Genomic DNA, 60948 nt, shown 5'->3' on the forward strand with positions numbered 1-60948 from the left:
AGAACCTTGAGGGGTGTAGTTTTTAGAATGGTGTCACACTTCATTATTTTCTATCATATAGACCCCTCAAAATGACTTCAAATGTGATGTGGTCCCTAAAAAAAAATGGTGTTGTAAAAATGAGAAATTGCTGGTCAACTTTTAACCCTTATAACTCCCTAACAAAAAAAAAATTTATTTCCAAAATTGTGCTGATGTAAAGTAGACATGTGGGAAATGTTATTTATTAACTATTTTTTATGACATATCTCTCTGATTTAAGGGCATAAAAATACAAAGTTTGAAAATTGCAAAATTTTAAAAATTTTCGCCATATTTCCGTTTTTTTCATAAATAATCGCAAGTAATATCGAAGAAATGTTACCACTAACATGAAGTACAATATGTCACGAAAAAACAGTCTCAGAATCAGCGGGATCCGTTGAAGCGTTCCAGAGTTATAACCTCATAAAGTGACAGTGGTCAGAATTGCAAAAATTGGCCTGGTCATTAAGTACCAAATTGGCTCTGTCACTAAGGGGTTAAACTTGTTTGTAAACATGTTTTTATTGAAGTTTTTGAAATAAGGGGAAGGGAGGATGAGGGAGAGGGAGGGAAGGAAAGGGTGGGATATGAAACATGGAGAAATATTTAACATTTAGAGAACCCACAGTGCACATTTGCATTGCAATCATTATTTGTAACAATGATAATGTAATATAGAGTACTTTAAACCCTGAAAAAGAACAAAAACACAAAGAAAAACAATAAATTTGCGGAAAGAGATAAGTATGGCATTATTGAATCAGAGAAACCAGCCGGGACTTCCATTTGGTCAGACAATATAAAACTTGTCGCTCCAAACTCTCCATTTCCTGAGAAACCTGGGAATATTGTTATTATTTAGAGCGAATCTCCATTCCAGGGAGCGGTGTAGATGTATCTGATCAATTATTTCTTTTAGTGTGGGAGGATTGGTATCTTTCCAGTGATATGCTATTGCATTCTTGACCACTAAGAAAATATGAATAATGACCAATCCCACCGAAATATCGAATTGGTCCAATTCAAGGGATAGCAATGCTCTCTGTGGAGTAATTGTAAAGTTATTAACAAATGAAGCAATATGTTCTGCTACTTGTAGCCATAGTTTTTTAATTTTTGGACAGACCCAAAATAGATGATAAATACTCCCCGGGAGCCCACATCCCTTCCAGCAAAGAGAAGAATGTTCATGGCTCATGTGAGACAATCTTATTGGTGTTAGATACCACCTTGTCATGACTTTAAAAAAAGATTCGTGTAAGGTCATGGAGATGTTAGACTTATATGTGTTGACTATAGCGCTGTCCCACTGTTCAGCCGAGAATTTTTTGTTGATATCAGCTTCCCATCTATTCATATATATATTTTTAGATATGGTGTCTCTGGTAAATCTTCTATATAGGCTGTTCAGACTCCACAAATTTTTGTTATTAGGGCTGCACAGTAGCGAGACGTAGACCTCCAGATCCAAATTTTTAACCAGCATAAATTTTTGGATGGCCTCTTTCAACATGAAGTAGACCAACAATTCGTTTGAGGGGAGGCTGTATTTTATTTTAATTTCACTAAAAGTGAGAAAACTGTTGCCATCAAAGATGTTTCCAATTCTTTTTAATTTTGAATCATGCCAAATTGTGGGTAGGGGAATTTTATAAATATGAGCTAGTAGATGGAGGGGAAACTTTTTAATTTGCTCTATTTTGTCTGTGGTTTTGTTTGGTTTAAGAAGGGTTTTCCATGCAGAGAATATTGCGTTAAAAATGGAATGAGAAGGTTCCTTTACCGTCCTAAGAAACAGGTAGTCTAGAAGCGCCTCCTGCACCGACTCTGATGGACAAATGTCTTTTTCCAAACAAGACCATGCGGGTTGGTTTTTAGAACCACTAATCCAGTACCAGCTATGTTTTACTAGTGAGGCTTGGTAATATGCCTGTATGTTAGGCAGACCTGCTCCGCCGTTGCGCTTGCTTTTATATAGTATGTCTAAGGACATTCTTGCTGGTTTATTGTTCCAGACAAAAGAAAGCAGAACTTTTTGAATCTTGAGTATGACTTTGAGAGGAAGAGCCACAGGGAGGGTTCTAAAGACATATAAAATTTTGGGTAGTATGAAGGATTTGATAGTCATAATCCTACCAAATATGGAGAGGTCAGATTGTTTATAGTGTTTTATGTCAGTGGATACTGTCTTAAGAATATTATCAGCGTTAATTTTGGCAATCCTGTGGATAGAGTTTGTTATCATTATTCCTAAGTAGGTCACTCCTTCCTTCTCCCGAGTAAATTCAACATGCTTCCCTAATTCCTCAATTTCCCCCTCGCTCATGTTTATTGTGATGAATTTAGATTTATTGGAATTAATTTTAAAGTAAGAAGTTTTGGAAAATGAATCTAGTTCTTTTGAAAGAGCTTTTATGGAAGTAATGGGGTCCTGAAGGGTAAGAAAGATATCATCTGCAAACAATCCCAATTTGAAATTACGGGAGGGTGTTTCGAACCCTTTTATCTTTGTTTATCCTAATCTGCTCAGCCAGGGGTTCTATTGCAAGGGCGAATAACAATGGGGACAAGGGGCAACCTTGCCTGGTACCGTTTGAAGTATCAAATGGGTCTGACAAGAAGTTGTTCGCAGAGATCCTAGCGCTTGGGACTGAGTAGAGTGCCAATACCGAAGAGATAAACTTATCATCGAAGCCAAATTTGTTGAGCGTTGCTTTCAGAAAGGCCCAGTTCAACCTGTCGAAGGCCTTCTCTGCATCGAGTGCTAGAAAGGCCACTTTCAGGTTAGAGAATTTAGCTAAATTGATCAGGTTCAACACTCTCCTCGTCCCATCGGATGCCTGTCTTCCCTTGGTGAAGCCAATTTGGTCGTCTGACAATAAACTTGGGAGAACATTCGCCAAGCGGTCAGCTAGAATTTTTGAATACAGTTTAACATCATTGTTAATTAATGAAATGGGTCTATAATTCTGTATTTTTTCCGAAGTTCCCCCCCCTTTTGGAATCATGATAATTATAGCCTCAAGCATCTCTTTCGGGAAAAATCTTTTGGAAGATGCTAGGCTAAAGACAGAGGACAGGTGTGGTGCTAGTTGTTTTGAGAAACATTTATAGTATTCGTTGGAAAACCCATCAGGTCCCGGTGCTTTTTGTCCTTTCAGCTTATTGATGGTGTCAACAATATCCTTCTCAGAAAAGGGATCGTTTAAGTACTCTAGATCTTTTTTATCGATCAATGGAAGATTAATTTTGGCCAGATATTCATTAATTGAGCCTAACTGAACGAGAGGGGTTGAGAGATCGTTTTTTAAATTGTAGAGATTACTAAAAAAACTCCCTAAAGGAGTTCACAATGTCTTTTGGGTGGTATTTTACCTGTCCGGAAAGTGACAAGATTTTGTTTATTCTGTGGTTAACTCTTTCTCTTTTTAGTTTTGTCATCATGTATTTGGTTGGTTTATTGATTGATGAATATGTTTTAAACTTGGAATTGTTGATATATTTTTCATAATCTTGAGTAATCTCTAATTGCAACTCTCTTCTAAGTTTCAATATCTCTGCTTGGACTGACTGAGAAGGGGTCCCTAGATTATGTTGAATATTTTCCTGTTTGGAAATCTGATCCTGCAAGGCAACAATCTTCTCCCTGTTTTTTTTCCTGTGCCTAGATAGAATTTGGATGAGACTACCTCTAACAACCGCCTTATGTGCATTCCACACCGTAAAGGCGTCCACTTCTGTTGAAATATTTTCATTAAAATAATTGTTAATGATTTTCTCTATCTCTAGTTTATATTCTGGAATCTGATACAGAATAGTATTATTTTTCCATGGGCGAGTGTGAGCAGAGGAAGGACCAATGGCGATCTCTGCTAGTACTGGGTTGTGGTCAGAAACTGTCTTTTTTAAGAATTCAATTTTTTTATATTTGCCAATGGTAAATATATTCATGAGGATTAGGTCTATTCTGGAGGACGATTTGTGGACATCCGAATAGTGAGAGTACTCACGTGATGAAGTGTTTAGACATCAGAAGACATCAAACATTTCATTTTGTATTAACCAGTTTTTTATCATTGGTGCTTTGCTACGAGCAGCTGAAGAGGAATCTATTGCGCTATCCGGAACCATGTTGAAGTCACCCAACATAATTAAGTTTCCGGATATTACTTGATTAATTTTTCTTTGTAATTTATTTAGAAATGGTATATGTTTAGAATTTGGAGCGTATACGTTCACCACCGTCCAGACCGTGTTGTCGATAGAGCACACCAGGATATGGAACCTACCCATGGGGTCTGATATTTCTTTAATCAGCTGAAATGAAACAGCGCTACTCACCAGCGTTATTACTCCGGCCTTCTTTGTGGAGCATAGTGATTTGAACATATGTGGGAAGTTTTTGTGCTGGAATCTGGGCTGGTTCTCCAGTGCCAACTTTACCTCCTGTAAACAAACAATGTCAGCATGAATACGGATTATTTCTTTCCAAATAAAAAACCTTTTGTTTGGGCTATTCAAGCCTCTAACATTATATGACAAAACCTTCATAACCTAAACAGGAACTGGGAAAGAAAAACTATTAACTGACAAGTATCAAATGACAGGAGATCTCCTGGAGAACTCCAATGTATTGGAGTTTCACCTATTTGTGGGGGAAAGAAAAAAAGTTATGGCTGAGATCCCACCAAGACCATATTAGTCAAAGACCTTGATCAAATCTATCATTCTTTAAACTTTGGATCCTCCATCAGGAAGTTGATGAACCTAGAACCTTCTTGGGGGGGAAAAATTGAGTAATGTTTGTTATTATGCCATATTAGTAGCTTTGTTGGGAAGCCCCATCTGTATGGAACCTTCAGTTCTCTCAATTTGGCAGTGATCTCTTTGAAGGATCTACGAGTGTCCATAGTAGCCTTTGAAAAGTCCGAGAAGACCTTGATATCTCTAAATGGTTCCGGAAGGGATCCCTTCTCTCTGATGGATCTCATTACTCTCTCCTTTGTCTCGAAGAAGTGGACCCTCAAGATGGTATCCCTCGGTTTGTCCTGCGGAATTCCCCGCGGCCGAGGGAGGCGATGGATCCGGTCAATTTTCATGTTTAGTTCTGATAGACTTGGAATAATTTTCTTAAAGAGATTTTTTGTATATCCCGAGAGGTCATCCTGGGGAACTGCCTCTGGTATTCCTCTTATTTTTAAATTATTTCGTCTATTACGATCCTCCATATCTGTCAATTTGTTCTTAAGGAGCAGAACCTCTTCCTTGAGATTGGCATTTTGTTTGGAGAGATAGACTGTATCCTTTTCCAGCAGGTTGATTTTCTCTTCAACTTTTTCAAATTTTTGATTAAAGCCGCTGCACGCCTCTTGGAGCGCTTTTGTTTGTATATCCAGTCCCAGCCTTAGAGCGTCGTTAAAGGACTTAAAAAGTCCCGCCAGAAAGCCTTCTGTAACCTGTTTGTTTGACTTCAGGTATTCGTCCAGATTAATTGGTGTAAACGCCGCTGTTTCAGAAGATGTGTGAACCTTCTTTGCCCTTTGTTTTTTGGGGCTAGTGTTGGGTGTATAGTCCTCTGAACACGAGTCGGAGTCCACTGTGACTTGATTGTCCATTTCTTTTTGGGTCGCCATCATTTTTCTCTTTGATTTACTTGAGTCCATATCCTCTGTTGGTGGAATGTCAGGGAGGACTGTTTTAGTATTTTTTGTCTGTTGGTTTTTTGTTTGATGAGTGGGACTTGATGGTACGGTTTTGAAAGATTTAGGTCCCCCTCCAGCCTTCAAAGTTTTGTTACTTGATATTTTTGGGTCGTCTTTTTTGGGTGATGGCCTAGATTTGATGGGACTAATGAGGCTAGGAAAGTCTTCATAAGATTTTGAGAATGCTCCCAGGGAGTTGCTTCTGGAGTTGTGGGGTTTGCCTTGAAATCTCTCGCTTCTGTTAAACATGTTGATTTGAAGATAAAGAGGTACCTCTTAATTATGTAGATCAAAAGTTGTTTAGAGGGCTAGGATCATAAGCGCCTCAATAATGGATGTTATGAAGGTCAGCGGCACATGTGACGCAGATATGCGGTCAGCCCAGCGCTTATTATTCACTGTAGTTTTCGTTTTATGAAATTTGCAATGGCTTCAGACGTTTTTATTCATTGAAGCTTTGTTTTATGAAATTTACGGCGCTTATTTGCTGTAGCCTTTGTTTTATGAAATTTGCAATGTCCTCAGGAAAAGTAGAGCGCCTCCGTAAGGAATGGTATGAAGGTCAACGGTACGTGCGGCGCAGATATGCGGTCAGCTCAGCGCTTATTATTCACTTTAGTGTTTGTTTTATGAGATTTGCAATGGCTTCAGACGTTTTTATTCACTGAAACTTTGTTTTATGTAGTTTTTGGCATTTATTCGTTGTATCCTTTGTTTTATGAACTTTACAATATCCTCAGGAGAAATAAGAGTTCCATAGGGCAATCATCAGAGTGGCAAATATACAGTTAATGTTTAGATGTGAGCTGCCATGAGTTCTTCACTAAATGGTATATAAGAAGTGTCATGCACTTAAATTTCAGTATAGACGCTGTGAAGACGTCTTCTTTAACTTTACCAGGCACTAGGGGGGATTTTTCCACCGTCCTGGCCAGTAAGCGAGGTAGCAGAGCTGAGCCTGTGTCCCTCTATGCTCCTTGTTTGTAGTGGGTCTATTTTGTGTCACAGTATAGCCCAGCGGTAGCTCAGGTGATCCCCAGGATGAGATAGCAATTTTTTGTTGTCCTGTGTTATTTTCAGGGGGGCCCAGGATGTCAGGTGTTTTATATGCCACAAGGGGGAAGCCTATTATGTCCCTCTTTAACTGGTGTGCCGTCCCTCTGACGTTGCTGCAGAGCCGAGGACAGAGCCCTATGAGGTGAGTGCTGCGCTGCGGTGCGGCCGGGACTATAGATCCCACCGCCCTGCACAGAGCACCGCTCACCCAGAAGTATGCAGGAGGCTGCAGCTGGAGCTTCTTCTCCTCCCGTGAAGCCTGTGCGGCTGTGTTGCGGCCGGAACTACTTTTCCGACGCTCAGTAACAGGCGGCCGGGAAGTGTCCCACCGCCGGTTGTGCTGGACTTTCCCAGCTATGTGCCCTCTCTGATGGAGTGGTGGGGGGTCCGCAGATGTGCGGTCAGGAGTGGGAGAACGTCCCCCAATATTTTACTGGTGGCACAAGTCCGTATTAGTGACAGTAAGTCCGGGCTGCGGCAGGGACTATTTTTGTCCTCTTTGTATATGCGGCCGGTGTATTAAATGAGCGCTGCTTCTGGGCTTAATCCGCCTGTCAGCATTAACAGGCAGGGCTGTGTGCTTCCGCCGGCTGTATCTGGCTTTCCTGCTTTTGTGCCGCGTATGGCGGGGGAATGGGCAGTCTGTAGGAGTTAGACTAAGTGCCCGGAGGAGCTCCGCATACTTATTTTGTTGGCACCCCGTCCACAACTGTATTTAACTTGTCTGTGCTGCGGGAGGGACTTCTTTGCCGCCTGTGACGTCTGAGGATCTACTTTATCGCAGCTTAACAATAGCAGACATGGCGATGTGCTTCCGCCAACTGTGTGGGGTGAACCCGTCTATGTGCCCCCTATGGTGGGCTAGTAGGGAGTCCCCCGATGTCCGGACAGTCAAAATATATTGCCCCACGAGGTTTTAATAGAGGCACTTAGTCAATAAATGCGGCGGTATAGCTGGGTTGTGGCTTGGACTATTTTTTAATCTCACTACAGTGAGATGCAGTACAGGGCTCCTTAATGGTGAATCCCTTTGGAGGGATTATTCCTTAAAAGGAATAATACATACTGTAACTAACAATCTAAAATTTTATGTACTATAATTTTTTCCTGTAACTATCTAAAATTTGTTTTTTTTTCACTGCATGGTGCATGACATGTGACAACGGAGTTAAAAATAAGGATACCATATACCCTTGTTTTAGTTTAAACTTGTAACCTTATAAAGAAGAAACTTTTGAAGCTCCTCAACCTTTGCAAGTCAAATGGATTCAGTTGCAGGTCCTGTACCAAACATAGCTGTACAAACAAATGCTCAAGTTCTTATGAGTCCTATCTATAGGTTAGAACATAGTGTTAGTATTTGGGGAATATTCAAAGAAATATAAAAATATTAAATTTAATAGTTTACAATGCGCATTGATAATTAGGATACAATATTTTGGGTTAATATACCTGTATTCTTATTTTTTGTATGTGAAAGTTTCAACTTATATGTGTGTCACAGTCTGGATGACAGATGAGTGTATGAGCAGCTGCTAAGAGTGAATATAACGTGGGATGTGTATGTACAGTATGACAGAGGCCTCATGGTGTTCTATGAAATATTATTTCTATATTTCTTTAGTAATTATTATTTCTTGATTTAGTTAATAGTGAATAAGTACAATCACACATTAATATGGTTTAATCAAGAAAATCTACATTTAGAACAACATTTTTCCAAATGATCATTTTATGATATTCCGTGTTTTTTTTTTTAATGGTTACATAGATGGGCACACATCTTCAAACAAATACATAGTACAAGCTGATATGACAGTTATAAAATGAATTTTTAATTTTGGTTTTTATAATTTTTTTCCTAAAATATTTTTTTATATTAAGGGGGAAATGTGTTTTTGATCCTGATTACATCATCACATTTCATCAATACCTCTTCTTCACACATTTTAATAAAGAAGAAATATTAAAAAGGTATTATTGGGTATAATAACATTAAGTATTATAAAAGTCATTTTTTTCTCTAATGAAGGATATTATATGCAAAGTTGCATAATTTCAATATTTTGGTAATCCAAGGTTATGACAACATCTAGACAATGGAAATATTAAGAGTGTGTTATTGAGACATAACCTCTGCATGTATCATCAACATATAAAGGCCTTATTTTTATTTTTATTCTCATTTTTATTTTTCATTTTTATTTCATTTTATGTTTTGCTGCAATGTGGTTTTTCTGTAGACAATTTAATAAACCACTACATTTTTTTATGAAAATATCATGACATTTTTTCTTTAAGAGTAACGCACCTGGTAAAGGCTTGATTAAATAAATGTGCAAAATAAGCATATTTTTACAGTTTCACAGATCCATTAAATATGAACAATGCTCAGATAGCAATACCTGTCCTGACTGCCGGGTCTCTTAACCTGAGCTGACTGCCTCATGTAAGCCTGTGTCAGAAGGTCAGGTGTTCGGGCTGGCTATTGCGATCTGAACACAGCCAGTGTTTCACAAATGTATGAAACCAGCCAGAGCTAAGTCATTCCTTCAAGTGGTGGTCCACTGTGCCCCTCAATACAAGCATCCTGGTAAACCATGGGATTGGAACTTTGTTCTGTCTGTGCTACAAGATTCCTCTTTCAAGTCAAACCGCTCCACAGTGTGTCTTACAGACTTCATTCCAGAAAAGTCGCTCTTGTGATGGCCATCATCTCCATTCATATAGTCTCTGAGCTAGTCCCCCTTCCATACTCACAATCAGGACAATGTTGTTGATGCAATGTTCTTTTTCCCAAAGGTCATTTTCTACCTTTTATCACAAACCGTACATCTGTCTTTTTTTCTTCCCTCCGCCAAACACTAAATCCATGGGAGCATTCCCTGCTTAGTGTGTTTTTCTTCAACCAGTGTTAAAATGCTGATTGAGGCACAATTTAAAGGAACAGGAGCTCAGTTTCAGCAACATTCTTTTTCCAAATCATGTACCATCAGGCCACGTGCCTTGGCCATAATGAAGAATGTGGCTAAAACACATGTGTTGCTTGACATGTTAAATGTTTTTTGGCTAGGAATCAAGAGTATTCAGCTTAGTAACTTAGCCCCATTGTATGTAAAGCCGCCCTCAACAATACAAGTGCATCAAAATCTGCATTATGTGGTATGTTCTGTGCATTCTAACACACAGTGCATTTCCCCTAGTGTTGAAGTAGCTCGCAAAGAAAGAGAAATGCTTATGCCGGAGACTAATAAGAGATTCTGTGCTTGGCAAAAAACTATACAAAACAATATTGCAAAATAGCAATTAATCCATTTATTGTCACATTACTTTGCTGAAAACTAAGGGTTCAGGAGGAAACTGAAATCTTGACTGGGCTCGTGTTCTGTTGGGGATGCACCTCTGTAATAGAAGAAACAGGCCTTAGACTTCTACAACAGTAATAATTGACATTTGAATAAAGTAAGCCTATTAAAGTGTTAATTTACTCCTGATTAGTGTATATAAGCTTGCTTAATTTCAACTTCATTTTTTTCCAAATTGCAATCTAAGATATTGAAAATAAATGGAATACTCTTTAGTGTAATCCTTAATATGTGAACATTACCTTAAAAAGAGCCGGGCTTTGGTTCGCCCAAGAAGCGTTGCCTTCGCTCCCTCCACTAGTAACATGCAGCCCTCCCGAAGAGCCTGCAGATATGATGAGAGCATTTACACAAAACTTCATTTTAGTTATTTTCTACTGACAGATAAACGTAAAGTAGAATTATATTTTTTCCACTAAAATTTTAATGGCTCCACAATTTATTACACAACTTCTTAACAAGGTAATACACCAAAAGTGCCCAGAAACTGCGGTATAGGCACATGGCAGCTATTTGGCATTTGAAACACAAATTTGGCAATAAATTATGGAAGCCATTTGTCATTTCCAGGGGCCACTGAGATGCAAGACTCACTTTGAATAGATTTCTGCGGACTTATCTAAAAACTACCCTCCTCCAGGAATTAATCTCAGGGTGTAGTGAGCAATTTTACACCACAAGAGTTTCCTGGAATTTTACAACACTAGGCTAGGACAATTTATAAAATGTTACAATAATAAATCGATGAAGCTCAACATTTTTTGTTTATGGCTAATAAGAACCCAGTAATTTATTAAGCCATTTCTCTCAAGCACGGCAATACGACGTATATGGAAGTACACTATTGTTTGGGCACACAACAGGACTCAGAATTAGTCACCATTTTGATTTTAGAGCAAAGATGTTGCTCGAATAGTTTGTGAGAGCCATTTACAGAGCCCCTAACGGGCCCCCATTTTGGAAATTAGACCCCTCAGGGAATTCATATACAATTAGTGTGACTATTTTGACCCAACCAGTGTTTTCCAGATGTATTTTGCACAGTAAAAATTGTAGTTATGCCATTATAGTGTTCAGAACATTATATCCAACTTGTGTTTGGAACATGCATACACCCTATTTTTACATTGAAAGATGAAAGAACTGAGTGTGATATTTTTTGTGGGATGGGTAGAAGCTTTTATTGCTACCATTTTGGGGTAATCAAAATGGAACCATAATTTTTTTTTTTTTCATAAATGATTACTACATTTGAAAAAAAAATTAACATTTGTAATTTATTTTATCAGAAAATCTGCTTCTTTCTCCCACTGGACTGATCTTTCTTCTAGACCACGTTCACACGTTCAGTATTTAGACAGTATTTTACATCCGTATTTGTAAGCCAAAAATCAGGACAGGAACAATCAGAAGAAAAGTATATTAGAAACACGACACCACGTCTATATTTTTCACCCACTCCTGATTTTGGCTTACAGATACTGAACATGTGAATGTGGCCTTATGAAATTCTCATTTCATGGATAGAATCTGTATTCAATGAAGACAGACTTTCCAATTACTGAGATAGCAGTTTGTGCTTGTATGGAGAACTATAAATGTTGTTTCAAGAGATCCTGCAGCAGAGTGTTTGATTCTTCCTCTAGTTTCTCCTTCTATAGAATTTTGAAGCACCACTGTCATCTTCTATCTCATAAATACAGATTTTACCCATAAATTAAGACAAAGATCAGTCCAGGAGGACATATTACAAAGTTGCTGTATTAAAGATGATTTTGAGTTGCTCAATGGGTTTGGCAAAATTAAAGATGGCCACTTTGCTTTTTCTTCTTTTTTTAACGCTTGCTACTCCTCTGAGAATTGCTTTTTTTGTTTTATCTAAATCCACCATGTGGTCCCAGAGATGAGCATTTTTATTTAGTGCTAATTTTGCTGGTGTTCACAAGGGGGTGTGGCTCGCAGAATTCTCTGGAGGTGAGTCATTAGGCTGAGCGGCATTATTACAATATGAGCAAACGTGTTAGGGCTGTTGAACAGCCACGAGACATGCAGCAGCGGCGACGCGAACATAGTATTCGAGCACGCCAAAGGTACTCTATTAGCACACTAGCATGCTCGCTCATCACTAATCAAAACATTTGTTAAAGTCCAATCAAAATATAAAATTAACCAGATTAATAAATAGTGAACGCCGCAATAATGCAAAAAAATTAAATAAAAGGAGATCAAAACATTGTATCTACCCTAAAATTGTATCAATAAAATTGTCAGCTCAGGGTGCAAAAGATAATTGCTCAAAAATTTAAAACATTATAGGTCTTACAAGTTCCAGGCTGTTAGATGAAGGCCCTTCACCTTAGGATGAAATATAGGTCCCTGAGATAGAAGGTCCGGGGTCTCCGGGAGAATCCAGGGCTCTGTGAGTGACCTCCTTCTAAGCCAAAAGAACCATGGTCTTCTGGGCCAGAAAGGTCCTATGAGGACCCCACTCTCTTCCTCTTCTCTGACCTTCCTCAACACTGCCGGGATCAGACAGACTGGAGGAAAGGCATACGCTAGATCGAAGTCCCAGTTATTCTACTATGTGAGGGTTCTTTCTCGGGTTCAGAGAACAAAACTTCTCCACCCTCCTTGTTCATCCTGGTGGCAAAGAAATCGATCTCTGGATGACCCCACATGGCTTCAAGCTGGTTGAAAACTGACCCCTTCAGTCACCATTCTCCCTGATGCACCTGCCAGCAGCTCAGAAAGTCTGCCTTGACATTGTTCTTCCCTCTGATATGTAGGGCAGACAATGACTGGATGTTCTCCTCTGCCTGCGCAAAGATCCTGCCTGAAATCCGCATCAAGGTCCTGGTGTGAGTACCTACCCGATTGTTAACATATGCCAACATGACCTGGTTGTATGAGAGTACTCTTACATGGTGGCCCTGCAGGTATGGTAAAAACTTCTGTAGTGCTCTCTTGACTGCCAGAAGTTCCCACATGTTCAAGGATTCCTTCTTTTTGCCTGGTGACCAATTTCCTTGGACTACCTGGTTGTCTAGATGGGCCCCCCACCCTCTGGAACTGGCATCTGTGGTGACCACCCTGGAGATGTTGGAACCAAGGGATGCCTTCCTGGGCTGAGTCCAACCCCTTCCACCAATGAAGGGAGTGTATCACCTGCTGAGATATGGTCAGATAGCCTTCTAGATTCCCCATAAGGCTCTTTTGCTCTCTAAAATGTGCCACTGTAATTTCCTTGAAGGAGCCTGGGCCCACTTCACTGCTGGAATACAGGAGGTGAGAGAGCCCAGCAGGGACATTGCTTTTCTGAGGGTCATCACTGGTTCCTGTATTGCCAAAGACACCAGACCAATTATTTTTTTCTCACTTCTGCACCGGTAAGCGACACTCTTGATGGTCGGAATTTAGGATGAGCCCTAAGAATGTCTGTGACCTTTCCGGGTTCAATCTTGACTTTTTCATATTTAAAAGCCAACCTAACCCTTCTAAGATATTGCAAATTGCTCTTACATGATGACGACCATGATTGTGAACTGTAATGCTCGTGCCCATCCTAGTTGGCGTGGGTGCCCGGGGGTGTGGACCCACTGGACCACTGACCAGACTACCCTGGAAGGGGCGTAACAAAGTAGCTTCCTTGGTTTTCGCTGGAGCCTCTGATGGTGAGGTCAGACTTGAGTGGCAGGTAGCTACCAGGTACCACTCCAGGGTGGTGTCTGGCTGTGGATGCTGATCCCACCGGGGGACAGGACACAGGCAGGCATGGCTGTGACACTGGCTGGAGGACGGGTACGGCAGAGGCCTTGACAGAGACACAGGCAGGGGGGCACTCTGGCAGACAGGCGGGCACGGCTGGCACTCTGGCAGGTCAGACGGACAGGGCAGATACTCTGGTAGGAACTGATATACAGGCGGGTGTATGAAAACAGGTAAGAACCTGTTCAGACTGGAAGGTATATGGGAACAGGTAGGGACCTGTTCGGACTGTTGATTATAAAGAAACAGGTAGAGACCTGTGCGGCAAGTTGCAGAACGGAGAGAGAGCAAGTCCGCAAGAGCGGAAGCAAAGCAGAACCACAGGAGTCGGAGTTAAGCGCAGGAGGTGGAGCCAAGAACAGAAATGCAGGAGGCGGAACCTAGAACAGGAGGCAGAGCCAAGAACAGAAACGCAGCTAATAGCAGAGAAGGAGAAGACAGGAACTAAGAGCAGAGAAGAAGGTGGAGCTAAGAACGGAGCCCCTGGAGGCGGAGCCAAGAGCGGAGATGCTGGAGGTGGAGCCAAGAGTGGAGATGCTGGAGACGGAGCCAAGAGCGGAGACCCTGGAGGCGGAGCCAAGAGCAGAGACGCTGGAGGCAATGCCAAGAGCCAGAAGGCGGAGAGCCACACGTTGTGGCGAGCAAAGCAGAGAAGCACAGAGCCACAGGTTGTGGCGAGCAAAGCAGATAAGCACAACCACAGGTAGTGGTGAACAGAGCAGAGAGGTGCAGAACCACTGATTGTGGCAGAGCAGAGAAATAAGGCAGAGATACACACATCAGAGTGGAAATGGCAAACAAACAAAGAAGGAACAGGAACGGACATAGACCAGAGTACAGACATAGATACTAGAACTGGACACGGATATAGGCCTCAGAGTCAGACACAGAAGTAACGGAACACAGATTCAGACCAGGGTACGATGCCCCACTCGGTGGGGGACACGGATACACAAACAGAACACAGATAAAGGCCTGCGTATTGCAGCCCTCTGAGACAGGAAACAGAATATGACCTGGCACCTCCGTAGCAAATACTAACTGAGGGAAATAGTTTGCTCAGGCGTCCTCCAATGGGTGAGGATGCCTTAAGAATCAAAAGCCACTAGGCCATTGGTCGGGGACACCATAGGGAGGTGCACACAGTCTCAATAAGAATCCGGCTTTGCCAGCGCCGCCCCCCCTATGCACACAGCCAGGAAGTGTACTCAGAGCAAGCGGCCATGAAGCACATGGCATGGAGCCGGCAGCAGACAGATCTCACAGCATGGCACAGGGTGAGTGAGTTGATGTAACAGGCAGGTGGGGGATGGAAGGCCATGCAGTGATGCCAGCAAGGTTGTTACAGATTGTATGAATTCCCCACTATGAGGAAGTCATTTAGATAGGGGACATTCAGCCTGTTCTTTTCCCTGATGTGGGCCATGACTTCTGATATCAACTTTGTGAATACCGGAGGTGCTACTGCTATGCCAAAGGGTAGTGCACTGTACTGGATGTGCCATGTGACCCCATCTATTGTTACTGCAACCCTGAGAAATTTTTGAAAGTCCTTGTGTATTGGCACGTGATAATATGCATCTTTTAGGTGAATCACTGCCATATAACATCGCGGAAATAGTAGCCTCACTGCAGATTTTATTGACTCCATTTTGAATGTGGGGATTTTCAAGAACCTGTTCAGATTTCTCACGTTGATTATAACCCTGTAAGAACTGTCAGGTTTCTTTATCAGGAATAGGGGTGAATAAAACCCTCTCCCCCACTTCTTCAGAGAAACCTCTAGTAGAACATTCCTGCTCAATAGGGTCACGATTTCCGACTCTAGCGCTCGCTGTTCTAGCGAAGATGCTCATGGGGATGTCATCACAAATTCCTCTGGAAGATGCGTGAGGAATTCCAGCTTTAGGCCAGATTTTACAATTTTGATTTTGAGTACCCAGGGCTGTAGAAAATCCTTTCCCATGCTGGAAGGAAGGGAGAACCCCCCTACCTGGGAAGGGGAGTCACTTGGGGGGTCCACTGCTCTCCTGAGAGGGACCACTGAACAGAAATCTTTTAGGCTTTTTGGATCTATCATCCCATCTCTCTTGTTCTATGAACTCCTGCCTCTGGAAATTTTTCTTCCTCCAAAAGAGCTGCCGAAAGGAAGAAAAGGGAGCTTGTGGAAACCCCTTCTTCTTGTCACTCGCCTTTTCTAGGGTATCATCCAGGGCTGCGCCAAATAGAAAGCCTCTTTAACATGATAGAGTGGAAAACTTTCCCTTTGCCTGTACATCCCCTGGCCAGCACTTCAATCAAACAGTTCTGGGACCCAAGTTGTATAAAGCCGCAGCCCTGGCTGCCAACCTGACAGTCTGCCGAGGCATCTGACAGGAAAGCTGCTGCTCCTTTCATCAATGGGAGTGCAGCTAAGATGGAGTCTCGAGGACTGTCATCCTTCAGTTGGTCCTCTAACTTGCCCATCCAAACCATAAGAGATCTGGCCGTGCAAGTCACCGCTATGGCTGGTCTTAATGTCCCTGCAGATGACTGCCATGCACCTTTCATGACAGTATCGATATTCCTTCTGATCGACTAACTACATTGTGGCTCTTACTGCTTTTACAAGGTTATCTATCTCCTTTAGTGGAAAGCAAAGGCCCGTCCCTGAGTCACTCTCTGATGAGGAGGAATCTGATGTAGAATCCTGCAAAAACCCTCACCTGAGTCTGAAGATAATACCTGAGATCTTTTACGGCCTAGGGATGTATCTACTTAGTGGGATAGGGCTATAAGGGAATGCTGCACCTCTATTTTAATGCAGGACCTTAGGCTAGCAGAGACGATAGGAGACTCCTCCAAAATTGTTTCTTCAATACAGGCCTGACATAACCTTTTCGGACAAGCTTTAGCTAACCCTTGACCGCATAGAGGACAGGATCTATTTGATTTTGTGGTCCACTTTCTAGGGACATCCTTCAGACATAGAGAAAGAAGGGAGATGGAGAACACCGTATTAACAGGCTGAAATTTCTCATAGATCATTTATCACTCAAAGGTTTTCAAAGGGGGGTACCGGAACTGGAGGCAAAATATCATCTGAAATCTCTGCTCTGGAGACAACGGACTGCTGGAGCTGTGCCAACTGGACCTGGAATCCTTGGTCCTACGTACCCCACTGGTGCGACCACTTCTCTCTGGACGTGGCTGCTGACTACCCCAGAAATGCTTCTGCTGGGATGGGAGACGCTGCGGCTGAGGCTCCTGCAGGTGCTACTGCATGGTATACTGCTGCTGCTATATAGTGGGCTGCTGTGATTCCATAACGAACACAAGCACCCCTGCCTCACCGGCGATCCTCAAGTATACCGCCCGGGATTTGCCAGCCGACGTGCTCCTGCAGCTTCCGGTCCCGCTCACCGAAATCTTAGTTCCAGGTGAAAGGTCCCAGCGTTCGTCATCGGCGCAACTTCTGGCCTGCACCTCCTTGCCTGCGAATCCGGGACACGCAGCTGCCGGATGCTATACTATGATGGGACCGCAGCCCACGCTTCCAGCCTCCCAGTGCCGTTGGAGCAGAGACTGTGCCCTGCTGGAACTCCGAACAGCCCAGGTTTCGGAATGCATCCATTTCTTTTTTAGCTCCTGCTGCCATCAAGAAGACTTCCCCGTCGAGGACAGGAAACCACTGATGCAGAGAGAGGCGCCGCCCTTTTTATCTTGAAGGTTTCCTGTCCTCGAAGGACAGATCCTCTCTAATTAGTGCTGTCATGGGTGACAGGAAAAAAAAGTCACCCACTCAGGTCCATCATCTGTTAACAGAAATATAGGGGGCTTCCACGTTACCGGTAGAATAAGTATTCTGAAAAAGCTAAATGGATCCTCGCCCCCCCCCCCTCCCCCCCCAAAGAAATTCAGCAAAATCTGTGCTCCCAAATGCAAATGCCCCCTTCCTTCTGAGCCCCACTGTGCCTAAACCACATTTATTGTCCACATGTTTGGAATTTCTGTAGTGATGAGAGCCCGCCTAATTTATAGGTGAGTGTCTACAGAAGCACAAGCTGGGCATAACATACTGGACACTATAATGTACAGGCACTACAATAGCAGATTTGCAATTTTCACTGCCCAATGGTATAAAATTCTGTGACCCACCTGTGGTGTCAATATGATCACTGCACCCCTAGATGGATGCATTGAGAGGTGTAGTTTGTAAAATGGGGGTCACTTATGGGGGGTTCTGCTCTTCTGGCATCTCACATGCTCTTTTAGTTGGTCATGGCACCCGCAAGCCATAAGGGTATGTGGGCATGTTGAGTAATTATTTGCAGAAATTTCTGCATCTCTTGGCAGCAAAAACCCTGTGGAAAATTCTGCTGCGTTTTTGAATGTTTTTTTCCTATGCATTTAATGTGTCAAAAACGCAGGCAAAATCGCACAAAGAATTGACATGCTGCGGATATAAACACACAGCAAATCCTGAAAGAAAAAATCCTGATCATGTGCACAAGACATCAGGATTCTCATTGACTTTGGCATAAAGATTCCATAGCATTTTTGAGCCAATTCCGAGCGAAAAAAAACACATCAAAAACGCATCGTGTGCACAACAGTCTAACAGTAAAATCTGCACTACAATATGGCACACCTTCCCTTCTGAGCTTTGTTCTGCACCTGAAAAGTATTCCCTGATTACATGTAGGGTATTGGCACGATCGGGAGACATTTTTCCAACAAATTGAGGTCCATTTTATTGGGGCTAAAATAAAATTTTAGTGGTAAAATGTAACAATTCTTTCTTCACCACCTAATGGTTTAAAATTCTGTGAGGCACATGTGGTGTCAATATGGTCACTGCAACTCTAGATGAATTCATGAATATGGACCAAACAATTTGTTGTGTAATTTCTCCTGAGTACGTCGATGCCCCATATGTGGGGGAAACCACCATTTTTGGTACAGTCGTAATTGTACTGACCTGGAGAATCATGTTGCCAGGTCATTTTACTGTACAGTGAACATGGTAACTAAAAAACCCTAAAAACAATTGTGGAATCACACTTCACTGTTTTTCATTCAGAACTGCATTTCACTGCACTTGCAATTTTTTTACTCACTTTCCAGTACATCACATGTTAAAATAAATGGTGTCATTGAAAATTACAACTTGTCTGGAAAAAAAAACAAATCCTCATATGGCTATTTCAACATAAAAATAAAAGTTATGGCTCTTAGAAGAAGAGGGAATTAAAAACAAAAATGGGGAAATAGCCAGATCAGGAAGGGGTTAAAAAGAAATGGACATAAATTGGAAGCACTACAATAGCCATGAAAAGATGTGTATAAAATTGTAAGGTCTCCTAGGACTGTATCCAGTCCTTTAATGCAAAGAGCGCCTGATAATGCTGTATACAGCTATGGGGAAACAGATGGTGACTGTGCTTCCCTGCTGTGCTGTAACAACCACACATTCCCTGTAAGTTTTGCTGATTTATGGCTTTCTCTCTCTATTGCTCAGTTGTGAGCTATGACATTCTCTCACTATCAAGACTCAAATGCCTGCTGCAATCCCTGCCTCTGCTGTTATACAGTCTAGGATAGTCCTTCAATATTGGCTGTGTTGTGCCAGGCTATGAAAGGCATTACTAGGAGGCTACCCGATCACGACGGAGGTCAAGTAAGCCTTCTCGGGCTGCTTGCGATCTATTGCAATTTGAAAAAATGGCCGTGGCTATTTTAGTCAAATTGAATTGCAAATTATTTTACTTTGGCAGGTACAGCAATTTCCTAAAAATGCAACATTAATTTGATTTTCATACAATGTGCTCATCTCTAGTAAATATCCGCATTATACTGTGCAATTGGCTCTACTACATGTGCACACTGAACATTTTTACATACGAGCACAGGAGGAGTATCTGGTTCTTCATGATACTGCCTTATCCGCTGTTCTCGTGTCTCCTAGGGATATACGGTAATTAAAAATAGACTTTGGTTAATAAATCTGCAGGATCTGTTCACTTACATAATATTTAAGTCTGATACGCAATTCCATATGAGTTACGGTTTTCCTGCAACGCATAGCAAAAGTGAATCTACATACCCCCATATGTTTGCTGTTAACATCTGGGTCCAGGTAATGTGGGTTTATATTGAACGGTACCAATCCAAGAGCCTGAAGAGAGGGTGGGTACACAATTGGCATGTCGTTGGTGGTGTTGATGCTGAGTGTAGCCACATTGGTTCCGGCACTGGATCCTATGTATGGGATTCCATCCTGAAAATATTATGACTCAATGTTAGCAATTACTAAAAAAAAAGATAATACCTGGATAGCATAAAAAAGCTGCACACACCTTGACGAAATGTATTTAATTCCTTCACCGCCTAAGGCAGTTTCACCTTTCTGACAGGGCCACATTTTTTAAATCTGATATGTCACTTTGTGTGACTCTAGAAAGCATACATCATAGTAATTCAGAGACTTGTACTTTATGTTTGTGGTAAATTTAGGTTGATAGGAGTTGCATTTATTCATAAAAAAAAATAATACATTTGACAAAAATATAGCAAAAATTCCCAATTTTTAAACTTAGATTTGTTATGCTCTTAAGGGCACAGTCAGATGGCCATATAACACAGACGATGATCACATTGTAATGTTTGGACTGGCCAGGGGCTCTCCTGACACAAGTGTGACAGCGTGTATTTCTACATGCCGCTGGCCAGTCCGTGCACTGCAATGCAATCGGCATCCGTGTTATCCGACCTTCTGACTGCGCCCTAGGCTGTGTTCACACGTTCCGGTTTTTTCGCGGTTTTTCCCGATAAAAACGCTATAAAACCGCAAAAAAAACGCATACAATAAGCATCCCATCATTTAGAATGAATTCCGCATGTTTTGTGCACATGATGCGTTTTTTTCCGCATAAAAAACGCATCAGGCACAAAATCCGGACATGCTCTATCTTTTTGCGGTTTTTTTGCGGATTTCCCACTCCAAAATGCATTGGGAAGTGTCCGGGAAAAAACGCGTCAAAAACGCGGCAAAACCGCGGCAAAAAACGCATGCGGCTTTCTTGCGGATTTCATGCAGAAAATGTCCGGTTTTTCACAGGAATTTTCTGCATGAATTCCTGAACGTGTGCACATAGCCTAAAGGAGATTAGTCAGTGTGATCAGTGTATATGGGCATGTAGATCATAGGAAGGTCAATAAAATGATAACTTGAAACGTGCAATCCGATATCTTATTCTGGAGAAATCCACATTTTTCTTAACTATAAAGGAGCTGTAAAAGGGAATCTGTCAGCAGATATTTGCTATTTAACCTGAGAGTAGCATAATATAGGGCAAATGAGCCTGATTTCAGCGATTCCCCTTGAGAAAGCACCATGTGCGAAACATGCATTGGGGTGGATCTAGCAGTCTCCACATCATACTATGGGTAAGCAGCACTAATATATCTTTGATACCTTTGATGTCTGATCATGCTTCCTCTTTACATGCATTAGCATTATATTGTTAACATTTACATGGGAATATTGCCATACAGGTCTGGCAAAAATTAAGAGACCACCACATCAAAACCTTGTCATGGGCAGCCCAATCTCCAGACCTGAACCCCATTGAAAACCTCTGGAATGTAATCAAGAGGATGATGTAAAGCCACAAGCCATCAAACAAAGAAGATCTGCTTAAATTTTTTGCGCGAGAGGAAGTGTGAAAGACTGGTGGAAAGCATGCCAAGACGCATGAAAGCTGTGATTAAAAATCATGGTTATTCCACAAAAATATTGATTTCTGAACTCTTCCTGAGTTAAAACATTAGTATTGTTGTTTCTAAATGATTATGAACTTGCTTTCTTTGCATTATTTGAGGTCTGAAAGCACTGGGGGGGTTATTTTGACCATTTTTCTTTGTCATAAAAAAAAAAAAATACAAAATTTATTGCTTGGAAGGCCCCTTCACATTAAGCGACACTGCAGCGATACCGACAACGATCCGGATCGCTGCAGCGTCGCTGTTTGGTCGCTGGAGAGCTGTCACACAGACCGCTCTCCAGCGACCAACGATGCCGGTAACCAGGGTAAACATCGGGTAACTAATCGCAGGGCCGCGCTTAGTAACCCGATGTTTACCCTGGTTACCTTCCTAAAAGTAAAAAAAAACAAACACTACATACTTACCTACCGCTGTCTGTCCTCCAGCGCTGTGCTCTGCACTCTTCCTGTACTGACTGACAGCGCTGGAGGACAGACAGCGTTAGGTAAGTATGTAGTGTTTGTTTTTTTTACTTTTAGGATGGTAACCAGGGTAAACATCGGGTTACTAAGCGCGGCCCTGCGCTTAGTTACCCGATGTTTACCCTGGTTACCAGTGAAGACATCGCTGGATCGGTGTCACACACGCCGATCCAGCGATGTCCACGAGAGATCCAGCGACGAAATAAAGTTCTGGACTTTCTTCAGCGACCAACGATCTCCCAGCAGGGGCCTGATCGTTGGTCGCTGTCACACATAAAGATTTTATTAACGATATCGTTGCTACGTCACAAAAAGCAACGATATTGTTAACAATATCGTTATGTGTGAAGGTACCTTTACTCATACAGAAGCTCCAAAGAACAATATACATTTTACTCAAAAAATATACCTATGAAGAGAAAAATCAGACAAACTGAACATTTTGCAGTGGTCTTTTAATTTTTGCCAAAGCTATCTATTGTTTTTGTCTATATGACCTTGATTTCTGTGTGGATTTGTGCCCCTATCATATATAATTATTTATACATTGTTTGCACACCAACAAGGAAATCCTGTTTATACCTTATGGACATTTACGGTAAGTTCACAAAGGGGGTTTTTACTGCTTTTTTTCTGTAGCAAAACCTGATCTTGGAAAGAAGCTGCACCAAAAACACAGGTTTAGGTGCGTTTTTGGTGCATTTTTCATCGCGGTTTTTTGTGCTTTTTTTTTTTTTTTTTTTTGTGCATGCTAATAAAGTTGAGTGCCCCAGACAAAAAAAAATAACTGCTTCCTGTAGAGCAGGGGGAACAATTGTTGTTTGAAGAAAAAATAAATAAATAGAATAAAATAAATATATACATATATATAAAAAATAAAAAAAAATTACCTCCATGATTTAGTTAGGAAACATTAATGCTCATCCTCCTACACCAAGACATGGCTAACACCTCACTACTACCAGACACTCCCTCACAATAGATCACTGTCACACCCCAAAGCTCTTGGCTGTGAGGTCACTTCCTGCTGGCAATGACTTTTCTGCACAAAAAAAGCAGCAAGAATTGATACCTGCGTTTTTGCAGCGTTTTTTCCAACACCCATTCAAGCCAATGGGTGAAAAACGCTGCAAAAACGCAGCCAAAAAGCTGAAGGAAGAGACATGCTCTATGTCCAAAAAAACGCAGCAAAGCACAAAATCCTGAGTACACAAAAAACCAATATGTGTGCATGAGATTTCTGAATTCTCATAGGCTATGCTGGTAATGGAAAAAAGCAGCTGAAAATTAGCATAAAAATGCTGAAAAAAACACAGCAAAAACACCCTGTGTGAACTTACTCTTAAAGGGAACCTGTCACCCCCAAAACCAAGGGTGAGCTAAGCCCACCGGCATCAGGGGCTTATCTACAGCATTCTGTAATGCTGTAGATAAGCCCCCGATGTATCCTAAAAGATGAGAAAAAGAGGTTAGATTATACTCACCTGGGCGGGCGCTCCGATCCGGTGGGCGTCGCGGTCCGGGGCCTCCCATCTTCTTACGATGACGTCCTCTTCTGGTCTTCACACTGCGGCTGCGGCGCATGCGTACTTTGTCTGCCCTGTTGAGGGCAGAGCAAAGTACTGCAGTGCGCAGGCACCGGGAAAGGTCAGAGAGGCCCGGCGCCTGCGCACTGCAGTACTTTGCTCTGCCCTCAACAGGGCAGATAAAGTACGCCTGCGCTGCAGCGTGAAGACCAGAAGAGGACGTAATCTGATGAAGATAGGAGGCGCCGGACGGCGACGCCCATCGGACCGGACCGGGACCACCCCTGGGTGAGTATAATCTAATCTCTTTTTCTTATCTTTTAGGAAACATCGGGGACTTATCTACAGCCTTCCAGAATGCTGTAGATAAGCCCCTGATGCTGGTGGGCTTAGCTCACCCTCGATTTTGGGGGTGACAGGTTCCCTTTAACTTAAATACCTACGTATTTACTGTATATCCATGCCTTTTTCACTAATTCTAATAACTTTAGATTGGATTTATATGAGAGCTGTTTGCTTGCACTTTGCCACTTATTACAGTTCTGTGGAATTATTTGTCTATTTTTGCTTACATTTCCTCTGAAACCTCATATTGTGTGCAGTAGTGTATGTTTTTAACTGTGCATAATAAAATTGATTTATATTTTAAATGTGTGAGTGGTTTTGTGAACACCTTTGGTATTCAATATAGGCATACTATCGGAATTATCCACTCCACTGAATAATTCCAATGATTGATGGACAGACCAATACTATTATGTCTCTAGCCAGAGTTAATGCCAATATACAAGAGTGTCCGTAAAGTCATGGTGCACTTTTGACCAGTCACAGGACCTATTTATTGTTTACATTTTGTCGCCCTTTCTCTGGCACAATCATATCAGACCTGTTCATGAGGAGAGATAAAAGAACCAATCAATCAAACACAAACTCATTTAAGCTGTTGCTGAACCCCCAGTCAGATTAACCCCTGATAAACTGAACTCCGATTAATACACTGCCAGGTCTGTGACATCATGCAACCACAAACTTATGCCAGCTGTGTGGTTTTCCATGCCAGTCGAGATGTGGACGGTACAGAGGAAAGTTCAGTGTGTTCTGTGGCTTGCTAAATTCAAATCCGTGACCAAAGTGCTACGTGAATATCGGCGCGTTTATAACGAAGCGCCACCACATAGGAATAACATTACTCGGTGGGACAAGCAGTTGAAGGAAACCGGCAGTTTGGTGGAGGAACCCCGTTCTGGTAGGCCATCAGTTAGTGACGAGTCTGTAGAGGCTATACAGGATAGCTACCTAAGGAGACCTAAAACAATATGTGCGTGCGTGTGCTCGACAATGACATCCAAGCAAGACTACAGTTCATAAAGTGTTCAAGAAACGTCTCTGTTTTACGGGGTACAAATTGCGGCTGTTGTACACTATCAAACCGACGGATAGACCCAAACAATGCGCGTTTGCTACAGATATGCTTCATGAGATCTACAATGATGCATGATTTTTGCAGAAGATTGTGTTTAGTGATGAGGCGACCTTCCATATCTATGGACATGTTCATCGCCATAATGTCCAAATATGGGCTGCTGAACATCCTCATGCCTACGTTGAGTATGAACGCAATACCCCTAAAGTGAACGTGTGGTGTGGCCTGATGCATGATAAGGTGATAGGCCTATTTTTTTTCGCAGAGTGGTCTGTGACGGCAAACACGTATCTTGACATGTTGGAACTGTATGCAGTGCCACAAATTCCAGAAGGTGTCATCTTTCAACAGGACGGCGCTCCTCGACACTTCACCACCATTGTTCATGAGTTTCTGGATAGAACATTCCCCGGCGGTGGATAGGCAGGGGTTCTGTCAAGCCATGGCCACCACGATCCCCGGATCTGACGCCCTTAGACTTTTACTTTTGGGGTTATGTGAAGCAACATGTGTACATTGAACGTATCAACAACATTAATCATTTAAAACAGAGAATCACAGACATTATTCACTCTGTTACACCAGATGTCCTTACCCGTGTGTGGCAAGAACTTCACTATCCTTTGGATGTGTGTAGGGCAACAAATGGAGCACACATCAAACTGCACTGGATAGTTATGAAACTGGGAGAGTTTTTATTTTATTTGGAGCAGATTTCAGATTTCTATCGTTTTTTTGTTGCTTTCCAGCGACTGGTCAAAAGTGCACCATGACTTTACGGACACACTGTATATTTGAATATTTGTGTAGATGTATCACTCAGTTTACTGGATGCAACAGCTGTGAAACAATCAAGAGTTCTTAGCTGTAGCTTGAAGCAGAGCTTTGAAAAGCTAACCCGGCCCACACCAGTCTCTGTATGTACACAGTCCATAAAAATGAGGTACTTATCACAGAGGTGATGAAGTTGGCCCAGGAGGCATGCGGGCCCCTAGTCCAATACTGATACTTCCTAGGTGATAAAACCTTCATTGTAAGTAAACAGCACACAGCAAGAAAAATTCACACATCATTGAAATCTATGTTGCAGACCCTATCTCCTGTTATCTTCAGATTAAATAGCAAAAACATGCTGACAGATTGCCTTTAAGAGCCATGGGCTGGACACTGATCTGCAAGAGAATCTGCCCTATTTTAAATGAAATGGATTGTTAGCAATGTGAGACATGTAGATCAGAAGAGCAGACTGTCAGTCACTACATGTCTCACACTTGTAATGCACCCTTTCATTTAAAATAATGCTTTTTAATTGGTGAAACACTTGTTTATGACTTAATTCTATATTATTTTTGCATTTTATTATGTGGGATTTTTAGTGTGATTTAGCTTATAACAGGGCCTAACAGGCCACCATACCATCAGACCCAGAGGTTTTCTTTGACCTCTGGCTGCCATGACAACCATTGGCACATAATAATGGAATCACAACCATCCAAATGATGCGATTGCTATTGATCATGGCAAATATATGACTAGACAACCAAAGACTGCGCTGACATTGGCCTTGGCTGTTGAGGCAAGAGCTTGACTATCATTTAAGTCCTGTGCACGCATGACCACCAGTACCTGTAAAACCTTTGCTATTATGACATACACTAGATGGTGGACCGATTCTAGCGCATCGGGTATTCTAGAATATGCATGTCCACGTAGTATATTGCACAGCCCACGTAGTATATTGCCCAACCACGTAGTATATTGCCTAGCCACGTAGTATACTGCCCAGCCACGTAGTATATTGCCCAGCCACGTAGTATATTGCCCAGTCACGTAGTATATTGCCCAGCCACGTAGTATATTGCCCAGCCACGTAGTATATTGCCCAGCCACGTAGTATATTGCACAGCCACGTAGTGTATTGCACAGCCACGTAGTATATTGCACAGCGATGTAGTATACAGCACAGAGCCACGTAGTATACAGCACAGACACGTAGTATATTGCCCAGCCACGTAGTATTTTGCCCAGCTATGTAGTATATTGCCCAGCCACGTATGTAACAGGTTAAAAAATAAGAAAGAAACATATACTCACCCTCCGAAGGCCCCTTGTAGTCCTGCCGCCAGTGTGCGGTGCACGCGGCAGCTTCCGGTCCCAGGGTTTTGATGAGCCGCAGGACCTTGGAATGACGTCATGGAAGGTCCTTCTCGCATAGCATCTTTGGAACCAGAACCTGCCGCTTGCACTGCCGAGGACAGCACGCACGTCGGAGGGTGAGAATAACCTTTTTTTATTATTATTATTTTTAACATTAGATTGTTTAACTATTGATGCTGCATACGCAGCATCAATAGTAAAAAGTTGGTCACACAGGGTTAATAGCTGCGTAACCGGAGTGCGTTACACCGCGCTCCAGTAACGCTGGCATTATCCCTGTGTGAGGGCTGACTGGAGGGGAGTATGGAGCAGGCACTGACTGCAGGGAGGAAAGAGCGGCCATATTGCCGCCGGACTGTGGCCGTCGCTGATTGGTCGTGGCAATGGTCGTGGGCATTTTGCCACGACCAATCAGCGACTTGGATTCCATGACAGACAGAGGCCGCGACCAATGAATATCCGTGACAGACAGACAGATGGAAGTGACCCTAAGACAATTATATAGTAGATGCATGTCAAATGTCACGAAGGGGTTAAAGAGGACATGTGACCCAGTCAAAAGTGGTCAGGATTTGAGTTTCCCCAAGAATTCTGTTTGTTTTAATTTTTTTTAGTGTGTTAACACACTAAATCCGCCAAATTCTTCCAGTGATATCCGGATATTAACTGGGAAACAGAGACCTGCGAAACCCATAAAGGCAACAGGTTTCTGCTAATAACCAAGAAAAATTATCTTTCACAATTGGTGCAGAATCCAACCAAAGGAGCAGCACTTTTAGACCTAATACTATCTAACAGACCTGACCAGCGTCGGACTGGAGCACCTTGGGCCCACCAGAGAAAATCATTCTTGGGGCCCACTATGTAGCTACATAGAAATAAATACAAGACCATCATTTGTGTGGTAAAATACACTAATATCAGGACATAACATTAAGTAGTACCCGTCTTAATGATATAGCAGGGGTTGGCGCCCACATTTTGGTTCAAACTCAATGATAAATGTTCCCATCCCTGGTGCTTATTAACCACTAGGCCAACGTGTTATAGCACCAGTGTACAGGAGGGGATTTTATGACATCTCATCTATAGGCTGCCGTCACACGATCAGTATTTGGTCAGTATTTTACATCAGTATTTGTAAGCCAAAACCAGGAGTGGGTGATAAATGCAGAAGTGGTGCATATGTTTCTATTATACTTTTCCTCTAATTGTTCCACTCCTGGTTTTGGCTTACAAATACTGATGTAAAATACTGACCAAATACTGCGAGTGTGACGGCAGCCATAGTCTGAGAAAATCCATGGCGGTAGTAGTAAACGCAGCAATATCTGCACAATCAAATACAATAATCGATAAGCACGTAGCAATATAAGAGGCCGAGAGCATGTTCAATATCTAAGGCTCTCCCCAAAGATAGGAAAAGATATATATTTAAAGGTATATCACTCCTAATTTAGAACACAATATACTAGCGAAAAAGGGAGCATAGACACCACAACATGTAAAAACTAAATGGATATTTTTATTTAATTCCCAATATCAAAACATAACATATAGTGGGGCAAAAAAGTATTTAGTCAGTCAGCAATAGTGCAAGTTCCACCACTTAAAAAGATGAGAGGCGTCTGTAATTTACATCATAGGTAGACCTCAACTATGGGAGACAAACTGAGAAAAAAAAATCCAGAAAATCACATTGTCTGCTTTTTTAGCATTTTATTTGCATATTATGGTGGAAAATAAGTATTTGGTCAGAAACAAAATTTCATCTCAATACTTTGTAATATATCCTTTGTTGGCAATGACAGAGGTCAAACGTTTTCTGTAAGTCTTCACAAGGTTGCCACACACTGTTGTTGGTATGTTGGCCCATTCCTCCATGTTTTTGGCTTTTCGCTTGGCAACACGGACTTTCAACTCCCTCCAAAGGTTTTCTATAGGGCTGAGATCTGGAGACTGGCTAGGCCACTACAGGACCTTGAAATGCTTCTTACGAAGCCACTCCTTCGTTGCCCTGGCGGTGTGCTTTGGATCATTGTCATGTTGAAAGACCCAGCCACGTTTCATCTTCAATGCCCTTGCTGATGGAAGGAGGTTTGCACTCAAAATCTCACGATACATGGCCCCATTCATTCTTTCATGTACCCGGATCAGTCGTCCTGGCCCCTTTGCAGAGAAACAGCCCCAAAGCATGATGTTTCCACCACCATGCTTTACAGTAGGTATGGTGTTTGATGGATGCAACTCAGTATTCTTTTTCCTCTAAACACGACAAGTTGTGTTTCTACCAAACAGTTCCAGTTTGGTTTCATCAGACCATAGGACATTCTCCCCAAACTTCTCTGGATCATCCAAATGCTCTCTAGCAAACTTCAGACGGGCCCGGACATGTACTGGCTTAAGCAGTGGGACACGTCTGGCACTGCAGGATCTGAGTCCATGGTGGCGTAGTGTGTTACTTATGGTAGGCCTTGTTACATTGGTCCCAGCTCTCTGCAGTTCATTCACTAGGTCCCCCCGCGTGGTTCTGGGATTTTTGCTCACCGTTCTTGTGATCATTCTGACCCCACAGGGTGGGATTTTGCGTGGAGCCCCAGATCGAGGGAGATTATCAGTGGTCTTGTATGTCTTCCATTTTCTAATTATTGCTCCCACTGTTGATTTCTTCACTCCAAGCTGGTTGGCTATTGCAGATTCAGTCTTCCCAGCCTGGTGCAGGGCTACAATTTTGTTTCTGGTGTCCTTTGACAGCTCTTTGGTCTTCACCATAGTGGAGTTTTGAGTCAGACTGTTTGAGGGTGTGCACAGGTGTCTTTTTATACTGATAACAAGTTGAAACAGGTGCCATTACTACAGGTAATGAGTGGAGGAAAGAGGAGACTCTTAAAGAAGAAGTTACAGGTCTGTGAGAGCCAGAAATCTTGATTGTTTGTTTCTGACCAAATACTTATTTTCCATCATAATATGCAAATAAAATGATAAAAAACAGACAATGTGATTTTTCTGGATTTTTTTTTCTCAGTTTGTCTCCCATAGTTGAGGTCTACCTATGACGTAAGTTACAGACGCCTCTCATCTTTTTAAGTGGTGGAACTTGCACTATTGCTGACTGACTAAATACTTTTTTGCCCCACTGTATACACAAATAAATACATGACAGAATACATAAAAAATTCCAACATGTGGAGAGGAGGAGAAGCTAACCAGTACACTAATGATAGGGCACACATCCACAATATGACCTGGGTGAGCATATACAAGGTCCCTGAATTTCCGGTGATCCTACAATGAGTCTTTCCTCAGAGACCATAGCCCCATATTATCATATAAGCCGATATATCCCATACTCAAAAATATCTACGAGGCGATATGAACTCACCCATAATAAGTCTGGATTCTTGTGTGGCCTTCCCACAGCCCTTGACGCGCGTTTTGCATGATCGCTTTCTCAAAGGGGTAGTGAGAAAGCAATCACGCGAAAAGGGGGAGGTGACGCAGTCAGTCAGGGGTGATACAGGGGGAGGTGATAGTCAGTCAGGGGTGATACAGGGGGAGGTAATGCAGTCAGTCAGGGTTGATACAGGGGGCGGTAACACAGTCAGGGGTGCTACAGGGGAGGGGGTGCAGTTAGGGGTCATATAGAGGGAGGTGGCGCAGTCAGGGGTATTACAGGGGCTCAGTCAGTGTGATTCCGGGGAGAGGGTATTCAGCATGGGTGATACGGGGGAGGGGGTACAGTCAGGGGTGATACAGGGGAGGGGGTGCAGTTAGGGGTCATATAGAGGGAGGTCACATTGGAGCGCTGAGGAAGCAGCCCAGAGAGACAAAGGGGGTGTCGAGCTCCATCCGAACACCTCTAAGGGAGGACAGGCAGGTTCAAAGAAAAAAGATCGGTCACAGGAGCGCTGAACCTGGTGTCAGTCTCCTTCAGCGCTCCCGTTACTGATCTTTTTTCTTTGAACCCATATAGAGGGAGGTGGCACAGTCAAGGGCAATACATGGGCTCAGTCAGGGTGATTCCGGGGTGAGGGTATTCAGCAGGGGTGATATGGGAGAGGGGTTGCAGTCAGGGTGATTCTGGGGTAAGGGGGTTCAGAAGGGGAGGGGTGCATTCAGGGGTGATACAAGGGTGATACAAGGGAGGCGGCTTAGTCAGGGGTCATATAGTGGGAGAGGGCTCAGTCAGGGGAGATACAGGGGGTGCTGGCGCAGTCAGGGTGATTCAGGGAGTGCTGGCGCAGTCACGGTGATACAGGGAGTGCTGGCGCAGTCAGGGTGATACAGGGAGTGCTGGCGCAGTAAGGGGTGATACAGGGGGTGCTGGCGCAGTCAGAGGTGATACAGGGAGTGCTAGCACAGTCAGGGGTGATACAGGGGGTGCTGGCGCAGTCAGGGGTGACACAGGGGGTGCTGGCACAGTCAGGGGTGATACAGGGGGTGCTGGCGCAGTCAGGGGTGACACGGGGTGCTGGCACAGTCAGGGTGATACAGGGAGTGCTGGCGCAGTCATGGGTGATACAGGGAGTGCTGGCGCAGTCAGGGGTGATACAGGGAGTGCTGGCGCAGTCAGGGCGATACAGGGAGTGCTGGCGCAGTCAGGGGTGATACAGGGAGTGCTGGCGCAGTAAGGGGTGATACAGGGGGTGCTGGCGCAGTCAGAGGTGATACAGGGAGTGCTGGCACAGTCAAGGGTGATACAGGGGGGCTGGCGCAGTCAGGGTGATACAGGGAGTGCTGGCGCAGTCAGGGTGATACAGGGAGTGCTGGCGCAGTAAGGGGTGATACAGGGGGTGCTGGCGCAGTCAGAGGTGATACAGGGAGTGCTGGCACAGTCAGAGGTGATACAGGGGGTGCTGGCGCAGTCAGGGTGATTCAGGGAGTGCTGGCGCAGTCAGAGGTGATACAGGGAGTGCTGGCACAGTCAAGGGTGATACAGGGAGTGCTGGCACAGTCAGGGGTGATACAGGGGGTGCTGGCGCAGTCAGAGTGATACAGGGGGTGCTGGCGCAGTCAGAGGTGATACAGGGAGTGCTGGCACAGTCAAGGGTGATACAGGGGGGGCTGGCGCAGTCAGGGTGATACAGGGAGTGCTGGCGCAGTCAGGGTGATACAGGGAGTGCTGGCGCAGTAAGGGGTGATACATGGGGTGCTGGCGCAGTCAGGGTGATTCAGGGAGTGCTGGCGCAGTCACGGTGATACAGGGAGTGCTGGCGCAGTCAGGGTGATACAGGGAGTGCTGGCGCAGTAAGGGGTGATACAGGGGGTGCTGGTGCAGTCAGAGGTGATACAGGGAGTGCTGGCACAGTCAGGGGTGATACAGGGGGTGCTGGCGCAGTCACGGTGACACAGGGGGTGCTGGCACAGTCAGGGGTGATACAGGGAGTGCTGGTGCAGTCAGGGTGATACAGGGAGTGCTGGCGCAGTCAGGGGTGATACAGGGAGTGCTGGCTCAGTCAGGGGTATTACAGGGGGGCTGGCGCAGTCAGGGTGATACAGGGAGTGCTGGCGCAGTCAGGGGTGATACAGGGAGTGCTGGTGCATTCAGGGGTAATACAGGGGGGCTAGCGCAGTCAGGGTGATACAGGGAGTGCTGGCGCAGTCAGGGGTGATACAGGGAGTGCTGACGCAGTCAGGGGTGATACAGGGAGTGCTGGCGCAGTCAGAGGTGATACAGGGAGTGCTGGCACAGTCAGGGGTGATACAGGGGGTGCTGGCGCAGTCAGGGTGATTCAGGGAGTGCTGGCGCAGTCAGAGGTGATACAGGGAGTGCTGGCACAGTCGAGGGTGATACAGGGAGTGCTGGCACAGTCAGGGGTGATACAGGGGGTGCTGGCGCAGTCAGGGTGATACAGGGGGTGCTGGCGCAGTCAGAGGTGATACAGGGAGTGCTGGCACAGTCAAGGGTGATACAGGGGGGCTGGCGCAGTCAGGGTGATACAGGGAGTGCTGGCGCAGTCAGGGTGATACAGGGAGTGCTGGCGCAGTAAGGGGTGATACATGGGGTGCTGGTGCAGTCAGGGTGATTCAGGGAGTGCTGGCGCAGTCACGGTGATACAGGGAGTGCTGGCGCAGTCAGGGTGATACAGGGAGTGCTGGCGCAGTAAGGGGTGATACAGGGGGTGCTGGCGCAGTCAGAGGTGATACAGGGAGTGCTGGCACAGTCAGGGGTGATACAGGGGGTGCTGGCGCAGTCACGGTGACACAGGGGGTGCTGGCACAGTCAGGGGTGATACAGGGAGTGCTGGCGCAGTCAGGGTGATACAGGGAGTGCTGGCGCAGTAAGGGGTGATACAGGGGGTGCTGGCGCAGTCAGAGGTGATACAGGGAGTGCTGGCACAGTCAGGGGTGATACAGGGGGTGCTGGCGCAGTCAGGGTGATTCAGGGAGTGCTGGCGCAGTCAGAGGTGATACAGGGAGTGCTGGCACAGTCAAGGGTGATACAGGGAGTGCTGGCACAGTCAGGGGTGATACAGGGGGTGCTGGCGCAGTCAGAGTGATACAGGGGGTGCTGGCGCAGTCAGAGGTGATACAGGGAGTGCTGGCACAGTCAAGGGTGATACAGGGGGGCTGGCGCAGTCAGGGTGATACAGGGAGTGCTGGCGCAGTCAGGGTGATACAGGGAGTGCTGGCGCAGTAAGGGGTGATACATGGGGTGCTGGCGCAGTCAGGGTGATTCAGGGAGTGCTGGCGCAGTCACGGTGATACAGGGAGTGCTGGCGCAGTCAGGGTGATACAGGGAGTGCTGGCGCAGTCAGGGGTGATACAGGGAGTGCTGACGCAGTCAGGGGTGATACAGGGAGTGCTGGCGCAGTCACGGTGATACAGGGGGTGCTGGCGCAGTCACGGTGATACAGGGGGTGCTGGCGCAGTCACGGTGATACAGGGAGTGCTGGCGCAGTCAGGGTGATACAGGGAGTGCTGGCGCAGTCAGGGGTGATACAGGGAGTGCTGACGCAGTCAGGGGTGATACAGGGAGTGCTGGCGCAGTCAGGGGTGATACAGGGGGTGCTGGCGCAGTCACGGTGATACAGGGAGTGCTGGCGCAGTCAGGGGTGATACAGGGAGTGCTGCCACAGTCAGGGGTGATACAGGGAGTGCTGGCGCAGTCAGGGGTGATACAGGGGGTGCTGGCGCAGTCACGGTGATACAGGGAGTGCTGGCGCAGTAAGGGGTGATACAGGGGGTGCTGGCGCAGTTAGAGGTGATATAGGGAGTGCTGGCACAGTCAGGGGTGATACAGGGGGTGCTGGCGCAGTCAGGGGTGACACAGGGGGTGCTGGCGCAGTCAGGGGTGATACAGGGAGTGCTGGCGCAGTCAGGGGTGATACAGGGAGTGCTGACACAGTCAGGGGTGATACAGGGAGTGCTGACACAGTCAGGGGTGATACAGGGAGTGCTGGCGCAGTCAGGGGTGATACAGGGAGTGCTGGCGCAGTCATGGTGATACAGGGAGTGCTGGCGCAGTCAGGGGTGGTACAGGGAGTGCTGGCGCAGTCAGGGGTGATACAGGGAGTGCTGGCGCAGTCAGGGGTGATACAGGGAGTGCTGGCGCAGTCAGGGGTGATACAGGGAGTGCTGGCGCAGTCAGGGGTGATACAGGGAGTGCTGGCGCAGTCAGGGGTGATACAGGGAGTGCTGACACAGTCAGGGGTGATACAGGGAGTGCTGGCGCAGTCAGGGGTGATACAGGGAGTGCTGGCGCAGTCATGGTGATACAGGGAGTGCTGGCGCAGTCAGGGGTGGTACAGGGAGTGCTGGCGCAGTCAGGGGTGATACAGGGAGTGCTGGCGCAGTCAGGGGTGATACAGGGAGTGCTGACGCAGTCAGGGGTGATACAGGGAGTGCTGGCGTAGTCGGGGTGATACAGGGAGTACTGGCGCAGTCAGGGGTGATACAGGGGGAGGGGGCTCAGTCAGGGTGATACAGCGAGTGCTGGCGCAGTCAGGGCGATACAGGGAGGGCTGGCGAAGTCAGGGTGATACAGGCAGTCCTGGCGCAGTCAGGGGTGATAAAGGGGGACGGGGCTCAGTCAGGGGTGACAGAGGGAGGGTATGCAGTCAGTCAGGAGTGAAAGGGGAGATGAGGTCATGGAGCCCTCATTTATCCTTAAGTAACTTAGCCTCTCCCCCTCTCTCACCCAGACTAAAGCCCCCCATTTACACTTCTCCTCTGCTGCTTACACTGTGGGGGAGGGGAGCGACTGTTACAGATGACAGCAGCTCATTACCTGAGCTGTGCTGTATGGCTGGGGAGATGAGGACACAAACAAAGCTAACATTGATTGGCTGCGCTGTGGCCAATCAGTGTTACCTTAAACTTTAAGACCTGCTCCACCGCAGGGAAGAGTGGTGAGTTACAGAAAAAGTCAGTAGGACAGGAGCGCTGTGGTACTTACAAATTCTGAGCTGCAGGCTGCAGCAGCCGAACATGTCAGCTGTTATCAGTGACGCCCGCACTGCTCTCTGCCTAGCTCTGAGTGCCAGAGCAGGGAGTAGTGGTGACGTCATGCTGGGAGGACGTCCTGCTTGTGCCTCCTCCCACAGTTAGTGAGAGAGCAGTGCGGGTGTCACTGATTACAGTTGACATGTTCGGCTGCTTCTGCTGCAGACTGCGGATCAGGAGTTGTAAGTTTAAAAAGCAGTCATGTGCAGACTACAGCAAACACTGCCCCCTGCTAAAGTGAAATTAATGTTCGCCCTTCTACACGCCCATGGGGGCGTGGGAAGCAGTGAATATTCATTTCCTTTTAGCAGCGGGGACAGGGGATTTTGCTTCCTGTCACCCACTGCGGCTCCGCTGGCACTGGGGGCCCCCATAGCACCTGCCCACTGGCTGGGGGCCCCTGGAGCAGTGGGGAACCCTAGGCAGCTGCTGGCCAGTATGCCAGCAGGTGTCAGTGCCTGGGCCCACCGGAGAATCCTCCAGTTCTCCGGTGGCCCAGTCCGACCCTGGACCTGACAGAATAACAAATCTGCAGGTCGTCAGGCATCTAGGAAATAGCGACCACAATATTGTACAGTTTCACTTGTCTTTCGCTAGGGGTACTTATCAGGGAGTCACAAAAACACTGAACTTTAGGAAGGCAAAGTTTGACCAGCTTAGAGATACCCTTAATGTGGTTGACTGGGACAATGTCATCAGAAATATGAATAAAGATAATAAATGGGAAATGTTTAAGAACATCCTAAATAGGCACTGTAAGCGGTTTATACCTTGTGGGAATAAAAGGACAAGAAATAGGAAAAACCCAATGTGGCTGAACAAAGACGTAAGACAGGCAATTAACAGTAAAAAGAAAGACTTTAAACTACTAAAGCAGGATGGCACCACTGAAGATCTAAAAAACTATAGGGAGAAAAGTACTTTATCTAAAAAACTAACTAAAGCTGCCAAAAAGGAAACAGAGAAGCACATTGCTAAGGAGAGTAAAACTAACCCCAAACTGTTCTTCAACTATATCAATAGTAAAAGAATCAAAAGTGAAAGTGTGGGCCCCTTAAAAAATTGTGAGGAAAGATTGGTTGTAGATGACGAGGAAAAAGCTAATATATTAAACACCTTCTTCTCCACGGTATTCACGGTGGAAAATAAAATGCTAGGTGAAATGCTGGGAGATAAAGAAAACCCTATATTAAGGGTCACCAATCTAACCCAAGAAGAGGTGTGAAACCGGCTAAATAAGATTAAAATAGATAAATCTCTGGGTCCGGATGGCATACACCCACGAGTACTAAGAGAACTAAGTAATGTAAAAGACAAACCGCTATTTCTTATATTTAGGGACTCTACAGCAAAGGGGTCGGTTCCACAGGACTGGTGCATAGCAAATGTGGTACCAATATTCAAAAGGGGGTCTAAAATTGAACCTGGAAATTATAGGCCAGTAAGCTTAACCTCTACTGTGGGTAAAATCCTGGAGGGCATTCTAAGAGATACTATACAGGAGTATCTGAAGAGGAATGACCTCATGACCCAATATCAACATTGGTTTACTAGAGACCGTTCCTGTCAGACTAATCTGATCAGTTTCTATGAAGAGGTAAGTTCCGGACTGGACCAAGGGAACCCAGTGGACGTAGTGTATATGGACTTTTCAAAAGCTTTTGATACGGTGCCACACAAAAGGTTGATACATAAAATGAGAACAATGGGGATAGAGGAAAATATGTGTAAGTGGGTTAAGAGCTGGCTCAGGGATAGGAAACAATGGGTGGTTATTAATGGAGCACACTCGGACTGGGTCGCGGTTAGAAATGGGGTACCACAGGGGTCAGTATTGGGCCCTCTTCTTTTTAACATATTTATTAATGACCTTGTAGGGGGCATACAGAATAGAATTTCAATATTTGAAGACGACACTAAACTCTGCAGGGTAATCAATACAGAGGAGGACAATTTTATAATACAGGAGGATTTATGTAAACTAGAAGCTTGGGCTGATAAATGGCAAATGAGCTTTAATGGGGATAAATGTAAAGTCATGCACTTGGGTAAAGCAAATAAGATGTATAATTATGTGCTTAATTGTAAAACTCTGGGCAAAACTGTCAATGAAAAAGACCTGGGTGTATGGGTGGATGACAAACACACATTTAGTGGCCAGTGTCAGCAGCTGCTACAAAGGCAAATAAAATAATGGGATGCATTCAAAGAGGCATAGATGCTCATGAGGAGAACATAATTTTACCTTTATACAAGTCACTAGTTCAACAACATTTAGAATACTGTGTACAGTTCTGGTCTCTGGTGTATAAAAAAGAAATAGATGAACTAGAGCGGGTGCAGAGAAGAGCGACCAAGGTTATTAGAGGACTGGGGGGTCTGCAATACAAATTTAGTTTGTCAAAACGAAGGCTAAGGAGTGATCTTATTTTAATGTATAAATATATGAGGGGACCGTACAGAGACCTTTCTAATTACCTTTTTACTCGTAGACCTGAGAAATGGACAAGGGGGCATCCTCTACTTCTGGAGGAAAGAAGGTTTAAGCATAATCAGACGTAGATTCTTTTCTGTAAGAGCAGTGAGACTATGGAACGCTCTACCATATGATGTTGTAATGAGTGATTCATTACTAAAATTTAAGAGGGGACTGGATGCCTTTCTTGAAAAGCATAATGTTACAGGTTATATACACTAGTTTCCTTGATAGGGCGTTGATCCAGGGAACCAGTTTAATTGCCGTATGTGGAGTCGGGAAGGAATTTTTTTCCCCAATCTGGATTTTACTGTTTGCCACATGGTTTTTTTTTGCTTTCCTCTGGATCAACATGTTAGGTTAGGCTATGGGTTGAACAAGATGGACTTAAAGTCTTCCTTCAACCTTAATAACTATGTTACTATGTAATATGTCATCATTAGTGTTGAGCGCAAGTGTTCACTATTCCAGTTTCCATCAGGTGCTCAGGTATGCTCCGAATATCGCGGATGTTCATTTGGTACGCTAGAGTCCCTGCCCCGCATGTTTTGTGGCTGTTGTATCCTCAAAAAAAACATGCAGGGATCCATGATACTTGCATACCTGACCACCCGATGCAAACTCGAGTAGCGAACACTTGCGCTCAATACTAGCCATCATATCATCATTTTTTTTTACTTTTAAAAAGAAAACAATTCTAACGCTACCCCTAACACAACCCTAACCACAACCCTAACTGAAAAGCATGTGAAAAAAAAAGATTTTATATATTTTTTCTAAATAAGGGGGGTGACAAAGGGGATTTGATTTACTATTTTTTTTATTTTGATCACTGTGATAGTCTATCACATCCATGCATTTGTGTTGGACCACTAAGGCTGGGAGAATTACTCTTTGGTAGACATATGTGAGACGTATCTTCACATACAGTGGGGGAAATAAGTATTTCATCCCTTGCTGATTTTGCAAGTTTGCCCACTGACAAAGACATGAACAGTCTATAATTTTAAGGGTAGGTTAATTTTAACATTGAGAGATAGAATATAAAAAAAAATACAATCCAGAAAATCACATTGTATAAATTATATAAATTTATTTGCATTTTGCAGTGAGAAAAAAGTATTTAATCCCCTACCAACCATTAAGAGTTCTGGCTCCTACCGACCAGTTAAGACGCTTCTAATCAACTCGTTACCTGAATTAAAAACGGCTGTCTTACATAGTCACCTTAATAAAAAGACTTCTGTCCACAGACTCAATTAATTAGTCAGATTCTAACCTCTACAACATGGGCAAGACCAAAGAGCTTTATAAGGATGTCAGGGACAAGATTGATAGACCTGCACAAAGCTGGAATGGGCTACAAAACCATAAGTAAGACGCTGGGTGAGAAGGAGACAACTGTTGGTGCAATAGTAAGAAAATGGAAGAAATACAAAATGACTGCCAATCGACACAGATTTGGGTCACCATTCAAAATTTCACCTCATGGGGTATCCTTGATCATGAGGAAGGTTAGAGATCAGTCTAAAACTACATGGGGGAACTTGTTAATGATCTCAAGGCAGCTGGGACAACAGTCATAAAAAAAACATTGGTAACACATTAACACGTAAAGGTCTAAAATCCTGCAGTGCCCTCAAGGTCCCGCTGTTCAAGAAGGCACATGTGCAGGCCCGTCTGAAGTCTGCCAATGAACACCTGGATGATTCTGTGAGTGAGAGAAGGGAGAATGTGTTGTGGCCAGATGAGACAAAAATGTAGGTCTTTGGCATTAACTCAACTCGCCGTGTCTGGAAGAAGAGAAATGCTGCCTATGACCCAAAGAACACCGTCCCCACTGTCAAGCATGGAGGTGGTAACATTATGTTTTGGGAGTGTTTCTCTGCTAAGAGCGCAGGGCTACTTCACCGCATCAATGGGAGAATGGATAGAGCCATGCACCGTAAAATCCCGAGTGACAACCTCCTTCCCTCAGCCAGTACATTAAAAATGGGTCATGGCTGGGTTTTCCAGCAAGACAATGACCCAAAACATACAGCCAAGGCAAAAAAACGTCCAGGCTCTTAAAAAAATTACTAATAGACCACATGTGGGATTTACGTCATCTGATCCAGACTCCTCAGATACAAATCTCAGTGAGTCGGACGTATCTCTGAATAGCACCATCACAGAGAACAAAAAGAAAAACTATAAGTCAACAAAAAACGCAAGAGACTGGGAGGGAGAAAGCACAAGAAATCAACCAGGAGTCACCATCAGATACAAAAAGAAACATACACATTAAATGATTTCAATGTTATTAATCTATCTTCACAAGAATTAACGGAAGATCAACTTAATGTTTTGTCACTAGGGTTAAATTTTGTGCCCGATATGGATTTCAACCTTTTCGAAATCTCACCATTAAAAAACATTTTTTGACAGATGAAAATCATATTGATAAAAAAATAAATGGTAGTATCAGCAATAAATATGAAAATTTAGATTATAAGGAACAAATAGAGCTTTTATGCCTACAAAGCTTATCCTCAAATGGAGATCAAGAAAATGTAAATATAAACCAGTTAGAAAGGTTCAATACAAAAAATCCGTATTTCTATCCCATACAAACAAAAGTGGAGTCTATGGACAAATTTCAAGAAATTATAAAAAGAGATCTGAAAAACTTGAAAGATAAGCAAAATCAATATATGGAGAGAAAAAACAACAATCTCCCAAGAAAACAAAGGAAAGCACTCCGGGAGTTGAAAGAAATGAAAAACATTATAATTAAGAAGAGTGACAAAGGAGGTACGATAGCCATTCTAAATTCTAATGACTATAAAGAAAAAATCTTTGAACTTCTATCAGACACAAGGACATATGAAAGACTAGCTTGCAATCCAACAAAGAGCTTTAATGAAGAAATCAGTAGAATCATTTTGGAAGGACTTAAAGGGACTCTGTCACCCCCCCCAGCCGTTAGAAACTAAAAGAGCCACCTTGTGCAGCAGTAATGCTGTAATGCTGCATTCTGACAAGGTGGTTCTTTTAGTTATTGGTGCAGTCAAAGCAGAAATAAAGCGTTTTATAATTTCGCAAAAATATCTGTCTTTAGTCCTGGAGGCAGGTCTTAACCCCCCTGCTGCACACGCCACACTGCCATCACTCAAGGCTTCTTCGGCGCCTGGCGCCGCCCCCTCTGCGCTGTTTTCAAATCAAATCCGGCGCCTGCGCTGTTTTGTTCTGCCTGGGGTATTATGCACAGGGCGGGGCTGGGATTCACAAGCTGGGTGGCCGCACAGGCGCAATCTGCGAGACTGCATCTGAGGTCAGAAGGGCAGCGCTCACTGCGCCTGCCCCAGGCAGAACAAAACAGCGCAGGCACCGGATTTGATTTGAAAACAGCGCGGATGGGGCGGCGGCCGGCAACGAAGAAGCCTTGAGTGACGGCAGTGTGGCGTGTGCAGCAGGGGGGTTAAGACCTGCCTCCACGACTAAAGACAGGTATTTTTGCAAAATTTTAAAACGCTTTATTTCTGCTTTGACTGCACCAATAACTAAAAGAGCCACCTTGTCAGAATGCAGCATTACTGCTGCACAAGGTGGCTCTTTTAGTTTCTAACGGCTGGACGGGGTGACAGAGTCCCTTTAAGGTTGCCTGGATACATAAAAGACTCAAGAGAAGTGCTAAAGACTTTTTCTGGAAAAACATGGCTAAAAAACTTTTCTTGGCTTTGTTGTGATGTAGTGTCACTCTATACTTGTATACCTCACGATTTAGCCATGAAAGCTCTTAAATTTCACTTAGGCTACGTTCACATTTGCGGTGCGTCGGGCGCAACCGCGGCGACGCATGCGCCATGCGCCCCTATATTTAACATGGGGGGCGCATGGACATGCGTTTTGTTGCGTTTTGTGACGCATGCGTTTTTTGGGTGCAAGCGTCGGGGCGCAGAGGACGCTGCTTGTTGCATTTGTTTTGCGCTATAAAAATGAACGCATGCGTCACAAAACGCAGCGTTTTGCTGCGTTTTGCATTGCGTCGCCGACGCAGCCCCACACAACGCAAATCTGAACGTAGCCTTAGAAAAGTTCAGTCAATACTCACAAGATCTCATTAACTTTCTGTTACAAGTAACTTCCTTTCTGCTTAAACACAATATTTTTTAATTTGATGATGTAGTATATTTACAGAAGACAGGCATACCCATGGGGGCAAAATACTCCCCGTCACTAGCTAATCTAACCATGGCATACTGGGAATATGAATACATTTATTCTGTGAATAATCCTTTTTTTGATGATTTAATATGGTATGGTAGTACATCGATGACACCCTCATGATATGGTTGGAGATGTAACTACCATACCCAAATTCATAGAATATATTAACTCAAATAATTATGACATTAGCTTCATGTTTAAACAAAATAAACATCAAATTTCATTCCTAGATCTAGAACTAATAGGAGTAGAAAACCATACAATAGTAAAACGCATATCAAACCTATTAGTGGAAACACGGTCTTACATGCCACAAGTAGCCACCCAAAAGACACTCTGAAATCAATACCAGTGGGAAAGTACACAAGACTAAAAAGAAACTGCAGTAGAGAAGCAGACATGAATAAAGAATTTTCTGATCTACAGAAAAGATTAGGGAAACGTAAATATCCAGAATGGTCACTAAAACGGGCACAGAATATAGTTAAAAATAAAAAGAGAGAGAGCTTACTAGTGCTGAATGTGCGAGAAAGGAATATGAAAGAAGATAAAAAAAAAGAAACCCTATGTATGCCTACAATATAGTCCCCAATTTAGTCAGATAAAAGACATAATTCACAGGTTTATTCCTGTCTAGACCCAAAACCACAACGTGGTTAGAATGCAAGGGCTTTTATAAGTGTGGAACATCTCTTTGCAGTACATGCAAACACGGCTTAAAGGGCCACTGTCACCCCCCCTCCAGCCGTTATAAACTAAAAGAGCCACCTTGTGCAGCAGTAATGCTGCATTCTGACAAGGTGGCTCTTTTAGTTTTGTGTTCATGTATTACTAAAATAAAGCGCTTTGAAACTTTTCAAAAATACCTATCTTTGTCCATGGAGGCGGGTCTGAAACCTCCTCTGTGAAGCGCCCAACTGCCGTCACTCATCTCTTCTGGGGCGATGGTTGCCGCCCCCTGCGCGCTGTTCTTCTTAAATACGGCACCTGCGCTGTGCGTGCCTGCCTGGGGCAGGCGCATTGAGAATTGGCAGTCATAGCTCAGATGCCGGGTTCCTGACTGCGCCTGTGCGGGCAGTGCGGCCACCCTGTTACTGAATCCCCGCCCTGCACTGTGTTATGCATTATGCACAGTGCAGGGCTGGGATTCCTGGGTAGATTCCTGCACAGACCGAAGCTGGAAGGCGGGGAACCTGGGGGAGCGTCTGACAAGCGCAGTGCGCATGCCCAGGAATCCCAGCCCTGCACAGTGCATAATGCATAACACAGTGCGGGGCGGGGATTCAGTAACAGGGTGGCCGCACTGCCCGCACAGGCGCAGTCAGGAACCCGGCATCTGAGCTATGACTGCCAATTCTCAATGCGCCTGCCCCAGGCAGGCACGACACAGCGCAGGCGCCGGATTTAAGAAGAACAGCGCGCAGGGGGCGGCAACCATCGCCCCAGAAGAGATGAGTGACGGCAGTTGGGCGCTTTACAGAGGAGGCTTCAGACCCGCCTCCATGGACAAAGACAGGTATTTTTTGAAAAGTTTCAAAGCGCTTTATTTTAGTAATACATGAACACAAAACTAAAAGAGCCACCTTGTCAGAATGCAGCATTACTGCTGCACAAGGTGGCTCTTTTAGTTTATAACGGCTGGAGGGGGGGTGACAGTGCCCCTTTAACTAGCAAAATGTTCAAGAATTCAAATTATTATCATACATAGGATGTACCACAAGAAAACTAAAAACTCGGATCTCAGAACATCTCAGAGATATAGCTAATTTCAATGTAAACAATCGGAATATTTCCATGGTAGCCAAACATTTTATCACTCACCATGCAGGCGACATTTCAGCTATGAAATTCCAAGGTATAGAACAAGTTAAAAAGCCCTCATTGCCGGGGAGACATCAAAAGACACCTCCTGACGTGAGAGGCAATTTGGATATATAATTTGGAGACTACATATTCTAATGGCCTTAATAAGAAAAATGAGATAATGTTTCATTATTGTTATTTTAATATAATGGATGTAAAAACATTACAAAAAGATCATATTATGCATATGCTATTCCAATAGCTACGCACAGGGTCGGATATGGAAAAGGACCTGAACTAAAATAATGTGACGAGCAGAGCTTATGTGATAGGCAAGTAGCTAATAGAAAAGATCTCCGAATCAGATACAGAGCTAGGCTATGATAAAAATCTATTCAGATCGAAACGCGTTGCTTTAATCTTTCTTTTCTAATATGTTTGCATCCACCATACCCAAGGATTTTATGCTGACTATGAAGTTTTAAATGGAACAATAAAGATTGTCAATTTTAAAGGGAACCTGTCACCCCCAAATCGAAGGTGAGCTAAGCCCACCAGCATCAGGGGCTTATCTACAGCATCCTGTAAGGCTGTAGATAAGCCCCTGATGTATCCTGAAAGATGAGAAAAAGAGGCTATACTCACCCAGGGGCAGTCCTGGTCCGGTCCGGGGCCTCCCATCTTCTTACAATGACGTCCTCTTCTTGTATTCATGCTGCGGCTCTGGCGCAGGCGTACTTTGTCTGCCCTGTTGAGGACAAAGCAAAGTACTGCAGTGCGCAAGCGCCGGGCCTATCTGACCTTTCCCGTTGCCTGCGCACTGCAGGACTTTGCTCTGGCCTCAACAGGGCAGACAAAGTATGCCTGCGCCGGAGCCGCAGCGTGAATACAAGAAGAGGACGTCATCGTAAGAAGATGGGAGGCCCCGGACCGTGACGCCCATCGGACCAGAACCGGATCGGGACCACCCCTGGGTGAGTATAATCTAGCCTCTTTTTCTCATCTTTCAGGATACATTGGGGGCTTATCTACAGCAATACAGAATGCTGCAGTTAAGCCACTGATGCTGGTGGGCTTAGATCACCTTTGATTTTGGGGGTGACAGGTTCCCTTTAAGGAGCTGGAACACTCTTTTCTCATTTTCCTAACAAAGGAATGGCTCAAAAAGAAGCACATTAAGGTCATGGAGTGGTCAAGCCAGTCTCCAGACCTTAATCCCATAGAAAACTTATGGAGGGAGTTGTAGCTCTGAGTTACGAAGCGACAGCCCCAAAATCTTACTGATTTAGAGATGATCTGCAAAGAGGAGTGGACCAAAATTCCTCCCGACATGTGTGCAAACCTCATCATCGCCTACAAAAAATGTCTGACTGCTGTGCTTGCGAACAACGGTTTTGCCACCAAGTATTAAGTCTTGTTTGCCGGAGGGATCAAATACTTATTTCTCACTGCAATACAACGGGTCTAAGGGGTAACGTTTCTCCTTATGGAGGGTGACATACCAGCTCTGGCTTGTCAAGGTAAGGAGGCTTATTCGTCGTGCAATGCTCCTCTAGCAAATATATGCAAATTGCCTCTTCTTCTTCTCTGAAGAGGCAATTTGCATATATTTCCCAGAGGAGCACTGCACGGCGAATAAGCCTCCTTACCTTGACAAGCCAGAGCTGGTATGTCACCCTCCATAAGGAGAAACGTTACCCCTTAGACCCCAGTCCAGAGCCTCTCATCTAGCCAAATTAGTTATCATGTTTTGCACTGACGAGGGCCAACAGTCCAAAACACCGTGTCTGCGAATTGAGATACTGATTTGGCTTTTATCCTAAGTCATATTGCACAACTCGTTAAAGGGTTGATTGTGACTTGTAGGATCGCTACTTCCAACAGGTGGCGCTATAGAGTTTAACTCCTCTTTTTCTGTGAAGAGGCAATTTGCATATGCAAAATATAAATAATACAAATACATTTATATAATTTATACAATGTGATTTTTCTGGATTTTATTTTTGATATTCTATCTCTCAATGTTAAAATTAACCTACCCTTAAAATTATAGACTGTTCATGTCTTTGTCAGTGGGCAAACTTACAAAATCAGTATCAAATACTTATTTCCCCCACTGTAACTGTCACAGACTCCCATGAGCTTCTGTTTGCTGACAGTTCACTTCATTTCCTGTTCATTGCACTTCCCTTGATTGGAATATTTGGATATGATCTTCGACAACTGGGCAGGTTTGTGTTTTTTACCAATGACTAGCTCTCCCTTCTTCAAGCCAGGGTGTCTTGTAGAGATGAAGTCTAAGGCTATGTGCACACGTTGCAAATTTGTTGCGGATCCGCAGCGTTTTTTCTGTACGGAATTGCACCAAAGCCACAAAGGATTGCTCAAGAAATGTTAATCAATGGGAATCCAGAAAATTCAATGCTGCAGAAAATTCTGTCCTGATTCGCAGCATTTTATTTTCCACAGCATGTCAATTCTTTTTGTGGATCTGCAGCGTTTCTGCATCCATTGACTTACACTTAGTCAAATCCGCAGCCAAACTGAAGGTGTAAAAAGGTTTGCGGATTTGAGTGCCAAAAACGCGGCAGAAAGGACATGAAGTCAGAAGGAGGAAGAGTGTGTGGGTGGAGAATATGTGTTTGGGCGGAGAATATGTGTGAGCGGAGAATATGTGCATGTCTGTCTATGGGTGTCTGTGTGTGTCTGTCTGCAGGTGTCTGTCTGCGGGTGTGTGTGTCTGTCTGCAGCTATTTGTGTGTGCATCTGTCTGCGTCTGTGGGTGTGCGTGCATCTGTCTGTGGGTGTCTGTGGGCGTGTGTGTGTGCGTCTGTCTGCGGGTGTCTGCGAGTGTGGGTCTGTCTAAGGGTGTTTGTGTGTGTGTGTCTGTCTGCAGCTGTGTGTGTGTGTACCCAGGTGTTGTCTGATGGGACTACTACTCCCATCCAGCTATGTCTACTGTCACAAATAACAGTGACAGCATGAGCCGATAATGGGAGAGTAGTCCCTTCATCTGGCGACTGTGTTCAATTGTAAAAAAATAAATAAAAACGTTTACATAATTACATACAATATATGGTGCATACTCCCCAAACACCTAATCCCCGACACTCGCTTCTCCTGCAAGCTATCAAAAATAATAAACCAACATATACTCACCTTTCTGCCGTAGTCCATTTAATAACAAGTGTCCCATGACGATCTCACGTGTCGAACAGTCACATCGGGAGCCTCCAGCGATACACTGACAGGAGGTAATCCCTCCCGCAGTGTATCACTGAGTCGCCGCGAGAGTTCACCGGAGTTCATAAGCTGATCAACTGCGGTGCTCTCACTTGCGGCACCACTGCATGAGAAAATTCTCAAGCCGCAGTGCCGTAAGTGACAGTACTAGAGCTGATGAACTCCAGTGAACTGTTAGTGATACACGTGTCTTTATTTACCATGTAACTATGGGGTTAGTAATGCATAGGTGTCTTACAGACGCCTCTCCATTACTAACCTGTGGGCTTGATGTCACCTGACAATACAAAGGTGACATCAACACCACAAATATGAACCTCACTTGCCACCGCTACAGGGCAAGTGGGAAGAGCGAGGATAAGTGCCAGAATTGGCGCCTCTATAAGATACGCCATTTCTGGGAAGGCTGAGAGCTGATGTTTTTAGCCTGACGGAGTGCCAATATCCATGGACCCTTCCCAGTCCATTAATATCTAGCTGGCCTGGGAAGGGGCCTAGCCTTTATAGCATTAATATCTAGCTGGCTGCCTAGCCTTTGCTGGTTCAATTTTATAGGGGGACCCCATATCAATTTTTTTTCTGGGGTTCCCCTGTAAACTAGCCAGTAAAGGCTAAGCAAACAGCTGTGAGCTGATATTAGCCTGGGAACCTTTATGGCTATTGGCTCCATCCCAGAATATTAACATCTGCCCTCAGCCGTCGGCTTTCCCGCTGCTGGTTATTAAAATTATGCAGGATCCCATGCATTTTAAAAAAAATGTTTTTGAAAAATAAACAGATATTGCATTTCACGCAGATTTCTGACAGTTGCTTTTTTGTTACAGCAAATGTAGGTTAATTATGTTAATGTTCCTGCATAGGCTGGCGTGTGTGTGTGTGTCTTTGTTTAATATTAATAAGAGTATCAGGATGAAGAGGTTGAACAAGGAAATTACATCACAATTCTTTTTTTAATAATATATCTTTATTTAGCTCTATGGATTTACAAAAACAAATGAAAATCTGCATCAAATCTGCATAAAAACCGCACAGATTTTCAACTGCGTTTTCTGGCAAGAGAGGCAGAGAAAGCGCAGAATTTTACACACGCGAATATGCAACATGCGCACATAGACTTAGTGGTGCTGGGCAGGTTAGTCTCAGTTTTCAAGGTGGTACCCTTTGCCCAAATTCACGCCCGCCGTCTACATTTCCTTCTGTCTCTTTAGAACAAAACAGTCCCAATTTGGTTGTCTGCAGATCGTTCCTTTCTCTTCGATGACAGGTGATGACTACAGACTGCTCTCTTCCACTAATTCTCTCTTCTCAGGGACTGCTTCCTTAGAGTGTAGGCAAATGACTAGACTGTGGTAGCCTACCTGAACCATCAGGGTACCCCACAGCCATGAGGCAAACCACTAGGATTTTTTACTTGGTGAAGCTACCTAGTCCAGTGTTCCCCGCTGTCTACATTCCTCGTTTGGACTTTCTCAGCCAAGAAACTCTGATCCAGGAGAATGAGTTCTCCTAAGGCCAGTTTCACACGTCAGTGGCTCCGGTACGTGAGGTGACAGTTTCCTCACGTACCGGAGACACTGACTCACATAGACACATTAAAATCAATGTGTCTCTGCACATGTCAGCGTGTTTTCACGGACCGTGTGTCCGTTTGGAAAACACGGAGACATGTCAGTGTTCGTGGGAGCGCACGAATCACACTGACCCATTAAAGTCAATGGGTCCGTGTAAAACACGTACCGCACACGGATGTTGTCCGTGTGCAGTCCATGTGCCGTGCAGGAGACAGCGCTACTGTAAGCCCCCACGTGTGGTGCTGAAGCCCCATTCATTTCTTCTCTCCAGCAGCGTTCGCTGGAAAGAAGGAATGAATAATCTATTTTTTTTATTTATTTTTGTTTTTAAAATAAAGTTGCCGGTAATCTGCCCCTTCCCACCCCCTGTGCGCCCGCCCGCTGGCATTAAAGGGAACCTGTCACCCCGAAAATTGCGGGTGAGGTAAGCCCACCGGCATCAGGGGCTTATCTACAGCATCCTGTAATGCTGTAGATAAGCCCCCGATGTTATCTGAAAGAGGAGAAAAAGACGTTATATTATACTCACCCAGGGGCGGTCTCGCTGCTGGTCAGGTCGGATGGGCGTCTCTGGTCCGCTGCGGCGCCTCCCATCTTCATTCCAAGACGTCCTCTTCTGATCTTCAGCCACGGCTCCGGCGCAGGCGTACTTTGTCTGCCCTGTTGAGGGCAGACAAAGTACTGCAGTGCGCAGGCGCCGGAAAGGTCAGAGAGGCCCAGCGCCTGCGCACTGCAGCACTTTGCTTAATATATGTCTGAGGAAATCTATTGGTGTAATGAAGCAGATAGTGAGCATGCACACTGCTTCTTCATGCAAACTCCATGGAGAGTTACAAAAACAGCAGAGTGGAGGATGGGTGTTAAATCATATAAATATACTACCAGAACAATAACTGATGACCAAGCAAATATTCAGTGGCAGTCTCTTGCAAGCAAAGGGCCCAAAGCTTCAGATATTAGAAGCATAGAGCATCTGAGTGACTAATAAATATCAATGGGAAGTTAATTTTTTTTATTGTTGCCGTCAACAAAACAATTCTTTTAAAAATGATTAATTCACCTAAGAGTATATATTACCTCAATCACCTTCTTTCTGATGACAGGTATTAAATTATTGTCATACAAAGCTTTCAGAAGACGGAATGTATTACCACCTCCTGCAGTTAAGAAAAAAAACAAAATTGTCATTAATTATCTGTCTACTATTCCTATTAGGTACAAAAGACACAGTGGTATGAATGTTAGAATAAAATACCCAAGTATTACAGACATTTAGTGGGAAGGGGGATAAAAAGTATAGATTTCTATGTAGGTGGCTGACAGGTTGACCAAAGATGGGACAAATATGGTTGCAATATTCAGTCCAAAATTTTAGTTGAAAGAGCGGCCTTTGCATGCAAAGAATTTCTTCAGTAGATATGCAAATATCATTCTAGCAGGGAGAAAACTATTCAAGTGCAAGCTATGTGCCTCCCTCTAGAAAAAGTAGAAGAATAAATATTAAAGGCAATCTGTCACCAGGTTTTTACTACACCATCTGAGAACAGCGCTGACAGTTTTCAGTGCACACTGTGCAAAAAGCTGCCAACCAGAGGTGACGGTGGGGTTATACAGGGCATGAGATATCTTTCTGTTTTGAACATACCCGTTTTGGGAAATGACAAAATATTTAAAGAGGTTTTCTGGGCTCAGTATTAATATCTGAAGTTTGTTACCGCAGATTGTAAGACACACACTATCATGATTCTCCTTTTTTTCCAGCTCAAGCTGAGCTTCATAGGATAATGTCATTTTACCTATATACCGTGATACTGTGTTACTGCAGTATAGAGTATAAGTCATCAAATGATCGCAGGTTCAGATCTTCCCCCATTAAAGATTTAAAAATAAGCATATATGGTTTCTCTGAGTCTATAAAAGTCTTACCTGTCAAAATAAGATTAAATCACCCAATTGCTTAACTGATAAAAAAAATCAATAGCCAGAAATACGGTCTTTTGGTTGCGACAATGCTGCCAAAAAATGCACTAAGAAGAGATCAAACGTTTTAGCTACCCGGAAATTGTATCAATAGAAACGTCAACTCTCAAAGCAAATAAACAAGCCTCATACAGCTCCATCGATGGGAAAATTACATTTCTTAGAAAATGGTGAAAATTATTTTTTGGTTTATTTATTACAACTTTCTGATTTTTTTTCATCACTTAAAGAATCACTACCATAAAAACTGTTAATGGCTAAACTCATGTAAATCTAGTGTAGATGCATTAAAGGGAACTTGTCACCCCGAAAATCGCGGGTGAGGTAATCCCACCGGCATCAGGGGCTTATCTACAGCATTCTGTAATGCTGTAGATAAGCCCCCGATGTTACCTGAAAAAGGAGAAAAAGACGTTATATTATACTCACCCAGGGGCGGTCCCGCTGCTGGTCAGGTCGGATGGGCGTCTCCGGTCCGCTGCGGCGCCTCCTATCTTCTTTCCATGACGTCCTCTTCTGATCTTCAGCCACGGCTCCGGCGCAGGCGTACTTTGCTCCGCAGCGGACCGGAGACTCCCATCCGACCTGACCAGCAGCGGGACCGCCCCTGGGTGATTATAATATAACGTCTTTTTCTCCTTTTTCAGATAACATCGGGGGCTTATCTACAGCATTACAGAATGCTGTAGATAAGCCCCTGATGCCGGTGGGATTACCTCACCCGCGATTTTCGGGGTGACAGGTTCCCTTTAATATAGTCAATCGTCATTTTCCCCGGCATCTAGTGCCACTCTGCTCCTCTCCTGGGTCAGCGATGGCTATTCTGACCTGCTGTTCTGACCTGCTGGCTCACATTATCTCGGTGTATAAGCCGGAAGTCACTTTTGCAATGTAAGCCTATGGAGGGTGAGAACAAGGCTCCATAGATTTACACTGTAAAAGCGATTTACATGTCTTACATAAACCCCAGTGTGAGCCAGCGAGTCGGAACAGCATCACTGGGGTTTATTGTGCCAACTGGAAGTCGGCTTTACAGTGAAAGTCTATGGCGCCTTGTCCTCACACTCCATAGGCTTACATTGGAAAAGTGACTTCCAGCTGACACATAGCTCAGTGTGAGCTGGCAGGTCGGAATAACCATCACGTGACCCAGAAGATGAGTGGAGCCGGGGAAGAGGGCGATTGATGAGTATATTCATGCATCTATGGAGCGCCCAAAAGGGCCTAGGGGATACACGGAACCGGGCTGGTTCCTAAAGGGATGTGTCACGGCGGCAGTCACCCGGTCCGTGGCCCTGGGCGTCCAAGTTAAAGGGGGTTATTGAATAAAGAATAAAGTTTGTTCGTGACACCACCTGTGGTATTCGGTCAAGGATGACCGACGCTGCTTAAAGGGGTCCACTGGGGTGATGTTATGACAGAAGGGATGGTATGGCTTCCCACAGGTGCAGCTGGGTCCCCAGGGCTCCCAGTGTAGTAGATAAAGATGGAGTAGTGCCAGAAAGAACTAGAGGACACAAGGTTGCAGTCTCTTTACCTTTTTATTGGTGTAAGGCAGCCACAGTCCAGGGTACCGAATCACAGGTGCTGGTATGGTTCGGCCGGCTTGGAAATAATTCAGGAATCCCCCTAGCCAGGTGGGGTTGGAAGCCTTCCTCTCTGCACTGTGTTGTAGTCCCTTGCTGCCTTAGGCTTCACACAAGGTCCTCACTGTCTCTCTGTTCCCCTTATTGGTAGGACACTACCCGCGAAGCAGGTAACTCGAGCCTTTTTACAGATGTCTCTCAGATGACTCCGGGCTCTATGTGTTACTGTGCCTTCGGGTGTTGATGGTGGACATGCGGCCTGCAATCTCCTGTCTGCCGGTTTCTGCCGTGGGGCATAGAGTTACCCCCACAACCTCGGTCTTCCAGTTACCGGTATTCTGCGCTTCAACGTGAAGGATGCTCAGTCGCAGCTCCCCTCCAGCTCTTTACTTCTCCTGTGCTTCTCTTCCCCTTTAAGTCTCCTACAGACTGCTCTGCTCCTCTTTCCTTCCAGGAGCTGCAGATCCACGGGTCTGCACGGCCCCAGCTTTCCTCTCTGACTCTCTCTGTTTGCTTCCTCTCTCCTCTGTACCTCGGACAGACTGACTCCTCACAGACTCCTCTCACAGACTGAACTAACTCCATCTCCAGTCAGAATATATAGGGAAGTTCCCCAGAATCTGGGTCTCGAGCTCCCCCTTCTGTCCTGGAGGCAGAACAGTGTTGCATGTACTGGTTACCTGTTAAAGGGATCCTTCCTTGCTTCCAAGTATGGCATCACCCTCACCAAAAGGAAAGCAATGCCACTGTAACAACCGATTACCTGGGTTGTCACATCTACACTACATAGGCATTTACCCAGGTTTAGGCAATAAAAAGTTTAACGGGAGTGCTTGTTTAAACATAAAAACTCTATACACGTTTGCTATTGCCATAATCGTACTGACCTGTAGAACCATACTGTAAAGTCGTTTTTACAACACAAGGAATGGCATAAAAACAAAACCCAATAAGCAATTGCCGAATTATATTTTTTCTTCTTTTTGCTATTTCACAGCATTTGGATTTTTTTGTTTTCCAGTACAGTGAATGGTAACTCATCTGGCAAAAAACCCCCACAAACGTTATATGGTTATAAGGAAAAATAGTGAAAAACCAGCTCACCTATTAGGCATTTGTTGTGGGGAAGCCCGGATACCGTGCAGTCATCACGTGGAACGATAAGGCAAACAGGAAAAGAAATCCAGCTTCCAAAAATATCAAGCAGGCTACGCGTTTCGAACAATGAGTTCTTTTTCAAAGCAGCTTTGAAAAAGAACTCATTGTTCGAAACGCGTAGCCTGCTGCTACTCATTCTCCTGTGAACCATGTCATTGGACTTTGGATTTTATCCTCAATAAATCTTGATATTTTTGGAAGCTGGATTTCTTTTCCTGCTTGCGTTATATGGTTATGTTCAGTAAATGGAAGTGTGGGTCGCTTTTTAGCAAATGTTTAAATATTGTATATTAAATATATTTTATAATAAGTCCAAAGAAAAATAAGAAAGCATTACCAACAAATATGGCCTCTGATTTTAGTACTGAATCTACAGGATCAGCAGCTTCATGGATGCTGTCTAACGCATAACCTGAAAAAATATATATATATTCACAGTGTTAGACATAGATGATAATCAAAAACTAACTTTATCCCCAGCATTAAGAACCAAAATAAAGTATTTCTTCTTCAGCTTTCAGCAACACCCACATTCTGCATATGCTGGAGAACTATTAAAGTGGCAGTACCTGCAGTCTAAATGTGTATTATCGGTAATCTCATTTGGTAAATGGATGTAATGGCAATGATGACATTTTAGGGTACAATAACACAATGCAGACATATTTTTCTGCCAACTGTCAAACATGTGTGACAAAACTGAATTTTGATTTTGGGTTTTTTCTTGTTGTCTTTGCAAACTTTGACACAAAAAGACATAAGAACAATCCATGGAGAAACAAAGAAAAACAATTTTTCTGCAATTTCAAAATGTCATCATATTTATTTGTATCTTTATAATTTGGAGCAACTTACTATCTTACAGTCACTATTGAGAAATGCAAGCATCGATACTAGCAGTCTACAGCAACAATAAGGCAGTGGACGCGTTTACTCACAAATACAAAGCTTTTACTTACCCAAGCTCTCAAATTTTTGCCTAGCAGTTTTAGCATAATCATCTCTGTCCTGGAGGGCATAAGGAATAAAAAGAACTCGCTTCACATTTCTGAAAATAATAAGACATCAGCCTTCATTTCTGAGACCAAACTATGTGAGTACAATTATTCATTTCATTAGGCATTAGTGCAGGTTAGAATTTCAGTCATTAATCCAGATTCCCTATGATTTATTCATTTTAGAAATGCATTTCATTCCTTCCTGATGTTCAAATTGTCTTTTCTGAACTTTTTTTTTTAGTTTTCCCTGCCCATCTTCCAAAAGCCATATTTTTTTTCTTTTGACCATGAACACAGACATATGAGGCTTTTTTTCTGTTGTTGATGGACTGGTTGTAGTTTTGCAAGACCTCATTCACTTTACCATATAATGTACTGTAAAATGGGAGTCAAATTTTCAAGTGGGATGAAATGGTGAAAAAAAAAAAATCGCAATCCTGTCGTTGTTTTAAGTTTTGTTTTTACTCATTTTGTGGTAAAAATGACCTGTCAATATGTTTGTTCAGGTTGTCATGATTACAAACCTTATATAAAATAAAATAAAATTTAAAAAACTTTGCATAAAAGAAAATAAAAAAAATAGTTTGTTTCAGTTTTCTGAGATCTCAAAAATTTTTCTGGATACCAGTTTGAAAATTTGGGGTTCATAAAGTTGTTTTGATTGGTTTTTATTGCGAGAGGCAAAGGGACATAAAAAAAGCATTTCTGATGTGCAAGGCCACCATTAATTTTCCAAAGGCATTTTCCAAAGTCGGCTTTGCCCCGGTGGCTTTATCGTCATTCTTACGCCACTGGCTTTCACTCTGTTCTGTTGAGTATGAACAGCACTTCGGCCTCATTTGCATATCCATTCAAATGCTAATTTCTCAGTAATGGAGAAATGGACTGACCATGTAAAAGTATTGCTGGACTTGTCTTTGAAAGAGCTACATGCAAATTGAAGTATTTTGTGGGAGGGAAATCCTCCTGACAGATTCCTTTCAACACGGTTACTGTATTCTGGTATATAATGCAAACCTCAGTCTCCTAGGAAGGCTCGGCCTTACAGGATTGCCAAGACGGTAGTCATGGGCTCCATTGAAACCCATTGGTGGCTTATGATGAGCACTGGAAATGTCCCATTCCACTTAAATACTGCTGCCAGAAATTGACAGTTACAGTTAAGAGGTTAAACATCAGCGACGGGACTGGCGCAACCTATAAACACTAGTGTTAGAGGCAGATGCTGGCTGTATAATACAGCCAAAATCTGCAGTGTAAGTGACATGCTCAGTTAATGAGCCCACTCCATACACATGGACGTCATATGTTGGGAAGGGATAAAAACAAGCCCATATCATCATTTAATGAGGTCTACCTAGATAAACATAACATAGAGAATAACCACAAGCCTGTAGTGGTCCTCATTATGCCGAATAAGTAGAATTTCACCCTTCTCTAATTAGAAAAACTCACGCAGATGAAGCAAAGCAAAGTTTGTCATTTATCATGACATCAGGTTGCGGTATTGGTGATTTTCCATTAGGCTGGGGCTACACAATGACTTTGGCCATGATGCAAGATGCCCAAGATTACTGTGTAGCTGCTACATCGCAGCACCATACAGGTGAATGGCAGTGGTATGGAAACCCCTAATGTAAAGTGAACGCCACAAGGAAGCTGCAAAAAATCCTACCGAGTCAGAATTTGTGCAACTTGCTTGTTGCGGTAACAAATTGGTTACGATGTGGCCCCATTCACTTACAGAGAGCTGCGATGTAGCATTCTTTCACCATGGGACCAGTCTTGTGGTCACAGTCACGGAGTCGCCCCCAACCCTAAGGTATAAGTCAGGAGCACTTTTTCACAGTATAGTATTAACTAGAAAGATAATCTACTTTTAGAACATGGGCAATTAATAACCAACATATTCTCTACAGCAACAAGCAGAAATAAATCAGCAACTTTGTAATTTAGATGACTTACTCTCCTAAAAATGATTGTATCTGGTCTTGGCAGTGCTCCAGGTACCCGCCACCATGTAGTGTTGAGTTGGAAACAAGGAGCAGTCGCTTCAGCGTCATCATTAATCCAGTGTATCCAGAAAAGCTGCAGTGAATATAAGCGGTGGAGAAAGGAGTAAAAGGTTAAAGTTCTGTGCTCCACATCGAACAATAGCTGACATCTGCAAGTCCACCTTCCGCAAAACAAAGTTCCTTATTTTCTTTCCTTTTTTTCTGAACTTTATTAGGCTTTCAGACTGGATTCTGCTTATCTAACTACAATACACGTCCATGCTTTACAGGCTAAAGGTGAACTCATCTGCTATTAAGTAACATGCAATAATATTCTGGCATTCCATAATAAGAGAACGTACTCCGTTCACAACCAGGACAATTGCACATGTTTCATGTTTATATTTCTATAAAACACAGTTTCTTCTGTCTAGTCTTTAAACATGTTGCATTCAGCTGCATAATTTAAGGAAGAAAAAAAAAGCTAAAGATATATTGTTTTATGATTATGGGAGCAGCCATTTTGCCGCTGTACTAACAGCATTCAGATGTATGCTTTACATCAGCCACAGAGCCAAAGACAATAATCTGGTGATCAGTAGTATAGTTATGGGGGGCAGAGGGAGAAACCGCCACCATTAACTGTATCGGCATCCACAGCACGCTGATATAGTTAAACTCTGCGGAAGTGAGAGAGAGACCGTCCCTGCACTACCCGCTTTCCATTCTGCAGGCTACAAGTTGGTTTCGTCCTGCGCCCTTCAGAACTGCAGGTCCTGGCAGAATGACATGATATCATCATGCCAGCACTCCGACGTCCTGTGCATGTCCCGGTACAATCACATTGCCGCAATGGTCTGCCTATGACCTGCAGCTGACTGCCCAGGGGGTAACCAGGGATATGTGACTATATGTTTATTTTATTTTATATATATATATCAATTTATTTTTATTTTTTTAGCATACAGTAATATTTAGTACAAACAGAAATGATATTTCAGATCAAGTGCCAAGCTTGGTGCAAGATGAGATTAGTGACACAAAAAATAACAAACTTAGGCTAAGTTCACACTTGGTGTTTTTTTCTGCATTTTTTTCTGCGTCAAAACCTGCACTCTTGGGAGAGAAGCAGCAGGGTCAAAAACACATGTTTTTATGTATTTTTTACTGCGTTTTTGCTGCGGTTTTCAAGATTCCAAAGCTCAGCTTTGCTTCCACAGACGTATGGACACAGGTCACCAATACAAGACATAAAGTGGGTACGGAAAGTATTCAGACCCCTTTAAATTTTTCACTCTTTGTTTCATTGCACCATTTGGTAAATTCAAAAAAGTTCATTTGTTTTCTCATTAATGTACACTCTGCACCCCATCTTGACTGAAAAAAAAAAACAAATACAGAATGTTTTGCAAAATTAAAAAAACCTGAAATATCACATGGTCATAAGTATTCAGACCCTTTGCTCAGACACTCATAATTAAGTCACATGCTGTCCATTTCCTTGTGATCCTCCTTGAGATGGTTCTACTCCTTCATTAGAGTCCAGCTGTGTGTAATTAAACTGATAGGACTTGATTTGTAAAGGCACACACCTCACAGAGCATGTCAGACCAAATGAGAATCATGAGGTCAAAGGAACTGGCCAAGGAGCTCGGAGACAGAATTGTGGCAAGGCACAGATCTGGCCAAGGTTACAAACAAATTTCTGCAGTACTCAAGGTTCCTAAGAGCACAGTGGCCTCCATAATCCTTAAATGGAAGAAGTTTGGGACCACCAGAAGTCTTCCTAGACCTGGGCGTCCAGCCAAACTGAGAAATCGTGGGAGAAGAGCCTTGGTGAGAGAGGTAAAGAAGAACCCCAATATCACTGTGGCTGAGCTCCAGAGATATAGTAGTGATATGGGAGAAATTTCCACAAAGTCACCGCGCCCTCTACCAGTTGGGCCTTTATGGTAGAATGGCCTGACAGAAGGCTCTCCTCAGTGCAAAACATGTGAAAGCCCGCATAGAGTTTGCTAAGAAAAACAAAAAAAACACATGAAGGACTCCCAGACTATGAGAAATAAGATTCTCTGGTCTGATGAGACGAAGATAGACCTTTTTGGTGATAATTCTAAGTGGCATGTGTGGAGAAAACCAGGTACTGCTCATCACCTGCCCAATACAATCCCAACAGTGAGACATGGTGGTGGCAGCATTGGTGTTTTTCAGCTGCAGGGACAGGACGACTGGTTGTCATTGAAGAAAACATGAATGCGGCCAAGTACAGAGATATCCTGGATGAAAACCTCTTCCAGAGTGCTCTAGACCTTAGACTTGGCCAAAGGTTCACCTTCCAACAAGGGCTGAAAGGTGGCAGATGAGGTTTAACAATGATAAATGTAAGGTTATACACATGGGAAGGAGGAATCAATATCACCATTACACACTGAACGGGAAACCACTGGGTAAATCTGACAGGGAGAAGGACTTGGGGATCCTAGTTAATGATAAACTTACCTGGAGCAGCCAGTGCCAGGCAGCAGCTGCCAAGGCAAACAGGATCATGGGGTGCATTAAAAGAGGTCTGGATACACATGATGAGAGCATTATACTGCCTCTGTACAAATCCCTAGTTAGACCGCACATGGAGTACTGTGTGCAGTTTTGGGCACCGGTGCTCAGGAAGGATATAATGGAACTAGAGAGAGTACAAAGGAGGGCAACAAAATTAATAAAGGGGATGGGAGAACTACAATACCCAGATAGATTAGCGAAATTAGGATTATTTAGTCTAGAAAAAAGACGACTGAGGGGCGATCTAATAACCATGTATAAGTATATAAGGGGACAATACAAATATCTCGCTGAGGATCTGTTTATACCAAGGAAGGTGACGGGCACAAGGGGGCATTCTTTGCGTCTGGAGGAGAGAAGGTTTTTCCACCAACATAGAAGAGGATTCTTTACTGTTAGGGCAGTGAGAATCTGGAATTGCTTGCCTGAGGAGGTGGTGATGGCGAACTCAGTCGAGGGGTTCAAGAGAGGCCTGGATGTCTTCCTGGAGCAGAACAATATTGTATCATACAATTATTAGGTTCTGTAGAAGGACGTAGATCTGGGGATTTATTATGATGGAATATAGGCTGAACTGGATGGACGTCTTTTTTTTCGGCCTTACTAACTATGTTACTATGTTACAATGACCTTAAGCACACAGCTAAAATAACAAAGCAGTGGCTTCAGAACAACTCTGTGACTATTCTTGACTGGCCCAGCCAGAGCCCTGACCTAAACCCAAATGAGCATCTCTGGAGAGACCTGAAAATGGCTGTCCTCCAACGTTCACCATCCAACCTGACAGAACTAGAGAGATCTGCAAGGAAGAATGGCAGAGGATCCCCAAATCCAGGTGTGAAAAACTTGTTGCATCATTCCCAAAAAGACTAATGGCTGAACTAGCTCAAAAGGGTGCTTCTACTCCATACTGAGCAATACTTATGACCATGTGATATTTCAGTTTTTCTTCTTTATTAACCCCTTCATGACCTTGGGATTTTTCTTTTTTCCGTGTTCGTTTTTCACTCCCCTCCTTCCCAGAGCCATAACTTTTTTATTTTTCAATTTTGCCATGTGAGGGCTTATTTTTTGCGGGACGAGTTGTACTTTTGAACAACATCATTGGTTTTAGCATGTCGTGTACCAGAAAACGGGAAAAAAATTCCAAGTGCGGTGAAATTGCAAAAAAAGTGCAATCCCACTTGTTTTTTGTTTGGCTTTTTTGCTAGGTTCACTAAATGCTAAAACTAACCTGCCATTATGATTCTCCAGGTCAGTACGAGTTCATAGACACCTAACATGACTAGGTTATTTTTTACCTAAGTGGTGAAAAAAAATTCCAAACTTTGCTAAAAAAAAAAAAAAAATTGCGCCATTTTCCGATACTCGTAGCGTCTCCATTTTTCATGATCTGGGGTTGGTTGAGGGCTTATTTTTTGCGTGCCGAGATGACGTTTTTAATGATAGCATTTTGGTGCAGATACGTTCTTTTGATCGACGGTTATTGCATTTTAATGCAATGTCGCGGCGACCAAAAAAACGTAATTCTGGCGTTTCGCATTTTTTTCTCGCTACGCCGTTTAGTGATCAGGTTAATGCTTTTTTTTAGATCGGGCGATTCTGAGCACGGCGATACCAAATATGTGTAGATTTGATTTTTTTTTTAAATTCATTTATTTTGATTGGGGCGAAAGGGGGGTG

General features: G+C 43.8%; 1 protein-coding gene across 2 annotated transcripts; it reads right to left on the reverse strand.

Moving 5' to 3' along the window:
- Positions 1-10074: 10074 nt before the first annotated feature.
- On the reverse strand, positions 10075-56970 carry LOC138644809 (alpha-aspartyl dipeptidase-like). Of its 2 annotated transcripts, XM_069733639.1 has the most exons (8): positions 56681-56963; positions 54677-54765; positions 54055-54129; positions 50071-50150; positions 19998-20171; positions 19796-19855; positions 10390-10472; positions 10075-10184 (listed from the first exon to the last, which is right to left on the reverse strand). In XM_069733639.1, the coding sequence occupies exons 1-8, from the start codon at positions 56779-56781 to the stop codon at positions 10124-10126; spliced, it is 723 nt and encodes a 240-aa protein (XP_069589740.1). In that variant the 5' UTR covers positions 56782-56963; the 3' UTR covers positions 10075-10123. The 2 variants fall into 2 exon arrangements, with proteins under 2 accessions (XP_069589740.1, XP_069589741.1); XM_069733640.1 differs by lacking the exon at positions 19796-19855 and having other exon boundaries at positions 56681-56970.
- Between the last annotated feature and the right edge of the window lie 3978 nt (positions 56971-60948).

Source organism: Ranitomeya imitator, chromosome 7, assembly GCF_032444005.1.
Source record: "Ranitomeya imitator isolate aRanImi1 chromosome 7, aRanImi1.pri, whole genome shotgun sequence".
Lineage (NCBI taxonomy): Eukaryota > Metazoa > Chordata > Amphibia > Anura > Dendrobatidae > Ranitomeya > Ranitomeya imitator.

What these genes read in the sequence shown, in the direction of transcription:
- LOC138644809 (XM_069733639.1), bottom strand. Translation starts at nt 56,781, where the DNA reads ATGATGACGCTGAAGCGACTGCTCCTTGTTTCCAACTCAACACTACAT. An exon ending in ATCAGAGGCCATATTTGTTG is followed by an intron (nt 50,151 to 54,054) that starts GTAATGCTTTCT and finishes TCTTAACTGCAG; the next exon opens with GAGGTGGTAATACATTCCGT. An exon ending in CAGATACTCCTCCTGTGCTC is followed by an intron (nt 10,473 to 19,795) that starts GTATGTAAAAAT and finishes TCATATCTGCAG; the next exon opens with GCTCTTCGGGAGGGCTGCAT.